The sequence below is a fragment of the Aotus nancymaae genome, unplaced genomic scaffold (genome assembly GCF_030222135.1).
Source record: "Aotus nancymaae isolate 86718 unplaced genomic scaffold, 86718_ANA_hifiasm-v0.15.2.pri h1tg000094l, whole genome shotgun sequence".
Lineage (NCBI taxonomy): Eukaryota > Metazoa > Chordata > Mammalia > Primates > Aotidae > Aotus > Aotus nancymaae.
Window position 1 is genome coordinate 1,041,491 of NW_026988509.1, and position 65,301 is coordinate 1,106,791.

The window sequence follows — 65,301 nt, forward strand, 5'->3', positions numbered from 1 at the left end:
ACCCCTACGTAGGGGTCTGGCTTCACCATCTTCGCCTTGCCTAGGCTAAGTACTCTTCGGTCTGCACTTGCAGCTGGGATGCTGGGAGCAACAGTCAGGGCAGAGCTGCCCATCCTCCCTTCAGGGAGCCCTCAGGAAGCACTTGGGACCTCCCAGCCATTTACAAGTTCAGCCTGCCTCATCCTCTCCATGGACCTGCAAGCCCTTCTCCTCAGCAGTGGGCTGGGGGACCAGGCTCCCCAACTGCTTCTGCCTGTTCCAGCGGTGGGGAGATGGACAGTCACACAGCTCTGAGTCTATGGCTTTGACAGCAATGGGTCCTGACTGCAACTGTATTCCTGAAGCAAAGTATCTAATACAGTCACTGAAATGTACAAATTGGACCCCTATAGCTGCAAGGATCCTTGGTGTAGGAAGTATGGCCCCTGCACCAGGAACCAAGACCTCGGCCTCCAGAAGCAAAATGCATGAATGCAGTGAGAGTTAGGCCAAGTGCCAAGGGAGACAGCCAGTCCCTGCTATCATGGCCAGAGCAGGGAGAGACCACTCAGGCTTGAGTGGTAGTGGGAATCCCCACTGCCAAGGAGATTCTATGGGCAGGCCTTGAGAAGGCCCAGAGGAGCTTGAGAGCCCGGCTTGGCTTGGTTTATAGCAGAGTTGAGTGGAGGGAGTAGATTAGTTGGCTTAGCATAGGCTTCCTGCAGGGTGGTGGTTCTCAGCCAGATTTGCCCCAGTGGGGCTTTTAGGAAAGTACGGAGACATTTTAGGTGGTTTTTTTTTTTTTTTTGAGATGGAATCTTACTCCATTGCCCAGGCTGGAGTGCAGTGATGCTCTCTTGGCTCACTGCAACCTTCGCCTCCTGAGTTCAAGAGATTCTTCTGCCTCAGCCTCCTGAGTAGTTGGGACTACAGGCATGCGCCACCATACCCAGCTAATGTTTGTATTTATAGTAGATAAGGGGTTTCACCATGTTGGCCAGGCTGGTCATGAACTCCTGACCTTAAGTGATTTGCCCTTCTCGGTCTCCCAAAGTGCTGGGATTACAGGTGTGAGCCACCGTGCCTGGCCAAAAAACACTAGGTTGTCATATCTGGGGAGTGGATGCTACTGGCATTAGGTGGGAAGAGGCCAGGGTTGCTGTTAAAGTCCTACAATGCACAGGGCAGCCCCCGCAAGAAGTTCTGTGGTTGAAAACGTCTGTAGTGCTGAGGTTGAGGACTCTGCGGTAGAGCAACAGTAGGAGAGGGGGTGCTCATAGTCAGGTGGTGGACAGCAGGGAATTACAGGTATATCAGTTAGGAGTGTATACAGCTACAAGTAAGAGACCACCAGATGGCAAGAGTGGGAACAGAATGGTTTCTTTCTCATGTGTCAAGTGGTACTAGAGTCAGGCATGGTGGCCCTCACTTATAGTCCCAGAAATTCAGGAGGCTGAAGAGGGCAATCACTTGAGGTCAGGAGTTTAAGATCAGCCTGGGCAACACAGTGAAATGCTGTCTCTAAAAATTAAAATTAAAACAAAAATTAGCCAGGGTCTGGGCACAGTGGCTCACACTGTAATCCCAGCAGTTTGGGAGGCTGAGGTAGGTGGATCACCTGAGGTCAGGAGTTCCAGACCTTCCTGGCCAACATGGTGAAACCCTGTCTCTACTAAAAATACAAAATTAACCAGGCATGGTGACACACCCCTGTAATCCCAGTTACTCAGGAGGCTGAGGTAGGAGAATCGCTTAGAACTGGGGAGGCGGTGGTTTAAGTGAGCTGAGATCACGCCATTACATACCAGCCTGGGCAACAGAGAACGAGCCTCTGTCAGATAGATAGATAGATAGTTAGATAGATGATAGATAGATAGATAGATAGATAGACAGACAGCCAGGCATGATGGTGAGCATTTGTAGTCCCAGATACTCTGAAGGCTGAGGTAGGAGAATTGCTTGAGTCTGGGAGGTCAAGGCTGCAGTGAGCAATGATTGTCACTGCACTCCAGCCTGGGTGACAAAGTGAGACCCTGTCTCAAAAAGAAGAAAAGAAAAGAAAGAGAAAGAGAAAAGAGAGAGAAAGGAGGGAGGGAGGGAGGAATACATCTGATTTTTGTGTATTGATTTTGTATCCTTCAGTTTTGCCAAATTCATTTATTAGTTTAACAATTTTTTTATTAAAAAAAATTTTTTTGAGACAGGGTCTCACTCTGTTTTCTAGGCTGGAGTGCAGTGGCACAGTTATAGCTCACTGTAGCCTCCATTGTTGGGGCTCTAACAGTCCTGCCTCAGCCTCCTGAGTAGCTGGGACTGTGGGTACATGCCAGCATGCCCAGCTAATTATTTTATTTTTTTGTAGAGGTAGGGTCTCTTTTTTTCTTCTTCTTTTTGAAATTTTTTTTTTTTTAGGCCGGGTGCGGTGGCTCACGCCTGTAATCCCAGCACTTTGGGAGGCCAAGGCGGGCAGATCATGAGGTCAAGAGATCGAGACCATCCTGGCCAACATGGTGAAACCCCATCTCTACTAAAAATACAAAAAAAAATAGCCGGGCATGGTGGCACGTGCCTGTGGTCCCAGCTACTCGGGAGGCTGAGGCGGAAGAATCGCTTGAATCCAGGAGGCAGAGGTTGCAGTGAGCCGAGATTGCGCCATTGCACTCCAGCCTGGCGATAGAGCAAGACTCTGTCTCAAAAAAAAAGAAAAAAAAAAATTTTTTTTTTTTTTTTTTTTAGAAATGGGGTCTCGCTATGTTGCCCAGGCTGGAGTGCACTGGCTATTCACAGGCGCGATCCCACTACCGATCAGCATGGGAGTTTTGACCTGCTCCATTTCTGACCTGGGCCGGTTCACCCCTCCTTAGGCAACCTGGTCATCCCCCGCTCCCGGGAGGTCACTGTATTGATGCCAAACTTAGTGTTTTAGATTTTCTGCTTCTTCATGAATCACTTTTGGTAGTTGAATGTTTAGCAATTTGTCCATTTCTTCTAGATTATCCAGTTTGTTGTCATACAGTTATTCATAGTATTATCTTGTATTTTTTGTTTCTGTAAAATTGTGAAGTTCCCACTTTCATTTGTCGTTTTGGTAATATGAGTCTTCTCTCTTTTTTTCTTAGTCACTTTACCTAAAGGTTTGTTAATTTTGTTAATTTTTTCTTTTAAAATTTATTTTTCTGTATTATTTTATTTGTATTATTTTAGATTACTCCTTCAGAAGATTTTTTTCAAGAAGCCGACTTTTTGTTGCATAGCTATTCTCTAGAGTTTTCTATTCTCTCTTTCATTTATCTCAGTTGTAGTCTTTATTATTATTTATTTATTTATTTTTATTGTTTTTTTTAAGTAGAGGCGGGGTTTCAGCATGTTGGCCAGTCTGGTCTTGAACTCCTGACCTCGGAGTTCTGAGGTGATCCGCCCGCCTTGGCCTCCCAAAGTGCTGGGATTACAGGTGTGAGCCACTGTGCCCAGCCTATTATTTTTTAGAATTCTAGCTTTGGGTTTAGTTTTTCATTTTCTAGCTCCTTAAGGTGTGCAGTTAGAAAATTTCAAATCTTTCTTCTTCTCTTCTTCTTCCCTTCCTCCTCCTTTCCCCTCCCCTCCCCTTCCCCCTCCTCCTCCTCCTCTTCCTTCTTCTTCCTCTTCCTCTTTCCCTTTCCTCCTCCTCTCTTTTTTTGTAGGGATGGGCTTTTGCTATGTTACCCAGGTTGGTCTCAAACTCCTGGCCTAATGTGATTCCCCTGCCATGGCCTCCCAAAGTGCTGAGATTACAGGCATGAGGCACCACACCTGGCCCTTTCTTCCTTTTTAAAAAATTAAAATTAAAAAAAAATTTTTTTGAGACAAGATCTTGCTCTGTCGCCCAGGCTAGAGTACAGTGGTGTGATCTCAGCTCACTGTAGCCTTGACCTCCTGGGCTCAAGTGATTCTCCTCCCTCAGCCTCCCAAGCAACTGGGACTCCAGGCACGTGCCACCATGCCTGGCTAACTTTTTATATCTCTCTTGTAGAGACAGGGTTTTGCCATGTTGCCCAGGCTGATCTCACTCAACCCTGCCCCCTTGGCCTCCAAAGGGCTGGGACTACAGGCGTGAGCCACCGCGCCAGGCTGCTTTCTTCTTTGATTGTGCTTTTGGGTAAAAATTTTTCTCTTAGCGCAGCTTTGCTGCATCCCATAAGTTTTGGTATGTTGTGTTTTCATTTTCATTTGTCTCAAGGTATTTTTATATTTCTTTTGTCATTTATGTTTTGATCCATCGGTTGTTAAGCACGTGTTGTTTAATTTCCAAATATTGTGAATTTTCAGTTTTCCCTCTGTAATTTATTTACTTATTTTTTTTGAGACAAGATCTTACTCTGTTTACCCAGGATGGAGTGCAGTGATGCGCTCATGGCTCACTGAAGCGTTTATCTCCTGGGCTCAAGCAGTTCTCTCACCTCAGCCTTCTAAGTAGCTGGTACCTGAGGTGTGTGCCACCATGCCTGGCTAATTTTTTTTTTGAAACAAGGCCTCACTCTGTGGCTCAGGCTGGAGTGCAGTGGTGCAATTATGGCTCATTGCAGCCTTGATCTTCTGGGTTCAGGTGATCCTCCCACCTCAGCCTCCTGGGAAGCTGGGATTACAGGTGCATACCACCACACCTGGCTAATTTTTTTGTATTTTTAGTGGGGATGGATTTCACCATGTTGCCTAGGAAGTTCTGAACTCCTGTACTCAAGCAATTCGTTTCCCTCAGCTCACAGGTGAGAGTCACCGCACCTAGCTTATTTTTATTTTTAAAGATTGGGTTTCTCTATGTTGCCCAGGTTGATCTTGAACTCCTGGGCTCAAGAGAGCCTCCCAACTTGGCCTCCCAAAGTGCTGAGATTACAGGTGTGAGCCACTGTGCTCAGCCCCTTCTGTTATTAAGTTCTAGTTTCATTCCATTGTGAATGGAAAATATTTTCTATGATTTTAATTATTTAAAATATAACGGGTTATTCTGTGGTCTAACATACTGTCTATTCTGAGAAATATTCCATGTGCACTTGAAAGAAATGTGTATCCTGCTGTTGTGGAGTGGAATGTTGTATATATACTTTAGGTCCAAGTGTTTTATAAATGTTCAAGACTTCTATTTCATTACTGGTCTTCTGTCTAGTTGTTCTAACCATTATTGAAAGTGGAGTATTGAAGTCTCCAACTACTTATTGTTGTCTGTTTCTCCTTTCAATTATGTAATGTTTACTTCATATATTTTAAGGTCACATTGTTTGGTGCATATATATTATTACATATTCTTGATGAATTGACCCTTTTCGCAATGTATAATGTCATTTTTGTCTCTTGCAATAATGCTTTTTTTTTCCTGTTGTGTGTGTGTGTGTGTGTTTTTTTTTTTTCCTGAGACAGAGTCTTGCTCGTGTTGCCCAGGCTGGAGTGCAATGGCATGATCTTGGCTCATCACAACCTCTGCCTCTTGGGTTCAAGCAATTCACCTGCCTCAGCCTCTAGAGTACCTGAGATTATAGGCACCTGCCACCATGCCCAGCTAATTTTTGTATTTTTAGTAGAGATTGTATTTCACCATGTTGGCCAGGCTGGTTTTGAACTTCTGACCTTGTGATTCACCCACCTCAGCCTCCCAAAGTGCTGGGATTACAATAAAACAAAATAAATAAAATAAAATATAGAAGAGATAATTTCATCTGTTACCATTCCATTCACCAATTTTCCATGTTGGCATAGTCAACATTCGTGCTACATGTGTCCTTTAAAATGTAGGAATTTTCGGAAGAGAGAGATCCAAGATGGCCGATTACCAACAGCTCAGGATTGTAGCTCCCAGTAAAAGTGCAGAGAGCGAGAGGATGACACACTTTCAGACGAATTTTTGCTGCTCACGGACCAGGAGATTCCCAGTGGAGGAGCCCCACAGGTCACCAGCACGACTCTTGTGGCCGGCGCGGCGGTTCCTGGTGCAGAGTAAATGGGACTGGGTCCCCTTTTGTTCAACGTTTGGAGCTCCAGGAAGGCAGAGTCACCTATTCAACTGATTGAAAAAGTGACTCAAGAAGGAAGCCAGACCAGAGATTCCCGGGCAGAAAAGCACCATGAATCTTAATGCCACTGTTTTAGCCAGTGCAGTGGGTTGCTCAGATTCCGGTGCTGGGAATCAACAAGTTGAATGTCCACTCGGAGACCTAATTTGAAAGTCGGTAATTATAAAGACGACAGGTGGATAAATTTACAATGACGGGAAGAAACCAGCGTAAAAAGGTTGAGAATACCCAAAATCAGAATGCCTCTCCCTTTACAGGGGACCACAGTTCCTCATCAACAAGGGAACAAGGCCTGATGGAGAATGAGTGCGTTCCATTAACAGAATTAGGCTTCAGAAGGTGGATAACAAGAAACTTCAGTGAGTTAAAAGACCATGTTCTAGCCCAAGGTAAAGAAACTAAGAACCTTGAAAAAAGGTTTGACGAAATCCTAACGAGAATAGACAATTTAGAGAGGAGCATAAGTGAATTAATGGAACTGAAGAATACAATACAAGAATGCTGCAAAGTATGCACAGGTTTTAACAGTCAAATTGATCAAGCAGAAGAAAGGATATCGGAGATCAAAGACCAACTTAGTGAAATGAAACGAGAAGACAAGATTAGAGAAGAAAGAGTAAAAAGGAATGAGCAAAGTCTCCAAGAAATGTGGGACTATGTGAAAAGACCTAATTTACGTTTGATAGGTGTACCTGAATGTCATGAATAGAATGAATCCAAGCTGGAAAATATTCTTCAGGATATTATTCAGGAAAACTTTCCTAACCTAGTAAGGCAGGACAATACTCAACTCCAGGTAATACAGAGAACACCACAAAGATACTCCTCAAGTAGAGCAACCCCAAGACACATAATCGTTAGATTCACCAGGGTTAAAATAAAGGAGAAAATTCTAAGGGCAGCTAGAGAGAAAGGTCAGGTTACCCATAAAGGGAAGCCTATCAGACTCACAGCAGATCTCTCAGCAGAAACTTTACAAACTAGAAGAGAGTGGGGGTCAATATTCAGTATCCTCAAAGAGAAGAATTTTCAACCCAGAATCTCATATCCAGCCAAACTAAGCTTCATAAATGAAGGAAAAATAAAATCTTTCATGAACAAGCAAACACTCAGAGATTTCATCACCACCAGGCCTGCTTTACAAGAGCTTCTGAAAGAAGCACTATACACAGAAAGGAACAACCAGTATCAGTCATCCCAAAAACTTACCAAAAGGTAAAGAGTATCTCCATAATGAAGAATCTATATCAACTAATGGAAAAATAGCCAGCTAGCATTAAACGACAATATTAAACTCACAAATATCAATATTAATCCTAAATTTAAATTGATTAAATGCCCCAATCAAAGACACAGACAGGCAAATTGAATAAAAAGTCAAAACCCATCGGTACGCTGTATCCAGATCCATCTCATAAGCAAGGACATACTAAGACTTAAAGAGTTGGTGGAAGACTTACCAATCAAATGGAGAGAAAAAACAAACAAGCAAACAAACAAACAAACAAACAAACAGGAGTTGTAACTTTCATCTCTGACAAAATAGACTTTAACAGTAACAAAGACTAAAAGAAACAAAGGACATTACATAATGGTAAAAGGATCAATGCAACAACAGGAGTCAATGCAACAATTGGTGCATAAATATATATGCACCAATACAGGAGCACCCAGATACATAAGACAAGTTCTTAATGACTTATAAAGAAACTTGGACTCCCGCACAATAATAGTGGGAGACTTTGACACCATATTGTTAATATTCGACAGATCAACGAGATAGAAAATTAACAGGGACATCTATGATTTGAACTCAGACCTGGAGCAAGTAAACTCAGTGAATATTTATAGAATTCTTCATCCCAGGTTCATAGCACATACATTTTTCTCAGTATTACATTACACCTATTTTGAAAGTGACCACATAATTGGAAGTAAATCACTCTTCAGCATTTGCATAGCATTTCACAGACTTAAATGAAATATTGGTTGGCTGTTTGTTATTTTCTTCCCTTATTCCTTCCTGTCTTCGCTGTTAAGCACAATTATCGGCATAAAAGAGGTTTTTAATACCTATTTTTAGATTGCATTCCAGCCTGGGCAATAGAGCAAGAATCCTGTTCTCTCTCCCTCTTTCTCTTTCTCTTTCTTTCTTCTCTTTTTCTCTTCCTCCCTCACTCCCTCTTTCCCTCCCTCTCTCCCTCCTTCCTTCCAAAAAAAAAAAGTCGGAGTTTTCTGTTCATCAGCCGTTCATGAGTGCTCTTTCTCTCTCTCTCTTCCATCTAGCTAGATCTACCTATTGACTCTTTCTAACTAAAATAATTTTAAAAGTGATTTTAATATATGTAAAATATAAATATTTCCTAGAGTTAAAAAAATCTAATTTGCATTGATACCAATTTAAGAGCATACAAAACTCTACTTCTGTACAGCTTTGTCCCCACTTTAGGTTGGTTATTGGTGTCAAAAATTTCATTTTATACATTGTTTGCTCAAAAATAGGGAATTATGTTTTTTGGCTGAGTGTGGTGGTTCATACCTGCAATCCCAGTGCTTTGGAAGGTTGAGGTGGGAGAATTGCTTGAGGCCAGGAGTTTAAGACCAGCCTAGGCAACATAACAAGATTCTAGCTTTACAAAAAGGAAAAAGGAATGAGTGAATTGGCAGGCATGGTGGCTCAGGCCTGTAATGACAGAGTTTTGAGAAGCTGAGGTGGGAGAATCGCCTGCCTCCAGGAGTTTGAGACCAGCCTGGGCAACACAGTGAGACCCCATCTCTACAAAAAATACAAAAATTTGCCAAGCATGGTGGCATGTGCCTATAATTGGGATTCCAGCTACTTGGGAGCTGAAATGGGAGGACTGACTGAGCCCGGAGGTTGAGGATGCAGTGAGCTATGATTGCACCAATGCATTCCAGCCTGGACCAAAGAGAGACCCTGTCTCAAAACAAATAAACAAACAAAACACCCAAATCCCCAAAGCTATAATAATTCTGGCTTTTATATTTATCCATGTAAATATCTTTATTGGGGATTTTTATTTCTTCAAACATCTTTGAGTTACTGTCTAGCATCCTTTCATTTCTTTTTTTTTTTTTAGGTTACTCATAACAATTGGCTGACCTCAGGATCCTTTCATTTCAACCGGAAAGAGTCCCCCTTAGCATTTCTTGCAAGGCAGGTCTAGTGGTAATGAACTTTCTCAGCTGTTATGTATCTGAAAATGTCTTAATTTCTCACTTATTTTGAAGGAAAGTTTTGCTGGAAATAGAATTTTTTTTTTTTTTTTTTTTTTTTTTTTTTTTTTGAGACGGAGTTTCTCTCGTTACCCAGGCTGGAGTGCAATGACGCGATCTCGGCTCACCGCAACCTCCGCCTCCTGGGTTCAGGCAATTCTCCTGCCTCAGCCTCCTGAGTAGCTGGGATTACAGGCATGCGCCACCATGCCCAGCTAATTTTTTGTATTTTTAGTAGAGACGGGGTTTCACCATGTTGACCGGGATGGTCTTGATCTCTTGACCTCGTGATCCACCCGCCTCGGCCTCCCAAAGTGCTGGGATTACAGGCTTGAGTCACCGCGCCCGGCTGGAAATAGAATTTTTGGTGGACAATTTTGTTTGTTTCAACACTTTATATATATCAAGCTCACTATCTTTTGACCTTCAATGTTTCTTATGAGTAATCAGCTGATAATCTTGAGGACATCATGTATGTGATGAGTCACTTTTCTCTTGTTTTCAATATTCTCTCTTAGTATTTGTCTTTCAACTATTTGATTATAATATGTATCAATGTAAATCTCTTTGCATTTGTACTCCTTGGAGTTTATTGGACTTTTTAGATATTTTATATTCATGTCTCTCATCAAATTTGGAAAGTTTTAGGCCATTATTTCTTCAAATGATCTGTCTATTCTCTCTTTCTTCTCCTTATTGAACTTCCGTAACACCCATGTTATTTTGTTTCATGATGTATCATAAGTAACTTAGTCTGTTCACTTTTCCTCACTCTTTTTCATGTCTGTTCCTCTGAACTGATGATTTCAATTGTCCTACCTTCAAGTTCACAGATTTTTTTTTCTGCTTTCTCAAATCTGCTCTTGAGCCCCTCTGGTGAACTTTTTATTTCAGTTATTATCCTTTTCTGGTCCAGAATTTCTGTGTGGTTCCTTTTTATAATTTATTGATAACCTCATTTCGTTCATGCATAGTTTTCCTAATTTACTTTAGTCCTCGTCTGTTTCTGCTCTTAGCTCTTTAGGATAGCTGTTTTAAAGTTTTTGTCTAATAAGTCTAATGTTGGGCTGCCTTCGACACAGTTTTTTCAACTTGTTTTTGTTTCTTTGACTAGGCTGTCTTTTCCCATTTCTGTTTGCCTCGTGATTTTGCTGTTGCTGTTGAAAACTGAACATTTAACTATTGTAATGTGAGAAGTCTGGAAATCAGGTTCTATCTCTTCCTCAGCATTTTTTTAAAAATTGCTAAAGGCTGTAGTAATCTGTTTTTATACTTTCCCAAACTATTTTTGCAGACTATTCATTGTTTTTTGTGGTCTCCAAAGTGTCTGTTTCTTTAGCTTGTGTTTAGCCAGTGTTTTGACAGAGATGCCAGGAGCTAAAAAATGATGACACCACCAACACATACACACACACACACACACACACACACACACACACAGCCTACCTCTTACACCTTTTTTTTTTTTTTTTAACGGAGTCTCGCTCTGTCTCCAGGCTGGAGTGGAGTGGTGGGATCTCAGCTCACTGCAACCTCTGCCTCCTGGGTTCAAGCGATTCTCCTGCCTCAGCCTCCTGAGTAGCTGGGACTACAGCCTCGAGCCACCATACCCAGCTAATTACCTCTTCCATCTTCTGCAAATTGGCTGGAACTCTTCTAACACTTAGCTAGACTTGTTCTGAGCCTAAGGATCAGCCTGTGACAAAAGTTTCAGGGCTTTTCTGAACATGCGTTTTGCCCTGGGCATCTGTGTGGCATTCTAAATTTCCTGTATACAGAGCTGTTCTATTTTTGTTGAGTTGGATCTCGCTCTGTCATCTAGGCTGCTGTGCAGTGATGATCATGGCTCACTGCAGCCTCAAACTCCAAGCTCAGGTGATCTTTTTGTTTCTGTTTCCCAAGTGACTGGGACTACAAGAATGTACCACCATGCCCGGCTAAGCTTTCCCTTCCCTCCTTTCCCCTTCCCTTCCTCCTTCTTTCCTTTCTTTTTTCTCCTTCCTTTCTTCCTTCCCTCCCTTCCTCTCTTTCTTTCCTTTCCTTTTCTTTCTCTTTTTCTCTTTCCTTCCTTCCTTCTTTCTCTCTGTCTCTCTTTCTTTCATTTTTCTTTCTTTTCTATTCTCTTCTTCTCTTTTCTTCTTTCCTTTCTCATTGTTACTTGAGTCAACATCCAGGCCTGGAGTGCAGTGGTGCGATCATGGCTCACTACAGCCTCTAACCCCTGAACTCAAATGATCCTCCCATCTCAGCTTCCCAAATAGCTGAGACTACAGTTACATGCCACCATACCAGCTAACTTCTTAAAAATTTTATTTTTTGTAAAGATGGCGTCTTGCCATATTGCTCAGGCTAATCTCAAACTCCTGGCCTCAAGACAGCCTCCCATCTTGGCCTCCAAAGTACTGGGATTATAGGCATGAGCCACTGTGTTTGGCTTATAGCTGCTTTAAAAATTTATATAAAATTATTTTTTGAGACAGGGACTTGCTCTATTGCACTGGCTGGAGTGCAGTGGCACAATCATGACTCACTGCAGCCTCAAACTTCTGGGCTCAAGCAATCCTCCCCCCTCAGTCTTCCAAGTACCTGGGACTACAGGCGCACGTCATCATGCTCAGCTATTTAAAAAAAATTTTTGTAGATACAGGGTCTTGCTATGTTGTCCAGACTGGTCTGAAACTCCTGGGCTCAAGCAATCTGCCTGCCTCAGCCTCCCAAAGTGTTGGGATTACAAATGTAAGCCACTGTGCCCGGGAGTTGCTTTTGAATATCCAGATTATTCAAGCTTCTCCTCTGGGTTTAAAGTGGTCTATTGCATGTCTCTACCTATAACCTCTTGCCCCAGGCATCTTTTCTGAGCAGTGGCCTGATTTTAGACAAGAGACACAGCGTCTCGCATCAGTTCTTCAGGTATACCCCAGACAAGAACAGATGCACATGGTAGTTTGCAAATAAGGTAGCCTGCTCTCTTTGGAGGGTGGGAACTGAGAACTGTGCTACTATTGTCTCAAGTCCAAAACTGCTGGCTGGGTGCAGTGCCTCATGCCTGTAATCCCAACATTGTGGGAGGCCAAGGCAGGAGGATCACTTGAGGCCAGGAGTTTGAGACCAGCCCTGACAGCATAGTGAGACCCTATTTCTACAAACACTTAAAAAAACTAGCTGGGGGCCGGGTGCGGTGGCTCAAGCCTGTAATCCCAGCACTTTGGGAGGCCGAGACGGGTGGATCACGAGGTCAAGAGATCGAGACCGTTCTGGTCAACATGGTGAAACCCCGTCTCTACTAATACAAAAAATTAGCTGGGCATGGTGGCGCGTGCCTGTAATCCCAGCTACTCAGGAGGCTGAGGCAGGAGAATTGCCTGAACCCAGGAGGCGGAGGTTGCGGTGAGCCGTGATCGCGCCATTGCACTCCAGCCTGGGTAACGAGCGAAACTCCGCCTCAAAAAAAAAAAAAAAAACTAGCTGGGGCCGGGCGTGGTGGCTCACGCCTGTAATCCCAGCACTTTGGGAGGCTGAGGCGGGTGGATCACAAGGTCAGGAGATCGAGACCATCCTGGCCAACATGGTAAAACCCCGTCTCTACTAAAAGTACAAAAATCAGCTGGGCGTGGTGGCATGTGCCTATAATCCCAGCTACCTAGGAGGCTTGAGGAAGGAGAATCACTTGAACCAGGGAGTCAGAGGTTGCAGTGAGCTGAGATCGCACCACTGTGCTCCAGCCTGGTGACAGAGCGAGACTCCATCTCAAAAAAAAAAAAAAAAACCTAGTTGAGTATGGTGTCACATACCTGTAATTCTAGCTATTCAGGAGGCTGATGTGGGTGGCTGCAGTAAGCCATGATTGTACCAATACACTTCAGCCTGGGCTGTTTTTTGAGACCCTGTTTCAAAAAAAAGAAAAAAGACCAAGACTGCTGCCATGCTGGGGAAGGGGTGGGGCAAGACTAAGTAAAAACACCACAAAAGGGCTGGGCATGGTGGCTTACATCTGTAATCCCAGCACTTTGGGAGGCCGAGGCGGGTGGATCACAAGGTCAGAAGTTCAAGACCAGCATGGCCAACATGGTGAAAACCTGTCTCTACTAAAAATACAAAAAAAATAGCTGGGCATGGTGGCTCATGCCTGTAATCCCAGCTACTCAGGAGGCTGAGGGAGGAGAGTTGCTTGAACTGGGACCCAAAAGGGGGAGGCTGTGATAAGCCGAGATTGCGCTGCTGCACTCTAGCTTGGGCTATAGAGCAAGACTCTGTGTCAAAAAAAAAAAAGAATAGTTGACTGATCCCACCTGGGGTGGGCTGGGTAGCACTTAGGCGGGCCAGAGTGCCATGTGACCTCTGGTGCTGCCAACCATGGACGAGCTCTGGGCATGTGCACAACCTGGCGCGGCACTCTGCTGTGTCAGCGCGTTAAGATGCCGTCACGTACCAACTTGGCTACTGGAATCCCCAGTAGTAAAGTGAAATATTCAAGGCTCTCCAGCACAGACAATGGCTACATTGACCTTCAGTTTAAGAAAAGCCCTCCAAAGATCCCTTACAAGGCCATTGCACTTGCCACTGTGCTGTTTTCGATTAGCACCTTTTTCATTATTATAGGCTCCCTCCTGCTCTCAGGCTACATCAGCAAAGTGGGGGCAGACCAGGCCTTTCCAGTCCTGATCATTGGCATTCTGGTGTTCCTACCTGGATTTTACCACCTGCGCATCGCTTTCTATGTATTCAAAGGCTACCACGATTACTCCTATGATGGCATTCCAGACTTTGATGACTAGCACCCACCTCATATCTGAGAAGAGTCACAGTGGGACTGCCCCAGCTTTAAGATACCGAGCAGAAACTCTAGATAAGGGCTAAGGAATTCTGCAGCTTATGGATGTTTAAGAAAACAATGGCCTTGATTTTATGGGTTCTTCCCAAAGATGTTAACTGAGACTACAGTTAGCTAGTTAGGACGTGACCTGCTCTGTTTTTCATCTCTTGGCCCTGGCAAGAGCTCCTGACAAGTTTTTCCACAGGAATATGTATCATGGAAGAATAGAGTTTATTCTGTAGTGGAAAGTGTTGCCTGCCACCACCCTCTGTGGAGCTGAGCATTTCTTTAGTCTTCACTGCCAATTTGTTCTTGTAGCAAATGGAAGAATGTAGTATGGCTAAGTTCTTACTACTAAGTCATTTATTTTAAAAATATCTGAGTATCTTGGCCGGGCACGGTAGCTCACGCCTGTAATCCCAGCACTTTGGGAGGCCAAGATGGGTGGATCACGACGTCAGGAGTTTGAGACCAGCCTGACCAACATGGTGAAACCCCATCTCTACTAAAAATAAAAAAAAAATTAGCTGGGCATGGTGGCATGCACCTGTAATCCCAGCTACTCACGAGGCTGAGGCAGGAGAATTGTTTGAACCCAGGAGGTGGAGGTTGCAGTCAGCTGAGATCGCACTACTACACTCCAGCCTGGGCAACAGAGCAAGACTCCATCTTTAAAAAAAAAAAAAAAAAAATTGGAATATCTTAACCTCTACACTTAACCCTACCTTCATGTTCCAGTGGAAGACCTTGGTAAAAATCAAAGATCAGTGTGTTCATCTGTAATAATTTTTTTTACTTGTTTTCTTATTGACAGCAGCCAGGAATAAACTAGCCTGCATGGCAAGTTTTCAAAATGTAAATACTTTTTCTGTTTAACAGTCCTTGGCCCATTCTGATCCAGTTCACCAGTAGATTGGACAGCATATAATTGGGGTCATTTTGTCCCTTCTAAATCAAGATGTTCTGTAGATTATTCCTTTAAGGGCAGGACTTTTGGCTGTTCCTAATGAAACATGTAGATAAATGTTTATTAGTTAGAGTTTATAGCCCTGTTGCTAGCACCTTGTATTATGTCATTATTCTGCTTATGATTGCAAGGCTCAGCCTGGATGCCTGGAGCACTAGATTGCCTTACTTTGATTTTATTTTTTAGGTTGCAAAAAATGACTTTTATTCCAAAGAAATTAAAATGTTGAAATCCAAAAAAAAAAAAAAAAAAACCAAATAGTTAAAGGCCGGGCGTGGTGGCTCACGCCTGTAATCCCACCACTTTGGGAGGACGAGGTGGGTGGATCACCTGAGGTTGGGAGTTCGAGACCAGCCTGACCAACATGGAGAAACCCTGTCTCTACTAAAAATACAAAAAATTAGCTGGGCATGGTGGCACATGCCTGTAATCCCAGCTACTTGGGAGGCTGAGGCAGGAGAATGGCTTGAACCTGGGAGGCGGAGGTTGCCGTGAGCCGAGATCACACCATTGCACTCCAGCCTGGGCAACAAGAGAAAAACTCTGTCTCAAAAAAAAAAAAAAAATACCACCACAAAACTTTGCTACTGTTTTGAAGATGACCTTTTTAAAATCGAGTGTTTGCCTGTTTGCTGTAGACCTTTGTTTTCTGGAGCACCAAGAAAGTTGGTTCTGACAGTTCTCTGCTTGTTTATTCAGTATTTCAGTTTGGAAATGAGAGCTTGAAACTTCCTAGTCCACCATTTTGCTGATGTCATTTCCAATGGCATTTTTTGCATCTTGACTTTTTCCTCATATTCAATGCTTCAGGACCACAAGATGGTTGCTATAGCTCCAGACTTTCCATCTGTCTAGGGCAGCGAAAAGTGGGGAAGGCTAGAATATCATGCCAGCTGCATACATCTCTTTTAATGAGGAAAGGAAAAGCCTTCCCATGGGCAGGGACTGGATTGCATGGCCACTGCTAGCTGCAAAGGGGGCTGGGAGAACAGAGAGAGCCTCTCTCACCTGAGTAGTGGACACAATCCTTCACCAAATAGAGTCCAGGTTCTGATGGCAAGAAAGATAAAGAGGCCACCAGCAGGCTGGTTACCCCAAAGAGCCAGAAGTTGTGGATGTGATTGTAAGGCCGGTTGCCTCACCGGGATCTCGGACCCACACCCCACCTCCCTAGCCAGGAGCTTGGACACACCCCTCCTCCCTTGCCGGGAGCTCGGACACACCCACCCCCCACCGGAAGCCTGGAAAAAAAGCCCCGCCAGGACCTACTCAATGCCATTTTGTCCCATCCGGGCCCCACTCCTCGCCTGCCATTTTGTCCCATCCAGGCCCCACTCCTCGCCTGCCATTTTGTCCCATCTGGGCCCCACTCCCCGCCTGCCATTTTGTTCCATCCGAGCCCCACTCACCTTGGGCACGACCAATCAAACGCCTCCACTCCCTATAAAACCCCACGTCTGAGAGGAGTCCGAGCAACTTCTCTGGCCCCTCCTGTCGGACTGCAGAACCTCACCCGGGAGCCTGAATAAATTCCTTCGCATTGGATCTTCTTGTGCTGGCCTCAGTTTCTTCGCTTTGAACTCAGCGAGAACAAACCTTACGGTAAACTCACATCTGTACCGGTCAGAGTGTTGTACACATATCCAGCCAAGGTACCTGTGGTCCAGTTCAGGGGACCAGCTTAGCAATGTCACCTACCTTCCTCTCAGCCCAGATCCCCAGACTCTTTAAATGCTGTTGGGATGCAGAACAGCATGTCAGCAAGTGATTTTGATTTATTTTTTATGGGTACACAGATTATATATTTATGGGGTACATATTTTGATACAAATGTACAGTGTGTCATCATCACATCAGGTTGTAAATGGTGTGTCCATCACCTCAAGCATTTGTCACTTCTCTGTGTTACAAACATTCCAGTTACACCCTTTAAGTTATTTTAAATGCACTCTGACTGTAATTACCCTGTTGTGCTATCAAATACCAGCTCTCATTCATTCTATCTAATTATATTTTTGAACCTAGTAACCATCTCTACTTCCCCCTCCCCCTGCTCCACTACCCTTCCCAGCCTCTGGGAACATCCTTTCTACCCACTCTCTATTGCCATGAGTTTGTTTTGATTTTTAGCTCCCACAAATGAGTGAAAACAAGTGAAGTTTGTCTTTCTGTGCCTGGCTTATTTCAGTGAGTGATCCTGAAGTCTCCAGGGATTGTCTGCACATGACTCACCTGGGGCAGCCTCTGCCAGGCGTCACCCCAGAGCCGACCACAGAGGGCTGCTCTGCTGATGGCTGGCTCACCCCCGGCTGCTCCCTTAGTGAACTGGCACAGCTCTAGGCCCCTCTCTGGACCTGCTCAGAGTAGCCACATTTCAGGCGTGTCTTATGATTTCAGTATCAAGCTTATAATATCGATCTTACTAATACCAACAGAAAGTGGAAAATGAGGTATTATCTGGCAGTCATTAAATTAGTAAGGTCTAATGACAAACATAATACATGATGAAGGTGAGACTGCAGGGAGATGGTGCCTTTGCAAGTTGCTCGTGTCAGTGGCAAGAGTCATGGCCCTTGGGAAATCACCGTGTTTTCATTACCCAAGACTGGCATCAACCCTTCACCAGATTCTAATTACTGAGAATCTGATAATTACCCGATAAATCCTAGATTAGCCTGAGGAAAGAATAAGCTGTCCACGTAAGAACTGTAAATATTGGGCCTGGTGCGGTATCTCACGCCTGTAATCCCAGCACTTTGGGCGGCTGAGGCGGGTGGATCACGAGGTCAGGAGTTCAAGACCAGCCTGGCCATCATCGTGAAACTCCATCTCTACTAAAAATACAAAAATTAACTGAGCGTGTTGGTGGACGCCTGTAGTTCCAGCTACTTGGGAGGCTGAGGCAAGAGAATAGCTTGAACCCAGGAGGCGGAGGTTGCAGTAAGCTGAGATTGCACCACTGCACTCCAGCCTGGCGACAGAGTGAGACTCTGTCTCAAAAAAAAAACAAAGAAAAAAAAAAAAGAATTGTAAACATTGTGCTCTCACGAATCTCATCTGGGGGAACTTGTTTTAAGGAAATAAATTTTTTTTTCAGGGGAAAGCGCAAACGCAGTCCCCCACTACTACAGATTATGCAGTTGAGTTTCCCACATTTAGGGAAATCGCGAGGGTCAGCACATCCGGAGTGCAATGGATAAGCCTCACCCTGGGAAAACCACTTTCGTGATCATGGTTTCTCCCCTGACAGGTAAATATAAGTAAATAAATTTTTAAAAAGAGGAAACAGGCTGGGCGCAGTGGCTCACGCCTATAATCCCAGCACTTTGGGAGGCTGAGACGGGTGGATCACGAGGTCAAGAGATCGAGACCATCCTGGTCAACATGGTGAAACCCCGTCTCTACTAAAAATACAAAAATTAGCTGGGCATGGTGGCACACACCTGTAGTCCCAGCTACTCGTGAGGCTGAGGCAGGAGAATTGCTTGAACCCAGGAGACGGAGGTTGGGGTGAGCCGAGATCGCGCCATTGCACTCCAGCCTGGGTAACAAGAGTGAAACTCCGTCTCGGAAAAAAAAAAAAAAAGAGGAAACATTGTTAGGCCTAAAGAAGTGAACCAGAAACTTATTTATTAAAAATGAACTATTGGGAATTAGCCAGACAGTCAGCACCAGAAGAGGAGAAGATCCATGCATTTTGTGGACCATAACCCAGTTACAGACATGCTGATCAGAGATCGAAAGCAACGGGGAGGATTTATGTGAAAAGTCAAGAGAAAAAGCAGGATGCATGTGTACATATCATATGGTCACAACTCAGCACGTGTGCCCAGAGGCACTGGCAGCTGGATTGGGAGATCGGGCGTGAAATTTTCACTGTTACTCTGAGCAGGATTGTGCTGCTGTCACACTGTGTTTCACAAAAGACCCCAGGAGATCACATAGCTGGACTCCATCTCTCTGTGGTGCTGGGATGGGCACAGCTGGGCTCCAGGGGCTCAGCCTAGGCAGACCCCACAGGAACATATGAAAGGCAGGGTGGGCCTTGAGCCCACTGCAGCAGGTGCTGGTGCTGGGCCCTTCCTGTGCTGACGCAGCCTCGTGTGTGCCAACAGTGACTTCTTGCAGCAAGTGGTCACAGCCCTGCCTAAGGCCCTTTGACACTGAGTGCACCTGCCATGTGCTGGGGCTAAAGCTGCCAGGTGTGTCCTCAACCAGTGACAGATGAATGTAGTAGAAAGTGTCCGTGTCCTTATTCCTTGGAGGGGACCCTCTTGGGCATGTCTCCAGCAGCTCCTGGAGGTCCCTGGGGGCAGAAGATCCCTTGGATGCACTCTGGTCAGCTTCCTGCCATCCCCTGGCTCATTCCCCACTCCCCTACTGCTGTCATCTGGAGTCACCTCCCCAGTAAACTCTTTGCACTGGGATCCTTGTTTCAGGATCTGCTTCTGGAGGAAATGGATGACAACACCAGGAACAGAGGACATAGAAAGGCAGCTTCATGGGTGGTGGAGTCTCTGCCTCTGCTGGCCAGGGAGCTGGGAGCAGTGCTGGGAAGTTCCTGGATGGAGCTGTCACTGCAGGGGGCAGGCCCTAGGCTGCTGACTGTCTTTCCTCTCCACGATGACTGTCTCGAGGGCTTAGGGGTCAGCCTGACCCTGCCCTGGCCTCCTTCCTCTCAGCCTCTGTCTTCCCCCACATGAGCCTGGGTGGTTCCCCCTGTGAATCAGGCAGAGGTCCACAGAACACAAGAGACAGGTCCCTCCCTGTGGCTGTCTCCAGTAGGTGGTCATGCAGGAGATGTTCCCAACAAGCTGCCCTTATCTGCAACTCAGCTTTGGTAATAAGGGCCAAGGTCATGGCCCATCCTAGTGATAGTGAGAGCCCAAGGCAGGCCTTGAAGATTCCTATCAGGAGGAAGCAGAAGATGTGTACCATGCCCCTGGGCCCAGGTGGAAAGAGCTGCTGCTCAAGGCTCCCAGTCACTCTCTCTCCCTTGCCAGGGGTGACTGGTGGGGCAGGCTTCGACAAGGGACAAGAGGGAGAAGGTTCGGGGAGCAGAGATGAAGAGCAAAGTGAGCCAATGAGAGTCTTCCACTATCTGGGGTCTCTGTCAGCTGTCAGGCCCTGGAGTGAGCTGCTCTCTCCCTTCGCTTCCTGGAGGAGGGGATTTCTGTGACTGCGTCACTCCACCTTGACTACCCCTCTGTTATCAGGCTGTTAATATTAATTAACCACAGTTGCTAGGGATGACAAAGCAAAGGGTGCCTCTGAGCCCACAGCTGGCCCTGGTCCCAAGAGGGTGTAGGGCAGAGCGGGGGTCTGAGGCTGAGCCAGGGAGGGTGCGGAGGTTCCGTGGCTGGGCTCAGTTCCTGAAGCCGGGGCCCAGCCAGTGCCCGGTCTCACCTGCGCCTCCATGCGCTGGCACCAACTCCAGCCGAGGCTGAGCTGGGGGCTCATAGCGAGGTGTCTCCCCTAGCTGGCTCAGCTCTCTGGCTTCAGTTGCTTTGGGAAGTGAGTGGAGACCCTAGTACCTTCATGATGAGGCTCATCTTAAAGCGGGGGGCCTGGGACTGGGGCCAAACAGTGGGAACGGGGAGATCCTGGTGGATCATTAACCAGCAGGGCTCAGCCCCATTGGTCCCTAACCCAGTCAGGCCAGGGTTGTCATCATAGGGGAGGAGGCTGCCTTAATGTGTGTTCGGCCCTTACCTATCCCCGAGGCCTGGCCCAGTTTCCCGCTGCCCGCTTCCCAGACCTGGGATGGCAGAGGCCGGCCTGAGGGACTGGCTGCTGTGGGCCCTGCTCCTGCACTTGGTGAGTCCCAGGGCCCAGCCTTACCTCCCCTGCAGCCTCCAGTTAGGGACCCTGGGGCCAGCCGTGTACCAGGCGAGGGTTATGGTGACAGCAAGGGCCTCAGGGCCTGTGGGCTGGGCCAGTCTCTGGACACATGAGGGATGCCAGGTCCCACAGAGGAGGGGTGCAGGTGGAGGGTTTCCAGGTCACAGAGTTGAATGTCCACAGGGGTGGGAGAGGCCAATGGACTGGTGTGCTTCCGGCCCCTCTTGTCACTGGCCCTGCTGTGGGATCTGGGCCTGCGGTTGAGGGAGGTCTGAGGCAAGGAGGTGCCAGGGTGGGGTTACCTGGTGAGCGTCACCCAGGGAGGACCGGGCACTCTGGAGGCTGGAGAACTGGGCACTCTGGAGGCTGGAGAAGATCCAGGACTGGCGCCTCTTAAGCCCTCTGCTCTCCATGTCTGGGAGGTGGGTGATGGTTTTTGGCCTCAAGCAGGTGGCAGTGGTGGTGTTGGTGCTAGGCGGGAGGGGACTCTCGCACAGACTCTCCATGAGGGACTGTGGCCTCTGGATGTGGCGTGCAGTGTGGGGACTCAGGCTGACTTCGACATGGGCAGAGCCTGGCACCTTGGAGTCACCTTTGCCTCCTTACCCACCCCCGGCCTCTCCAGTATGACCTTCCTAAACTGCAGGTCTATCAGGCCACCCTCAGGAAGGAAGTCCTGGCTGCACCGTCCACTTGTCACTCCAACACTGGCTGGCACATGCCTCCAGGATGCTTCCCACTCCCCACATTCCCCGCTTCCCTGCCCCTGCTGCAGGTCCTTCTTACCCCCATGCCCTCCCTGGTGGCCTGCTGCCCGGATGACCCCCAGCTGTGTCGGGGTCCATGAGTGACGTAGCTGTGCTCTGCAGGCCCAGAGCACCTACACACCCATCCACCAGCCTGGCTACTGCGCCTTCTACGATGAGTGTGGGAAGAACCCAGAGCTGTCTGGAGGCCTCACGACACTGTCCAACGTGTCCTGCCTGTCCAACACGCCAGCCCACAACATCACAGGTGATCACCTGACCCTATTACAGAAAATCTGCCCCCGCCTCTACACTGGCCCCAACACTCAAGCCTGCTGCTCTGCCAAGCAGCTGGTGTCACTGGAAGCAAGTTTGTCAATCACCAAGACCCTCCTCACCCGCTGCCCGGCCTGCTCTGACAATTTCGTGAACCTGCACTGCCACAACACGTGCAGCCCCAATCAGAGCCTCTTCATCAATGTGACCCGCGTGGCCCAGCGAGGGAGTGGACAGCTCCCAGCTGTGGTGGCCTATGAGGCTTTCTACCAGCACAGCTTTGCCGAGCAGATCTACGACTCCTGCAGCAATGTGCGCATCCCCGCAGCCGCCACGCTGGCTGTGGGTACCATGTGTGGCGTGTACGGCTCTGCCCTTTGCAATGCCCAGCGCTGGCTCGACTTCCAGGGAGACACAGGGAATGGTCTAGCCCCACTGGACATCAACTTCTACCTCCTGGAGCCCGGCCAGGCCATGGGGAGTGGGATTCAGCCTCTGAATGAGGAGGTTGCACGTTGCAATGAGTCCCAAGGTGACGACGCGGTGGCCTGCTCCTGCCAGGACTGTGCTGCGTCCTGTCCTGCCATAGCCCGCCCCCAGGCCCTGGACTCCACCTCCCGCCTGGGCCGGATGCCGGGCGGGCTGGTCCTGATCATCATCCTCTGCTCTGTCTTCACTGTGCTCACCATCCTGCTTGTAAGATTCCGTGTGGCCCCCGCCAGGGACAAAACCAAGATGGTGGACCCCAAGGAAGGCACCAGCCTCTCTGACAAGCTTAGCTTCTCCACTCACACCCTCCTTGGCCAGTTCTTCCAGGGCTGGGGCACGTGGGTGGCTTCGTGGCCTCTGACCATCCTGGTGCTGTCTGTCATGCTGGTGGTGGCCTTGGCAGCGGGCCTGGTCTTTACAGAACTAACTACGGACCCCGTGGAGCTGTGGTCGGCCCCCAACAGCCAGGCTCGACGTGAGAAGGCTTTCCATGACCAGCATTTCGGCCCCTTCTTTCGAACCGACCAGGTGATCCTGACGGCTCCTAACCGGTCCAGCTACAGGTATGACTCCCTGCTGCTGGGGCCGAAGAACTTCAGCGGGATCCTGGACCTGGACTTGCTGCTGGAGCTGCTGGAGCTGCAGGAGAGACTGCGGCACCTCCAGGTGTGGTCGCCTGAGGCACAACGCAACATCTCCCTGCAGGACATCTGCTACGCCCCGCTCAATCCGGACAATCCCAGTCTCTCCGACTGCTGCATCAACAGCCTCCTGCAGTATTTCCAGAGCAATCGCACGCTCCTGCTGCTCACGGCCAACCAGACGCTGAGGGGGGAGACCTCCCAAGTGGACTGGAAGGACCACTTTCTGTACTGTGCCAAGTGAGTCCATGGTGGGGGCCGAGCAGAAGAATGGGCTGGGGCTGGGCTGCCATGGCCTTCTGGGAATTGGGCCGGGCATACAGCTGGTCCTGAAGGACCAGGAGCAGCTATTCCTACGGCTCTGGCCAGGGGCCATCCAGATGGTTATCACTGCCCCTTGTCTGGCCGCCACTTCGTTTGGTCAGAGTTCCTGCTCACGGCTGCAGGTTCATGCTTGGCCATCGCTGGCCCTTCGACCCTGAGTCCACTCTGTCTTTCCGTGGAGCTCCTGGCATGTGGGAGCACCGTGCCGTGCTCTTGGTTCGAGTGTGACAGAGGAATCCGATTGGCACAGCTCATGTTTACATTTGCTTTGTTTTGCTTCTTGTGTCTGTGCCAGGCACCGTAAGGCCCCTTGGTAGCCCATGAGGTACCATGGTATGCAATGGAAAAGGTGCCCTCCGGCCAGGGGCCGTGGCTGGTCTCAGGCACCTGGGCCGGGTGTCCTGGGCAGGCCACAGCCACTCACACTTCTATTGCTTGGGGTTCAGTCCTTGGCTCTGTCCACTCTGGTGTGCTGCCAACAAGATGCCAACAAGGCTGCTGGGACAAGGGGGCCAAGAGCCAAGGGCAGTAGCGGGGCAGTGCCAGTGGAGGCCCGTGAGATTGGACTAGAGCTGAGGTCCTCAAAATGAACGTTGAGTACTCCATACTACAGAGCAAATGAGAGCCAAAAGGGGCAAATAGCATCTTAGTGTTATTATGAAAACAGTTCTGACTTACAGACCCCGGAAAGCGTTTCCAGGACTCCCAGGGGCCCCAGGACACACTGTCCCCTGCTGCCTGGCTCTGCATCCTGTGGCTGGGCCCCAGGTCTGGGCTGCTTCCCGGAGTGTCTGTGCCAGGAACCCAAGGTCTGTCTCTTGAAAAAGCGGGAATGAGAGGAGTCATTGGTTGCTCTGGGGAGGCATCATGATCTGACCTTAGACTCGCGTCTGATGGCAGCTTTATAGTAGTACATTCTGTTTGTTTTGACTTTGGATGCTCATAACAACTCATGGGTGGTCCAATTGTCCCCATTTTACAGACAGGACAACCGAGGCTCAGAGGGGTGTGGTAAACTGCTCAGTAGCAACCAGCACTTGCTTGCTGAGAGCTGAGAGAGGGGCACAGAGAGCTTTGCACAAGTGTCCCACTGTGTCTTCACAACAACCAGCTTTGCAGAAAGCGTTAAGCTAAAGGACCTACAGATTTGTCTGAGGGCACCAGGCTGGTAAACTGTGGAAACATTGGCTCCTGGGCTCTAGGGCTCCAAATTAGACCTCAATGCCTAGAGGGTTTTTGGGGTCCCCAGGCAGAAGAAGGAGGCTGAGAGGGCATCGTTTGAGACAGCCCATGCCAGACCTCACAGCTCAAATCCCAGCTCTTCCACCCTATGGGACTTCGGGTGTGATACTCAATCCAGAATCAGATAATGTCAGAGCTGGGACGGTCAGGCTGGTGTGCAGAGACATGAGAGGCACAGAGGGACAGGGCCCGGAGCAGCCCCTGCCTGGCACAGAGGAGGCACTCAGGGCAGCTCCAGCTCACTCTGTGGGTGGGGGCCTGTGGGAAATCTTGTTGGATGGGAGCCATTTAGGATCCACTGGGCTGGGTTGTCTGCAGCCATCTGCAGCCTGTGTCCCCCACCCTGCCAGCTCACCCTCCATAGTGCTGTGAGTCTGGGGTGGGAGGGGAAGGGAGGGGCTATAGGGACTGGGCAGGGCCAGGTCCCTCTGTGATTGTCTCCCTCTGTGGTTGTCTCCCTCCAGTGCCCCGCTCACCTTCAAGGATGGCACAACCCTGGCCCTGAGCTGCATGGCTGACTACGGGGCCCCTGTCTTCCCCTTCCTTGCCGTCAGGGGGTACAAAGGTAAGCTGAGTGGGCCCCGAGAGGAGGCCAAGGAAGATGCAGTGCTGGGGCAGGAACCCTAGATGGCAGGGTGGGAGTGGCGCTGGGGGTTCTCGCAGCCTGGGGGTGACCTGGCTTCTGGAAGCTGCAGGCTGACCCTGTCCTGACTCCTCTCTCTGCCATTTCTTTCATCTTCTTGTAGCGTTGCTCAGGTACTCTGGTTTTTTGCCTGGGTCCAAGGGTCTTGCCTTTGGATGAGAGAAAAGGGGTGTAGGGGGTAAGGCCATGACTCAGATGTGGAAGGAGTGGGGGAGAAAGAGCAAGAGGTGGTGGGAGGGGTGCAGCTAGATGGGGAGGGAATATAGGGGTACAGTTGGAGAGGGAGGGAGGCAGGGGTGCAGCAAGAAGTGGCTGAGTATTTCTTATCCCAGGGAAGGACTATTCTGAAGCGGAGGCCTTGATCATGACGTTCTATCTCCACAACAATTACCCTGCCGGGGACCCCCGTCTGGCCCAGGCCAAGCTCTGGGAGGAGGCCTTCTTGGAGGAAATGCGAGCCTTCCAGCGTCGGACGGCTGGCACATTCCAGGTCACGTTCATGGCTGAGGTAGGGGCTGAGGGTCCCTGGCTCTGGGGGTGCAACCCAGGTGTCCCCACCCTGGCCCTGTCCCTTCCTAAGTGACCCTGGGCAGTGGCTGCCTGCTCAGAACCGGGTGGTTGTGATGGCTGTTTTTGTAGCCTCACCAGGGATTATAGAGGGCCATTAGGCACCGTGACACAGCACAGTCAGTACCCAGGGACTGAGCTGTCGAGAGCCGGCCTGGCTGGAGCAGGCGTGGTCAGCGGGGGCTGGTCGGGTGTGTGTCCACAGCGCTCTCTGGAAGACGAGATCAATCGCACCACAGCCGAGGACCTGCCCATCTTTGCAACCAGCTACATTGTCATTTTCCTGTACATCTCCCTGGCCCTGGGCACCTATTCCAGCTGGAGCCGAGTGATGGTGAGAAGCGGGAGGCACACAGCTAGGTGGGCTAGCCCAGGACCCCAGGCATCTTCAGCAGGCCTTCTACAACTTTCCTAACCAGAGCACCTCAGAACAGCAAAGTGGACACACCAGGTGGCTGCCCCGAAGGGTGATGATACCTCTTGCAGGTGTTCTGTGCTGAAAGGTCACTAACAGTTTCATCTTTTCTTTTCCTTCTCTTCTCTCTCTCCCTCCCTCTCCTTCTCTTTCATTTTTCTCTCTCTCTCTTTCTCTCTCTGCCTTTCTTTCTTTTTTTTTCTTTCTCTCTCTCTCTTTCTTTCTTTCCTCTCTCCTTCTTTCTATCTTTTCTTTTCTTTTCTTTCGAGGCAGGGTCTTGCTCTGTTGCCCAGGCTGGAGTGCAGTGGCATGATCTTAGCTTGCTGGAACCTCAAACTCCTGAGCACAAGTGATCCTCCTGCTTCAGCCTCCCAAGTAGTTGGGACTACAGGCACATGCCACTGTGCCCAGCTAATTTTTTTGTTTTTTATTTTTTGTAGAGATGGTGTCTCGCTTTGTTACCTAGGCTGGTCTCAAACTCCTGGGCTCAAGCCCCCCTTCCTCATTAGCCTCCCAAAGTGTTGAGATTAGAGGTGTGAGCCACTACACCTGGCCTAAAAGCAGTTTTCTTTCTATTAACTTGCTATTCTCTCATTTGTCCAAATGCAAAGCTAATATTTAAAATCTCTTGCAATGCATGCTCGAGGAAGACGGGCCAGGCTTACCTATGCCTTTGGGTTTCATGGGCCTGCCCCAGGGAGGATGGCTCTGCAGAAGGACTTTAATGTGAGATGTGAGCTCTTCACCACTGGGGGTATATCGGGCACCTGCGGGCACTGCGGGTGCCTGCCTGCTGCCGTGTCTCGCCCAGCTGAGGCTGGTGGGCATACTGGGTAGGTGCTGGGGGCTGAGCCTGGTTGCATTGCAGGTGGACTCCAAGGCTACACGGGGCCTTGGCGGGGTGGCCGTGGTCCTGGGAGCAGTCATGGCTGCCATGGGCTTCTTGTCCTACCTGGGAGTCCGCTCCTCCCTGATCATCCTGCAAGTGGTGCCTTTCCTGGTGCTGTCCATGGGGGCCGATAATATCTTCATCTTTGTTCTCGAGTACCAGGTAAGAAGGGAGGAGCTCTCCCAACCCCACTTCTCCATTCTTCTCCCAACCTCACCTCCTGGCCAGATGGGACTGTGGCATGAATTTGCTGGGTCTCGCTGTAGACTCTTCCTGTTCATTGACACTCATGTTTATAATATCTGTAGAAACTAGAGTGTGTTGACATAAATGACGTCATCTTGTCCCTACCATCTGGAATTAGCTCTCTGTTAACCCCTTGCAATGTCTGGTAAAAGCTCTCCATGTTGGTACATTACAGCCTCCTCCTGCCTTTATGCTGCTAGGCAGCCTTACACGATAAGGATAAATCAGAGTCGATTTCACCTCTCCCTGTTGCTGAACAATTAGGGTTCCAATGATGCTTGGAACAGGGATGCTACAGACATCTCGAATGCACCAAACATTTCTCCCCACCAGACCCTGGAAGCAAAATGTTGGCTGTGGGGAGTGTGAGGGTCTTTGCTGATTCAGGAAGGTCAGAGCAGCTCCTCAGGCCCAGCTGCAGCTCTGGGCACTTCCCAGCTTCCTATTAGCCTTTGAGGGACAGTGCCCTTGGAGGGCCCTGGCTCTTATGCCTGCTGTTCACACACAGAGGCTGCCCCGGAGGCCTGGGGAGCTGCGAGAGGTCCACATTGGCCGAGCCCTGGGCAGGGTGGCCCCCAGCATGCTGCTGTGCAGCCTCTCTGAGGCCATCTACTTCTTCCTAGGTGAGCCTGGGGCAGACCCTCACCACTTGGCATTAGGACTGCGGGGTTAGTGCCGGGGTCCAGGAGTTCCCAGAGGGCAGTGGGCACAGTGCAGGCCCCCTTCCCCCTGCACCCTGTCAATGCCAGCTTCCACTCTGCCCTTGAAGTCAGGGTACCCTGACAGCCCTCTGCTCCCTCACAGGGGCCCTGACCCCCATGCCAGCTGTGCGGACCTTCGCCCTGACCTCTGGCCTTGCCGTGATTCTTGACTTCCTCCTGCAGATGTCAGCCTTCGTGGCCCTGCTCTCCCTGGACAGCAAGAGGCAGGAGGTAGGGGCAGCTGGGCCAGGACTGAGGCACCTGCCCCTGGGTCCCCATCTTGGCAGGGAGATGGGGTAGCTTCACCACCACAGAGATGGCCCAGAGAATGGGGTGGGGGACAGGGGCATTGTGCCAGGAGGGTAATATTTGGGCCATGTATTCTCCCATTTCCTATAGAAAAATAATTTCATTTTGACAATTTTTAAAATATAATCGAACCTCCTAAAGTACATGATGTTGAGAAATAAAATACAGTTGACCCTTGAACAATGTGGCGATTAGGGCACCGACTGTCTGAGCAATTGAAAATCTGCATGTAACTTTTTTTTTTTGAGAGGGAGTTTCGCTCTGTCACCCAGGCTGGAGTGCAATGGCGTGATCTCAGCTCACTGCAAGCTTTACCTCCCGGGTTCAAGTGGTTCTCCTGCCTCAGCCTCCCGAATACTGGGACTACAGGAGCCTGCCAGCATGCCCAGCTAATTTTTGTATTTTTAGTAGAGATGGGGTTTCACTATGTTGGCCAGGCTGATCTTGAACTCCTGACCTCAGGTGATCTGCTCGCCTTGGCCTCCCAAAGTGCTGGGAGTACAGGCGTGAGCCACCTCGCCCGGCTTGTGAGTCACTTTTGACCCCTCCGAATTTAATTCCCACTAGCCTACTGCTGACTGCAGGCCTTAGTGATAACATGAACAGTCAATGAACACGTCTTTTGAATGTGATATGTATTATAAACTATATTCTTACAATATAGGAAGCAAGAACAAAGACAGTGTTAGTAAGAAAGTAATAAGGAAGAGAAAAATGTCATGAAGGTCTTTATCCTTGTCGTCTTCATGTTGAGTAGGCTGAGGAAGAGGAGGAAGCTGGGGGTTGGTCTTGCTGTTTCAGGGGTGGCAGTGGTGGAAGAAAATTGGGGATAAGTGGCCCCAGGCAGTTCAAGCTCGTGTTACTCGAGAGTCAACTGTATAAGTGAGAAGTCCACAGGAGTTGATCTGTTGGTTCCCATGATGGTGTAAAATTTAAAGATATTTTACCGGCCGGGCGCAGTGGCTCACGCCTGTAATCCCAGCACTTTGGGAGGCCGAGGCGGGCGGATCATGAGGTCAAGAGATTGAGACCATCCTGGCCAACATGGTGAAACCTCATCTCTATTAAAAAAAAAAAAAAAGAAATTTTACCAAGATGAAAAAAAAAAGCAAAGAAAATAGCACACTGGTATGTCTCCATGAGTGCCACCGGCATGGGCCACCCACAGAAGGTGACAGTCCCAGCAGAAAGGGAGGTGGTCCCTGGGGTCTGGTTTGCTCTGGGACTACCTCAAGGGGCTGCCTCCCACCCCAGGCCTCCCGGTTGGACGTCTGCTGCTGTGTCAAGCCCCGGGAGCTTCCCCCGCCTGGCCAGAGAGAGGGGTTCCTGCTCTGGTTCTTCCGCAAGGCCTATGTCCCCCTCCTGCTGCACTGGATCACCCGAGGGATCGTGGTGAGTGGGCCTCGAACCACACGAGGGCAGGGGGACTAGGAGGGGACCTCGCCTCAGGGAGAGCAGGCTTGGGGTAGAAATGTAGCCTAGGCCCAAGTGCTGATACTTGGGGCTGGCACACGAGTCTGTTCAACTCCAGAATGTTGCCCATGACACCCTGACTGACTTAAATTTGCGGGGAGATTACGGGTGGCTGTTGGGCAGGGTGGTCTCATGCAGCAGGTCCCTTCCCAGCTGTTGCTGTTGCTCGCCCTGTTCGGAGTGAGTCTCTACTACATGTGCCACATCAGCGTGGGACTGGACCAGGAGCTGGCCCTGCCCAAGGTGAGCCCAGGCCCTTCTCAACCCTTAGGTCCCTGGGATTTGGGGAGGGGCAGTTGCAACCAGCAGAGATAGGTAGGGGGGAGTCTCCTGCCAGGGGCTTAGCTGGAGGTGCAGAATTGCTTACTGCTTCAGAGGCATTTCTAGCAGTCCTGGGGAGCGAAGCCACGTCCATGTATGAACAGCACAGGAGCCAGGTACCAGCCCCAGGCCACAGTAAGAGAGATGGCCCAGGCATCCGAGAGCTGTCTACGTGAGAAGGCAGGCCACAAGGAACGACTGCCACTTTGCTGAGTGCCTGCCCTGTGTCCAGCCCTGTGAATCCTCTGGGCCCAAAGCCAGGGAGGGGAGAGGTTCAGGGGAAGGAAGGCCCCATGGTTGGAGGGGACCTCTAAGGTCGCAAAAGATTTGTAGAGGAAGGTGATGACAGACTCATCAATGGGAGGCTGGAGTGAGCCCAGGTGCGTTTCCTGGGTGTGTGAGCAACTGTTGGGGTGGGATAGGAGTGAGATGAGCTGGAGGCCAAGGGCATGGTGGGAGACAGTGCTGATTGCCTAGCTTGGACCAGTAAGTGTGTGGGCTGACAAGCACAATGCATCAGCCAAGGCTGGGGACCCAGCTCATCTGGGTGTGCACCCATGGTGACCGTGGGCTGGTGGCCCAGAGGAAGCACCCACCCAGCAAAGTCTGAGACACACAGTCAGAGACTGCATGACCAAACTCGGGAGAGGGAGGGCATCATGGGGTGGGGTCGATGTCTAGGACCCATCTGGGGAACTGTGATGGAGGTTTGGGCAAGGGTCTGGGCACCGGCAGGAGTCCCAGTGGAAGCAGCCAGGCTGGAGCCCGCGGCAGGGCTGAGTGGGGTGCGGCGGCTGGGGTAGACGTGTTAGGCGATACTGGCCTGGGGTCCTGGAAGCCAGGTGAGGGAGGACGAGAGCAGGTGGCTCAGGTGTGTGCTTTGGGTGACCCTATGGAGGGACAGCAGGTGGGGAAGCCAGCGAGGGTCACAGAATGACCCTGCCACCTGTGGAAGCCCTGGGGGCTGTGTCATGGGGCTGAGGTGAAGAGGGTCTCTAGTGCTTCAAGAGCAAGAAGGAAGGAGGTGATGGGCTGCCAGACCCTCTGAGGTTTTATGTTGACGCCTTTCAGTTTTTTGCTGGGGACATTTGTTTCTTACTGCTTTTAAAAATTTTATCATTTTTTCCCAGTTTTCCTATTGTGGTAAAATACACATAATAAAAAATTACCATTGTAACCATTTTTTAGTGTACAGTTCGGTGATATTAAGCACACTCATACTATTCAACTATCACCACCAAAACTCTTTCCTTTTCACAAAATCAAAATTTTACCAATAACCAGTGACTCCCCATTCTCTCTCCCCTCAGCCTCTGACACAATCACATTCCTTTATTTTTTTATTTTTTTATTTTTGAGAGGGCGTCTCACTCTGTCGCTCAGGCTGAAGTGCAATGGCATGGTCTTGGCTGATTGCAACCTCTGCCTCCCAGGTTCAAGTGATTCTCCTGCCTCAGCCTCCCAAGTAGCTGGGACTATAGGTGCATGCCACCAAACCTGGCTAATTTTTCTATTTTTAGTAGAGCTGGGGCTTCGCCATATTGGTCACGCTGGTCTTGAACTCCTGGCCTCATGATCCGCCTGCCTCAGCCTCCCAAAGTGTTGGGATTACAGGTGTGAGCCACCATGCCTGGCTCATTTACTTCTGTTCTATGAGTCTGACCACTCTAAGCACCTCATATAAGTGAACTTATACACAATATTTGTCTTTTTGTGACTGGCTTATTTCACGTAGAATGATGTCTTCAAGGTTCATCCATGTTGTGGCATGTGTCAGAATTTCCTTCCTTTTTGAGGCTGAATAATATTCCATTGTACTATCAACTCATCTGTTACTGGGTTGCTTCCACCTTTTGGCTATTGTGAATAATGCTCTATAAACATGAGTGTTCAAGTCTCTCCTTTCAATTCTTTTGGGTACATGCCCAGAAGTCGAATTGCTGGATCATTTGGTAATTCTATTAAAAAAATTTTTTTTTTCTGAGACAGAATCTCGCTGTGTCCCAGGCTGGAGTGCAGTGGCACAGTCTTGGCTCACCGTAACCTCCACCTCCCAGGTTCAAGCGATTCTCCTGCCTCAGTCTCCTGAGCAGCTGGGATTACAGGCACGTGCCACCAGGCCCAGCTAATTTTTGTATTTTTAGTAGAGTTGGGGTTTCACCATGTTGGCCAGGATGGTCTCGATCTCCTGACCTTGTGATCTGCCAGACTTGGCCTCCCAAAGTGCTGGGATTACAGGTGTCAGCCACTGTGCCTTGCCTTATTTAAATTTTTAAGGAATCTTTATACTGCTTTCCACAATTGCACCATTTTAAATTCCCACCAGCAGTGCACAAGGCCTCACCAACATGCGTTATTTTCTTCTTCTTGTTTTTAATAGTCATCTTAGTGGCCATGAAGTGGTATCTCAACGGTTTTGATTTGCATGTTTCTAATGGTTAGTGATGCTGAGCATCCTTTCATTTGCTTGTTGGCAATTTATACATTGGGGAAATGTCTATTCAAGTCCTTTGCCCATTTTTGGATTAGACTGTTTTTTGTTGTTGAGTTTTAAGAATTCATTCTATATTTTGGATACTAATCCCTTATTGGACATGTGATTTGCAAATATTTTCTTCCTTTCTATGGGTTCCATTTTTACTCTGTTGAGAGTGTCCTTTAATGCACAATTTAAAATATTCATGAAGTTCAATTTATTTATTTATTTTTTTACTGCTTGTGCCTTTGGGTCACATCCAAGAAATCACTGCCAATGCCAATGCTGTCATGTTTTCTCTTAAGTTTCTTCTAAGAGTTTTATAGCTTTGTGTCTTACATTTAGGTCTTTGGTGTTAGGTAAGGTGCCAACTGCATTCTTTGGCATGTGGATATCCAGTTTCCTTAGCACCATTTGTCAAAAATCTGTCTTTTTCCCATTGAATGAGTTTTGGCACTCTGGTTAAGAAATCATTTGACGATATATGTGAGGGCTTATATCTGAGCTCTCTATTTGTTCCATTGGTCCATGTGTCAGTACTTATGCCAGTGCCATACTGTTTTGATTACTGTAGCTTTCTGGTAAATTTTGAAATCAGGAAGTATGAGTCTTACAACTTTGTTATTCTCTGTCAAGATTGTTTTGGTTATTTGGGTTCCGTTGAGATTCTACATGAATTTTAGGATGAATTTTTCTATTTCTTCAAAAAAATGCCGTTGGGATTATGATACAGATTGTACTGAATCTGTAGATTGCTTTGGTAGCGTTGACATCTTAACAATATTGTCTTCCAATCAATGAACGCAGGATGTCTTTCCACTCATTTATGTCTTGTTTAATTTCTTTCAGCAATATTTTGTAGTTTTCAGTGTTCAAGTCTTTAATTTTTTTGGTGAACACAGTTCCTAAGTATCTTATTCTTTTTGATGCAACTGTAAATAGAAGTGTTTTTTAATTTTTCTTTTCACATTATTCTTTATTGGTGTTTAGTAATGCAACTGATTTTCATATACTGATTTTGTATCCTGCAACTTTGCTGAATTTGTTAGTTCTTTTTTTTTGTTTCACCCAGCCCAAAACATCATGAATTTGTTATTTGTTAGTTCTAACAGCTTTTCTTTATTATTATTATTATTATTTTTAAGATGGGGTTTCACCATGATGGCCAGGCTGGTCTTGAACTCCTGACCTCAGGTGATCCACCCACCTCGGCCTCCCAAAGTGCTAGGATTACAGGCGTGAGCCACAGCGCCCGGCCTAGTTCTACCAGATTTTTAAAGTAGAGTCTTTATGTTGTACCTTAGATAATTTTACTTCCTTTCCAATTTGGATGCCTTTAATATCTTCTTTTTGTCTAATTTCTCTGACTAGAATTTTCAATACTATGTTGAAGAGAAGAGGTGAAAGTGGGCATCCTTGTCTTGTTCCTGATCTTAGAGAAAAAGCTTTCAGTCTTTCATCATTGAGTATTACATTTCCTGTGAGTTTTCATATATGGCCTTTAACATTTTGAGGAAGATCCTTGTATTCTTAGTATTCTGAATGTTTTTATTATGAAAGGATGTTGGATTTTTGTTAAATGGATTCCAGGAATAAAGCCCAGTGGTCATGGTGTATCATCCTTTTAATATGCTGTTGAAGTCAGTTTGGTGGTATTTTGTTGACGACTTTTGCATCAGTGTTTTTTTTTTTTTTTTAATCAGTGTTTTAAAGGGATTTTGGTCTGTGGTTTTTATTTTCTTGTAGTGTCTTTGGCTTGGTATTAGGGCAATGCCGGCCTCATAGAATAAGTTAGGAAGTGTTCCTTCCTTTTCTTTTTCTTTTTTTGGAAGTTTGAGGAGCATTGATGTTAATTCTTCTTTAAACATTTGGTAGAATTCACAAGTGAAGCCATTGAGTTCAGGGTTTTTCTATGTTGGGACCAGTTTTAATGAATGATTCAATCTCTTTATGAGTTATGGGTCTATTCAGATTTTTTATTTCTTCATGACTCGGTCTTGGTAGGTTTTGTGTTTCTAGGAATTTGTCTGTGTCCATTTCATGTAATTTATATAACTTTAGATATGCAATCGTACATAGTACTTTCTTCTTTGTTTTATACTACTATTATTATTTTTTATAGAGGCAGGATCTTGCTCTGTCACTAGGCTGGAGTGCAGTGGCACAATTAGAGCTTATTGCAGCCTCAACTTACTGGCTCAAATGATCCTCCCACCTCAGCCTCCCAAGTAGCTGGGCCTATAGGCATGTGCCACCATACCTAGCTAATTTTTTTTTTTTTTTTTTTTTTTTTTTTTTTAGTAGAGATGAGGTCTTGCTATATTGCCCAGGCTGGTCTCAGGCTCCTGGCCTTTAGCAATCCTTCTGCCTCAGTCTTGCAAAGAGCTGCCACTATACCCAGTCCCAGAGTATTTTCTTTTCTTTTCTTTTTTTTTTTTTTAAGATGGGGTTTCACCATGTTGGTCAGGCTGGTCTTGAACTCCCGACCTCAGGTGATCCGCCCGCCTTGGCCTCCAAAGTGCTTGGATTACAGGCGTCAGCCACCGCGCCCGGCCCAGAGTATTTTCTTATAATCCTTTTTATTTCTGTAGAATCAGTATGAATGTCCTCACTTTCAATTCTGATTTTAATAATTTGAGTCTTTTTCCCCCTTAGCTAATCTACCTAAAGAGTTGTCGATTTTGTTAATCTTTCTGAAGAAACAATGACCTCATGGATTTTCTCTATTGTTTCCTTATTCTCTCTCTGTTGTTTTTTTTTTGTTGTTGTTGTTGTTTTTGAGCTGGAGTTTCACTCTTGTTGCCCAGGCTGGAGTGCAATGCGTGTGATCTTGGCTCACTACAATCTCTGCCTCCTGGGTTCAAGCGATTCTCCTGCCTCAGCCTCCTGAGTAGCTGAGATTACAGACATGTGCCACCATGTCTGACTAATTTTGTATTTTTAGTAGAGATGGGTTTTCTCCATGTTGGTCAGGCTGGTCTTGAACTCAGATGATCCACCTGCCTCGGCGTCCCAAAGTGCTGAGATTACAGGCGTGAGACACCGCACCCAGCCTGTTTAATGTCTTTTTATTTCAACCTACAGGATTCCTTTTAGCATTTCTTTCAGGGCAGGTCTACTGGTAACTAACTCCTTCAGCTTTTGTTGATCTTAGAATGTCTTAATTTCTCCCTCATTTTTATTTTTTAAATTTTTTTATTTTTTTTTGAGATGGAGTTTCACTCTTGTTACCCAGGCTGGAGTGCAATGGCGCGATCTCGGCTCACCGCAACCTCCGCCTCCTGGGTTCAGGCAATTCTCCTGCCTCAGCCTCCTGAGGAGCTGGGATTACAGGCACGTGCCACCATGCCCAGCTAATTTTTTGTATTTTTAATAGAGATGGGGTTTTATCATGTTGGCCAGGCTGGTCATCAACTCCTGACCTCAGGGGGTCTGCCCATCTTGGCCTCCCAAAGTGATGCAATTACAGTCATGACCACCATGCCTGGCCCATTTTTATTTTTTAATTAAAAAATTTTTGGGGCCGGGCATGGTGGCTCACGCCTGCAATCCCAGCATTTTGGGAAGCCGAGGCGGGTGGATCACGAGGTCAAGAGATCGAGACCATCCTGGTCAACATGGTGAAACCCCGTCTCTACTAAAAATACAAAAAATTATCTGGGCATGGTGGCACGTGCCTGTAATCCCAGCTACTCAGGAGACTGAGGCAGGAGAATTGCCTGAACCCAGGAGGCAGAGGTTGCGGTGAGCCGAGATCGCGCCATTGCACTCCAGCCTAGGTAACAAAAGCGAAACTCCGTCTCAAAAAAAAAAAAAATTTTTTTTGAAATGAGTTCTCACTATGTTACCCAGGCTGGCCTTGTACTTTTGGGCTCAAGTGATCCTCCTGTCTCAGCCTCCCAAAGTATTCGGATTATAGGATGAATCACCTCATCTGGCTTCTCCCTCATTTTTATTCATTTTATTTTTATTTTTATTTTTTTGAGATGGAGTCTCACTCTGTCACCCAGACTTAAGTGCAGTGGTGTGATCTTAGCTCACTGCAACCTCCACCTCCTGAGTTCAAGAGATTCTATTACTTCAGCCTCCCCAGCAGCTGGGATTACAGGTGCGTGCCTCCACACCTGGCTAATTTTTGTATTTTTAGCAGAGACAGGGTCTCACCATGTTAGCCAAGCTGGTCTCAAACTCCTGGCCCCAAATGATCCAACTGCCTCCGCCTCCCAAAGTGCTGGTACTATAGGCATGAGCTACCATGCCTGGCCTTCTCCCTCATTTTTTTTTTTTTTTTTTTTTTTGAGACAGAGTCTTGCTCTGTCACCAGGCTGGAGTGCAGTGGCACCATCTCAGCTCACTGCAACCTCCACCTCTTGGGTTCAAGCGATTCTTCCACCTCAGCCTCCTGAGTAGCTGGGACCACAGGTGTGTGCCACCACGCCTGGCTAATTTTTGTATTTTCAGTAGAGACAGGGTTTCACCATGTTGGCCAGGATGGTCTCAACCTCTTGACCTCGTGATCCGCCCACCTCGGCCTCCCAAAGTCTCCCTCATTTTTAAGTGACAGTCTTGCTGGAAGTAGAATTCTTGATTGACAATTGTTTATTCTTCAGCACTTTTTTTTTTTTTTTGAGACAGAGTCTCACTCTGTCGCCCAGGCTGGAGTGCAGGGTGTGATCTCGGATCACTGCAACCTCTGCCTCCCAGGTTCAAGTGATTCGGCCTCCTGAGTAGCTGGGATTACAGGTATGTGCCACCACACCCAGCTAATTTTTGTATTTTCAGTAGAGATGAGGTTTTGCCATGTTGGTCCGGTTGGTCTTGAACTCTTGACCTCAGGTGATCCACCCACCTCAGCCTCTTAAAGTGCTGGGATTACAGGCGTGAGCCACCATTCCCAGCATTCTTCAGCAGTTTCCATTTACAAACCCACTGCCATCTGGGCTTCAAGGTTTCTGATGAGAAATATGCTGATAATCTTTTTGAGGATCTCTTGTATATGCCAACTCACTTCTCTCTCTCCTTTTTTTTTTCAATAAATTCTCTTTTAGAAAAATTTTAATTTTAATTTTAATTTTTTAGAGACAGGGTCTTGCTATTGCCTAGAATGCACTCAAAATTCTAGGCTCAAGTGATCCTCCCAACTCAGCCTGTTGAGGAGCTGGGACTACAGGCATATGCCACCATGCCTGGTTTGTCTTTGGTTTTTGACAGTTAAATTATAATATCCTTTGGTGTGGGTTTCTTTAGTTTATCCTACTGGAGTTTGTCGAGTTTCTTGAATGTTTATATTCAAGTCTTTCATCAAATTTGGGGAGTTTTGGCCATAATTTTTTCCAATAATCTCTCTTCCCCTTTCTCTTTCCTTCTAGAATTCTTACAACGCATATTTTGGTCTATTTGATGATGACGATGTCTCACAGGCCCCTTAGGCTCTGTTAACTTTCTTTTTCCTTTCTGTTCATCAGACTCAATAATTTTAGTGGTCTTATCTTCAGTTTGCTAATACTTTTGTCTGACTGCTTTTGAATCCCTCTAGTGAATTTTTCATTTAAGTTACTGTACTTTTTTTTTTTTTTTTTTTTAAGACGGAGTTTCGCTCTTGTTACCCAGGGTAGAGTGCAATGGCTCAATCTTGGCTCACCACAACCTCCGCCTCCCAGGTTCAAGCAATTCTCCTGCCTCAGCCTCCCGAGTAGCTGGGATTACAGGCTATTTTTTTTTTTTTTTTTTTTTTTTTTAGTTTTTGAGTCAGGGCTTGCTCTGTCACCCAGGCTGGAGTGCAGTGGTGTGTTCTCGGCTCACTGCAACCTCTGCCTCCTGGTATCAAGCCTCAGCCACCCAAATAGCTAGGATTACAGGTGTCTGCCACCATGCCTGGCTAATTTCTGTATTTTTAGCAGAGACAGGGGTTTCACCATATTGGCCAGGCTGGTCTTGAACTCCTGGCCTCATGTGATCTGCCTGCCTTGGCCTTCTAAAGTTCTGGGATTACAGGCATGAGCCATTGCACCCAGCTGAGACAATTGTTTTGACGTCTTTGTCAAGTAAGTCCGCTGTCTAGTCTTCCCAGGGACAGTTTCTGTTGGTTAATATTTTCTGTTGAATGGGCCATGCTTTTCTTTTTCTTGGTATGTTTCGTGATTGTTTTTGGTTGAAAAATGGATATTTGATTCTTATAATGTAGTAACTCTGTAGAGCAGATTCTCCTTCTTTCCCAGGGCTTGCTTTATTTATTGCTGTTGGTGTTTTTGTGCTGGGGATCAGCCTAAGGCACAGAGTTAATGTATTAGGTATTTTATGAGCCTGCATATCTCTCTGGGCATTTAGGCAGTGTGGTGACTGTCTAAATAGCCCTTATTTATGGTTGCTTTTGAATGTCCTTGTCCTTACATGTATGGTTCCCAAACGGAGAAAAAGGGAAAGATGAAGGGGTGGGCGATAGGTGCTTACTCTTTAAATCTCCTGGAAGTCCCTTTAGTAGGAGGCGCAGGGGGTTGCAACAATGGTGGTGGGAGTTGCAATAGTGGCTGTCTGCCTGTGTATCTGTACCACCAATATCAGAAGTAACGATCAATGGTCAGAACTCAGATCCTTGATATTTGGATTTATTTATTTATTTATTTTTGAGACAGAGTTTTGCTCTTGCTGTCCAGGCTGGAGTGCAATGGCATGATCTCAGCTCACTGCAACCCCTGCCTCCTGGGTTCAAGTGATTCTCCTGCCTCAGCCTCCCATGTAGCTGGGATTACAGGCACCTGCCACCACACTCAGCTAATTTTTTGTATTTTAGTAGAGACAGGGTTTTACCATGTTGGCCAGGCTGGTCTCGAGCTCCTCACTTCAGATGATCAACACGCCTCTGCCTCCCAAAGTGCTGGGATTACAGGATTGAGCCACTGCACCCAGCCTATTTATTTATTATTGGAGACAGGGCCTGGTTCTCTTGCCTAGGCCGGAGTGCAGTGTTGCAATCATAGCTCACTGCAGCATCAAACTTCCAAGCTCAAATGATTCTCCTACCTCAGCCTCCTGAGTAGCTAGGACTACAGGCATGTGCCACCACACCCAGCTAACTTTTTTTTTTAGACAAAGTTTCACTCTTGTTGCCCAAGCTGGAGTGAGATGGTGTGATTTTGGTTCACTGCAACACCTCCTGGGTTCAAGTGATTCTCCTGCGTAGCTGGTATTACAGGCATGTGCCACCACACCTGGCTAATTTTGTATTTTTTAGTAGAGAGGGTGTTTCTTCATGTTGGTCAGGCTGGTCTTGAAATCCCTACCTCAGGTGATCCGCTTGCCTCGGCCTCCCAAACTGCTGGGATTACAGGCTTGAGCCACTGCCCCTAGCCTGTATTTTTTTTTTTTTTTTTTGTGGATACAGGGTCACTATGTGCCCAGACTGGTCTCCCACTCTTGGGCTGAAGTGATCCTCTGGCCTTGCCCTCCCAAAGTTCTGAAATTACAAGCGTAAGACACCATGCTCAGCTGATATTTGGTGGACAGTGTCTTTCTTGCCTACCCTGGCTCCTGCAAGTTGTGTACAAGCTGCTTCTGGAAAGCATGCATGGCTGCGTGCCTTGAGCCTGGGAGTGGCAAGTGGGTAGTTGCTACTGTGCTAAAAGCTGAGATTGCCTGATATTAACTACAATTTACTGTCCAAGCCTTATCCTGGAAGCTTTTAGCCCTCTAGAGACTCCAGAGTTTCAAAAGAGTTATACCAGGGCTGGCGTGGTGGCTCATGCCTGTAATCCCAGCACTTTGGGAGGCCAAGGCAGGCAGATCGCTTAAGGTCAGGAGTTTGAGACCAGCCTGGCCAACATTGTGAAACCCCAAAACTACAAAAATAAGCCAGGAGTGGTGGCGGGTGCCTGTAATCCCAGCTACTCAGGAGGCAGAGGCACGAGAATCGCTTGAACCCAGGAGGCGGAGGTTGCGGTGAGCCAAGATCACGCCACTACACTCCAGCCTGGGAGATTCCATCTGAAAAAAAAAAAGAAAACATACAAAAAAAAGTTACACCAGGTAAATTGTGGTCTAGGTGGGGAGAGAGACACTTCCTACTCTGCCATTTTCCCTAATTGCACTCTGAGCCTTGTGTTGTAAAAGCAGCAAACAGACCGTGAGGATGCCTGGTGCGTGGCTCTGAGGGTGTACACCCTGACACATGTGCACACAAATATGGGCTGTCATCACAGGCCAGCTCGTTAGACTGTGGCTGTGCCAAACTGGGGGTGATAGGAAGGGGTACAGTTATGTGTGTGTGGATGTTCGGGTGTCAGTGTGTGTTCACGTGAGGTGATATGTGTTGCTCTGTGCTTGCACCCCCATACAAACTTCTGTTCATACCTGTGATTATACCTGTTCTGTGAACCTTGGAGTATGTTCATCTGTGGGTACACCTACAACTATGATCTGGAGGAATTGCACAGTGCACATACATCTTGAGGTTACCCCTGAGTGTGTCTGTGCATGTCCTTCTTTATATGTACCTTGTGTGTGAGACCTCTGAGCACACACCTCCCTGTGTATATTTTGTGTGCGTATGTGCATGTACCTCTGTGTACCTTTAAGCATGTTCCTGCTTGTATACCTCTGAGTGTCCCACTGAGCACATGCCTTTGAGTGTGTAACTGCTTGTGTATCTCTGAACATGTTCCTCTGTGTGTTCCTCTGCTCATGGACCTCTAAGCATGTGCCTTTTCCCATGTACCTCTGTGTGTGCCTTTGAGAGTGTGAGCTGGAGTGAGCCCTTTAGGGGTGTGCACGGCGAACCGAAGCTCACTGACTCTCCCCCACTTCCAGGACTCCTACCTGCTTGACTATTTCCTCTTTCTGAACCGCTACTTTGAGGTGGGGGCCCCGGTGTACTTTGTTACCACCTCGGGCTACAACTTCTCCAGCGAGGCTGGCATGAATGCCATCTGCTCCAATGCCGGCTGCAACAACTTCTCCCTCACCCAGAAGATCCAGTATGCCACCGAGTTCCCTGAGCAGTGAGTGCCTGGCCCCCCCAACCTCAGCCTGCTCCCTGCTCGAGTCCCCCAGTCCTCTCCACTCCCCTTTTCCTGCCTATTCTACTCCTGTCCTGCTGCCCTGCTGCCATATGCCTGGGGACAGCTGAGTGGGTGTTGGCCACGGGAAGGACCCACCACCCTGCCCAGCTGGCCTTGTCACCCTTCCTCTCACCTGTCCCTCAGATCTTACCTGGCCATCCCCGCCTCCTCCTGGGTGGATGACTTCATTGAGTGGCTGACCCCGTCCTCCTGCTGCCGCCTTTATATAGCTGGCCCCAATATGGACAAGTTCTGCCCCTCGACCGTCAGTGAGTATGGGGCCAGAGGGGCTCACTGCCTATCACAGCTCGGGCAAACAGGCAACAGAAAGGAGAAGGCTGGCGAGGCTCCCTCAACCCCTTCCACCCGTCCTGCGGGGTCCGTCGGGGGCATGGGTGCAGGTGTGGCCTCAGGGATAGGCGCTCTACGAGGAGCACCTGTGTGTGGGTGTCTGTGCTGGTCCGCGGGCATCGTGCACATATGCTGCTGTGTGCCGTGCCCCCTCTTTCAGAGCACGTGGTGCTCCAGGGTGGCAAGGCAGTGGAGAGTCAGGAGTGGAGAGCTGAGGTTGGCACATGGTCCTGCCACCCTAAGCAGTGGCATTTGTAGGTGGAAAGGTCGTTGTGGGGCCTGTTTTTCTGCCCAAACTTCCTTCCCCTCTTTGCCTGTAGGTGCCCACAGTTGCTATAGCCAAGAGGAGAACTTCTCCCACAAATGACAAATGCAAATCCCCCTAGAGGTGACTCGTCGAGGCTGGCATGCCCAGGACCTTTGATGGGACTAGGGGAAGGAGGGGCACAGAGTAGGGGCTGCTGGCCCTGGGTGCCACTGCCCAGACCACTGCTTTCTCTGCAGACTCCCTGAACTGCTTAAAGAACTGCATGAGCATCACGATGGGCTCTGTGAGGCCCTCGGTGGAGCAGTTCCATAAGTATCTTCCCTGGTTCCTGAACGACCGGCCCAACATCAAATGTCCCAAAGGGTAAGCTTGGGAGGGCCTTCTGCTGGGGCGGATAGACGTGTGGGACCCAAGATGGGGGTGAATATAGAGAGGCAAGAGGAGGCTATCAGGGGCCTCTCGAGGGTTGCTGTGGGCTGGGCAGATGAAAGGAGCTTTGTCCCTGGCTAAGCTTTTGCCCTGACCTTCTTGCAGTGGCCTGGGAGCATACAGCACCTCTGTGAACTTAACTTCAGATGGCCAGGTTTTAGGTAAGCATGGCCTTGCCTGGAGGGGAGGACATAAATCGGTGGCTCTGGAGGGCCCCTGAGGACCCCAGGGAACAGCCCCTCACATATTCCCTCCCTCCTTTGTCAGAGGCTTCTAACTGCCCTGGCCCTGTCAGCAGGGGTCTTGTTTCCCAACTCCACATCCTCAGACTTCACTTCTTCTCTCACTCCCAAGTCCATGGTCAGCGTTAAATATGTGGAATTCAATCAGCAGTTGATACCATACTTGGGAGTCCTCTACACCCTGGCTAAGCCTTCTTACCAGCACAAATTACACCCTAAGGGCAGCTGGCTAAATGAATTAGGGTGCTTGGCACAGCACAGTCCTAGTAGCTATCAAAAGTAACAACAGGCAGCCGGGCATGGTGGCTCACGCCTGTAATCCCAGCACTTTGGGAGGAGGAGGTGGGCAGATCACCTGAGGTTGGGAGTTTGGGACCAGCATGACCAACATGGAGAAACCTCATCTCTACTAAAAATACAAAAAAAAAAAAAAAATTAGCTGGGTGTGGTGGCACATGCCTGTAATCCCAGCTACTCAGGAGGCTGAGGCAGGAGAATTGCTTGAACCTGGGAGGCAGAGGTTGCAGTCAGCCGAGAGTGCACCATTGTACTCCAGCCTGGGAAACTACATCTCAAAAAAAAAAAAAACCCGAAAACAAGTAACAACAGGCTGGGCGCAGTGGCTCATGCCTGTAATCCTCGCACTCCAGGAGTTTGAGACCAGCCCAGGCTGGTCTTTTTTTTCTTTTCTTTTTTTTTTTTTTTGAGATGGAGTCACTCTGTCAGCCAGGCTGGAGTACACTGGTGCAATCTCAGCTCACTGCAACCTCCGCCTCCTGGGTTCAAGTGATTCTCCTGCCTCAGCCTCCTGAGTAGCTGGGACTACAGGAGCATGCCACCAGGTGTGGCTAATTTTTGTACTTTCAGTAGAGACGGAGTTTCACCATGTTGGCCAGGCTGGTCTCGAACTCCTGACCTCAGGTGATCCACCCACTTGGCCTTCCAAAGTGCTGGGATTACAGGCGTGAGCCACCACGCCTGACCTCCTCTACAAAGTAAAATTTTTTAAATTGGCCAGGTGTGTGTGGTTCTGTGTGTCTGTAGTCCCAGCTCTTCAGGAGGCTGGGCGGGAGGAATGCCTGAGTTTGGGAGGTTGGGGCTGCAGTGAGCCGTGATCACAACACTGCACTCCAGCCTGGGCAGCAAAGTGAGACCCTCTCTCAAAAATAAGAAAAAAAGAAAAAAGTAACAAGGGACCTGCAGTTGGACTGACAGGAAAAGGACCCACAACATGCTGGCATGCTCATACAGCAGATGGCAGAACGAGACGGCCACCTGTGTAAAGGAGCTGGCCACAGCTCTGTGCAGATGTGCTCAGTGTAGGGGCCCTAAGGGAGCTTGTGCTGGAGATGGACGCAGGGGTCGGCAGTGGGTAGGGGAGCTTTTGAAGGATTCTTTCACTTTGTACTGAAATAATGCGTAGTTTGAACTGCTAGGTGAAGGCTGCCTGAAGTTCCCTCACCCCACCCTTCCAGCTAGGAAGTTTTTATCTTCCCAGAAGGGCAACTCACCCTGCCCGGCCCTGGTCCCTGAGCACCACAGGCTCTGTGAGGCCAGTGTGGTGGGGCTGGTGTGGACAGATGGGAGTGGGTATGTCAGTCAGGGAAAGAGGAGCAGGCCCTGGAAGGAGCAGAGAGGAGAGCCAAGCCCCCATATCCCAGGGCAAGTCTGCACCATCTCCAACCTTAGTCTCCTTGTGTGTGCCCTAGGTTAGTCTAGAGCAGCACTTCCCAGAAGTGAGGTTTCCCCAGCCAGCGGCATCAGCATAACCTGGAAATTGTTCGAAATGCAAGTTCCAGCCTGGTGCTGCTGCTCATGCCTATAATCCTAGCACGTTAGGAGGCCAAGACAGGAGGATCACTTGAACCCAGGAGTCTAGTCTGAGACCAGTCCGGGCAAAAAAGCTAGACCTTGTCTCTCTCTAAAAAAAAAAAAAAAAAAAAAAAAGAAAGAAAGAAACAAAAGAAAAAAAAGAAATGTAAATTCTCAGGCCTCACCCAAGACTTTAGACCCAGAATCGCTGGGCCAGGGTGGCCATTTATGTGTGAACCACCCTCCAGGTGGTCAGAGGCCTGGTGGGAAGTTCTCCAGGCACCTCCCCAGCTCTGAGATTCTATGTATGCAAGAACATTTCTCTTCTTTTTTCTCCACACCTACGTAGCACTATTGTTTCTTTTTCAGATACACATGCTCACTGTACACAATTAAGAAATAATAGGTTTTTTTTTGGGCCAGACACGGTGGCTCACACCTGTAATCCCAGCACTTTGGGAGGCCAAGGCGGGTGAATCACTTGAGGTCAGGAGTTCAAGACCAGCCTGGCCAACATGGTGAAACCTGTCTCTACTAAAAATACAAAAATTAACTGGGCATGGTGGTGCATGCCTGTAATCCCAGCTACTTGGGAGGCTGAGGCAGGAGAATCACTTGAACCCGGGAGGCAGAAGTTGCAGTGAGCCTAGATGGTACAACTGCACTCCAGCTGCGGCAACAGAATGAGACTCTGTCTCAAAAACAAAAACAAAAACAAAAACCCCTTTAGTGTATAAGGGTCTTAATAACCTTCATTTTTTTTTTTTTGAGATGGGGTCTTGCTCTGTTGCCCAGGCTGGAGTGCAATACCAAGATCTCGGCTCACTGCAACCTCCAACTCCTAGGTTCAAGTGATTCTCTCGCCTCAGCCTCTCAAGTAGCTGGGACTACAGGGGCGCACCACCACGCCCAGCTAATTTTTGCATTTTTAGTAGAGACAGGATTTCACCATGTTGGGCAGGCTGATCTTGAACTGCTGACCTCAGGTGATCTGCCCACATTAGCCTCCCAGAGTGCTGGGATTACAGGCATGAGCCATTGTACTCGGCCAATAACCTTAATTTCTTAAAAGTTATTAAGAAATAACCTTTCTCTGGCAGGAGCCCTAAGCCACAGCTCTAATAATTCATCTGTTCTCATTTTTCTGCCTTCCTTTTTAGTCCTTTCCTATAGGAATATGCAAATTTTAAGTTACTTTAAAAAATCCAATGCGTATCTTGAAACCATACAGAGAAGAATCTGGTTCACTAGGGAGGTCTCTGTAGGCTTCATCCATCAAAGGTCAGGCCTGGGTCTCCTACAGCAGTGGGGCCAGCTGTGGAGTTTGCAGGGTTGGTGCAAAACAAAAATGTGAGCCTCTTGGACAAAATTTACTAAGAATTTCAAATGATGGTGGCAGAGCCTTGTACCCAGCTTGATCACACGCCTTTGCCACTGCGTCTGGGGTGTTCTGAGGGTGTCCTGGAAAGGGCTCTGACCTTTGCCCTTCCATCTTCCATGTGCCGTGACTGCCCAGCCTCCAGGTTCATGGCCTATCACAAGTCCCTGAAAAACTCACAGGATTACACAGAAGCTCTGCGGGCAGCTCGGGAGCTGGCAACCAACATCACTGCTGACCTGCGGAAGGTGCCTGGGACAGACCCGGCTTTTGAGGTCTTCCCCTACACGTGAGGACCTGAGGGGTTGGGCTGAAGGAAGGTGGGGGATGGCTGCTGGAGACTGGAAGTTAGGGTGGAGGACTTGCAAGGAATTACCTGGGATGAGGACCAGTTTTCGGTCAGGAGGCTCTAGCTGCGGCCTTAGGCCCATTTCTCTTGCTGGTTTGTACCCCAATATATGCCTGCCTGACCCTCAGCATTCTCCTTCTGAAGTGGGGTGTCCCGCCCACCTTGAGGGCCCAGAAGCCTGAGCTTGTGACCATGCTCTGTGCTCTGGCAGGATCACCAACGTGTTTTATGAGCAGTACCCGACCATCCTCCCTGAGGGGCTCTTCATGCTCAGCCTCTGCCTTGTGCCCACCTTTGCCGTCTGCTGCCTCCTGCTGGGCCTGGACCTGCGCTCCGGCCTCCTCAACCTGCTCTCCATCGTCATGATCCTCGTGGACACTGTCGGCTTCATGGCCCTGTGGGGCATCAGCTACAACGCTGTGTCCCTCATCAACCTAGTCTCGGTAACCCAGTACACACAGGCACCAGGGGGCCCCTGGAGGGGTGGTTGGGGATCCAGCATCATAGAATACTCCCAGTTCTTTTTTTTTTTTTTTAACGGAGTCTCACTCTATGGCCAGGCTGGAGTGCAGTGGTGTGATCTCAGCTCACTGCAACCTCTGTCTCCTGGGTTCAAGCGATTCTCCTGCCTAAGCCTTCTGAGTAGCTGGGATTACAGGCACGCACCACCATGCCCAGCTAACTTTTTGTATTTTTAATAGAGATGGGGATTCACCATGTTGGCCAGGTTGGTCTCGATCTGATGACCTCCTGATCCACCCATTGGCCTCCCAAAGCGCTAGGATTACAGGCATGAGTCACCGTGCCTGGCCCCTTTTTTTTTTTTTTTTTTTAGAGACAAGGTCTTGCTCTGTTGCCCAGGCTGGAGTGCAGTGGCATGATCACAGCTCACTGTAGCTTCGAAATCCTGGGCTCAAGTGATCCTCCCAACTTAGTCTCCCAAGTAGCTGGGATTACAGGCACATGCCACTGCATCTAGCTAATATTTTTATTTTTGTTGTAGAGACAGGGATCTCACTTTTGTTGCCCAAGCTAGCCTCAAACTCCTGGACTCAAGTGATCCTCTCACTTCGGCCTCCCAAAGTGTTGGGATTATAGGCATGAGCCACTGCACCCGGCCAAATACTCTCAGTTCTGTCTAGAGTCTAGATGCCTGCCCGCTGGTCCTGGTGGAGGCCTCATCTCCCTAGTTCCTCCCCAACCTCTGCCTTTCTTGGCTGATGCCCCCTCTCTGCCCATAGGCGGTGGGCATGTCTGTGGAGTTTGTGTCCCACATTACCCGCTCCTTTGCCGTCAGCACCAAGCCCACCCGGTTGGAAAGGGCCAAAGAGGCCACCATCTATATGGGCAGTGCGGTGAGTAGGGAGGATTGGGCCACCCTGTGCCTACTTGACACCCTATGCCCTGCCTGATGCCCTGTGCCCTGCCTGACACCTGTCTCTGACCCTCCAGGTGTTTGCAGGTGTGGCCATGACCAACCTGCCTGGCATCCTTGTCCTGGGCCTCGCCAAGGCCCAGCTCATTCAGATCTTCTTCTTCCGCCTCAACCTCCTGATCACCCTGCTGGGCCTGCTGCATGGCTTAGTCTTCCTGCCAGTCATCCTCAGCTACCTGGGTGAGTGCCCACGACTGTTCCTACCAGGCTGTCATTATGATGACGACAACAGCAACAGTGCATGCCCACCATGAAAGCTCAGGAAGTGCACAGAAGCCATGGGCAGATGCCAGAAGCCAGGACTGTGAGCATGTGGCACTTCTAGTCTTGGAAGCTACCGTTGTTCATTGAATGTGCTGTGAACATCTTTTTTTGTCAGCAGATGTATGTCTCAAACAATGTTTCCGTGGCCCTGTACACTGTGGATCTCCACTGCACTCCTGTTGGACTTTTAAGCACGTCCTTCAGAAAGAAATATATTTTACACTGAGAGGTGACACGCATGAGCACACCTAGACATGCCTGCCTAAAACAAATGCTTCACTAAATAATATTAATACTTGCCCTTATACATGTGAAACATTCTGATATTGCTGGTTCCATTCTAGTATTATTATTATTAATTTTTTTTGGAGACAGGGTCTTGCTGTGACACCTAGGCTGGAGTGCAGTAGCATGATCACAGCTCACTGCAGCCTTGACTTCCCAAGCTCAAATGATCCTCCTGCCTCAGCTTCCTGAGTAGCTGGGACTATAGCACCATGCCCAGCTAATTTTTTATTTTTTGTAGAGATGGGGTCTCCCTATGTTGCCCAGGCTGGTCCAAACTCCTGAGCTCAAGTGATCTGCTTTGGCCTTCCATAGTGCTAGGATTACAGGTGTGAGCCACTGCACTTGGCTTTTATTTTATTATAAGTTTATTATTTTAATTTTTTGAGACACAGTCTCACTCTGTCACCGAGGCTGGAGTGCAGTGGTGTGATCTTGGCTCCCTGCAACCTCCACCTCCCAGGTTCAAGTGATTCTCCTGTTTCAGCCTCCCGAGTACCTGGGATTACAGACGCCCACCACCACATGGGGCTAATTTTTTTTTTTTTTTTGTATTTTTAGTAGAGACAGAGTTTCACCATGTCGGCCAGACTGGTCTCGAACTCCTGACCAGGTGATTCTCACCGCCAAGGGCTCCCAAAGTGCTGGGATTATAGGCATGAGCCACTGTGCCTGACCCTATCATTATTATTATCTTTTGAGACAGAGTCTCACTCTGTTGCCCAGGTTGGAGTGCAGTGGTGTGATCTCAGCTCACTGCAGCCTTTGCCTCCCAGGTTCAAGCGATTCTCCTGTCTCAGCCTCCAGAGTAGCTGGGGCTATAGGTGCATGCCACCATGCCCAGTTTATCTTGGTATTTTTATTAGAGATAGGGTTTCATCATGTTGGTCAGGCTAGTCTCGTACTCCTGACCTCAAGTAATCTGCCCACTTGGCCTCCCAAAGTGCAGGGATTACAGGTGTGGGCCACTGCACTGGCCTCATTAATTTTTTTGAATGCTGGCCAGGAGCAGTGGCTCATGCCTATAATCCTAGCATTTTGGGAGGCTGAGGGGTATGGATCACCTGAGGTCAGGAGTTCAAGACAAGCCTGGCCAACATGGTGAAAACTTGTCTCTACCTAAAATACAAAAATTAGCTGGGTATGATGGCAGGTACCTGTAGTCCCAGCTACTTGGGAGGCTGAGGCAGGAGAATCACCTGAACCTGGGAGACGGAGGTTGCAGTGAGCCAAGATCATGCCACTGTGCTCCATCCTGGGCAACAGGGTGAGATTCTGTCTCAAAAAACAATTTTTTTAAGCTGATGTTAATTTACTAATTGATTTCATGACTCATTAATGGGTGGCAACTCTCAGTTTGAAAACACCATCCTATCATATGCTTTCAGCTTGATTTACTGAACCAGCTCCCAACTGTTAGACATTAGATCATTTCTGACTTTCTACTACCACTGCTGTGCTGCAGTGAGTGACCCTGTGGGTGAATATTTGACCTCATCCTCCAATATTTCCTTAGAGAAGAGCTGTGAACATCAATTTTAATGCCAATTGTGAGTACCCTCCAGAAAGTTTTACCATTTAAACTTGCACCTGTAGCTTGTGCGTGTGGCCATTTCCCTGTGTCCTCATTGTTGAGCTTGGTCATTAAAAACGGTCCCTCACAGAGATTTAATTTGAGCCTCCCAAGATGAGGGTGTTTCTGGCTCTCAGGGTGGGCAAACTGGGAGGAGTTCAATTTTACCCCCCACCAGATGGTAATAATAGTATAATATTACTAGGGCCGGGTACGGTGGCTCGCGCCTGTAATCCCAGCACTTTGGGGGGCCAAGGCAGGTGGATCACCTGAGGTCAGGGGTTCAACACCAACCTGACCAACATGGAGAAACCTCATCTCTATTTAAAATACAGAATAAGCTGGGCGTGGTAGTACATGCCTGTAATCTCAACTGCTCAGGAGGCTGAGGCAGGAGAATCACTTGAACCTGGAAGGCGGAGGTTGTGGTAAGCTTGAACCTGGTAAGCGGAGGTTGAGATCGTGCCATTGCACTCTAGCCTGGGCAACAAGATCAAAACCCCATCTCGAAAACAAAAATTAGTAGAGGACATTTATAGAAGGGTATGTTTGTGCATCGACATATGTGTCTGTAATTCTCTTATTACCCCCGACGTAGGTATTATTATCCTTCCCATTTTACAAATGAGGGAACTGAGACACCTGCCCCAGATCACAGACTTGGTCAGAGGTAGCAGGGATTGGAGCTCATACAGCTTCATGGTTCCTAACCATGACACCACAGTCTCCTGTGGGAACTCCCTGACCCTCTTGGAAGAAATAGAGTGTGTGTGCTGGGGCTGGTTGGTGAGACATAAGAGAGGGGCAAGGAGGAGCAGTCGTGGGACGTGCCTGGACCAGGGGTGTCCAGGGCCTTGGAGCTGCAGGTGGTGGCTGTTCCTTGGAGGTTTCCAAATTGCTGGGGGATGGGACAGACTGGGACATCCCTGAAGCTTGGGCTGTGTATGCAGTGACCCCGGAAGGCACATGGCACAGAGCCCCCCTGGGACCCTTCCTGCCTTGGGTTTGTTGTACAGAACCAGGAATAGCTTCTCACCTGTGTCCCCTGCCCACCTCTCTAACTGTGGTCCTCTGTCTCTGTCTCTCTGCAGGGCCTGATGTCAACCCGGCTCTGGCGCTGGAGCAGAAGCGGGCTGAGGAGAAAGCAGCAGTCATAGCGGCCTCCTGCCAAGGTCACCCCTCCCAAGTCTCTGCAGCTGACAACATCTATGTCAACCATAGCTTTGAAGATTCTATCAAGGGTGCTGGAGCTTTCAGCAACGACTTGCCCAACAATGGGCGGCAGTTCTGATACAGCCAGAGCCCCTGTCCAGGCTCTGTGGTCCTGAACTGAGGGGTGATGAGGGTCTTCCTTGTGACTGCCCCTTGACGTGTCCCCTCCTCAAAGCCTGGGGGAGGCCTTTCCCGTGAGACTGCCTGTCACTGGAAGATGGCCTGTCCTTGAGGTATCCAGGCAGCACCAGTGATGGCTCCTCTGCTCCCATAATGGGTCCCCAGTTTCCAAGTCACCTAGGTCTTGGGCAGCACCTCCTCATTCTGGGCCTGGGTCTGGGAGTTGGCAGGAACAGACACACTCCAAGTTTGTCCCATACTCACCCTCTTTCCTAGGGGCCCACCTCTCCTCCAACTTTTCACTCCTCAGTTCCTCTGTCAAAAGTCTCAATTCTGTGTCAGTAAGTCTTTAATACATAGCAGTGTCCCTGAGAACACAGAGAGTGACCGCTACCCTGGGTTGTGATACCACAGGAGGCCAAGGAGAAGTAAAGGCTCAGGCCAAGAGCTAAGGCCATGGGAGGCTGGCTGAAAGCCACCTGCTCCAGGGCACACCTACAGGTCTGCCATCCATAGCCCTTTCTATCAAGAGAAGGGCCCAGGAAGGATGTTTCATAAGCACCTTGGTCATGGATTAGCCCCTCCTGGAAAATGATGTTGGGTTTGGTCTCAAGTTCCAACTCTTATTAAGGCTGTTGCTGCCAGTCAAGGCCACCCAGGAGTCTGAAGGCTGGGAGCTCTTGGGGCTGGGCTGGTCCTCCCACCTTCATCTTGGGCCTGGAGCCCAGGCCTTAAACCAGCCCAGTCTGAGCTCTTAGACAGCTCTCCAGGAGCATGAACTGCAGTGGAGATGAAGATCCCGGCTCTGTGCTGTGTGCACATGGGTGTTTAATTAATATTTGCTGGCAGAAATGGTATTTTATGTCACATGTCCTACTCTGGCTGCCTCTCAGTTTAAGGTAATTTTTGTGAATGACACAAATAATACATGTGTGGGAGAGTGATTTGTGGAGATACTAGTCTGTGTGTTGTTCTATTTCTCCTCCCTCTTTTCAAGAAAGGAGCCAGGCCATTGTGTGTTCATGCCTTACAAGGGCCTTTGAGGAGTGGGAGTAATTTCCCTTTAAACTGGGAGGGCACAGAGTCTGAGAGTCAGCCAGGAGTAGGATGTGCGGCCCCTCCTTTTCTGGAACAGCCCGTGAAGCAGGCAACACCTGGAAGAGCTGCAGGAGAACCCACGGTGCATTCAGCGGGGGAAGAACCCACCGTACAAACGACCAGCTCCCCAGAGGGCCCCATGCCAGGGCAGTGGGTGGAAATGTCAAGGAGCATTCCAGATCCCCTCAAGCCTTTCTGCTCCCTGCTGGGTCCAGCCCTTGTTTGGCTAAGGAACTGCTGTTGCTTCCAGGCTCAGAGGAACTGTTGGCATGTAAAGGGAGACAAGTAGAAAGAGGTGGAAGGGAGCTGGCGTTTCTGGAGCCTACTGTCTACTCTCGGGTCCTCATAAGAGCCCCATGTGCCAGCATCATTTGCCCATCTTTGGGAGGGTTGCTGGCTGCACATGATGGACAGAGGGTCTGGTGAAGGGACAGTTACCGGGGAATAGAGGCTAAGGAGAAATCGCACAAGTCACCCTGTTTAAAACTCCACAGGTGCATAATAAACAAGTAGATCCGAGGAACAAAAATAGCTCCTGAACAGCAGACATTTCAAATCAGAGGAAAGGGCAGACCCTTCAGTAAATGGTGTGGGAGTAGTGAACAAATTATTTGGATCAAAATAAAGTTACATCTCACCTCACACCATACACAGAAATAAAAGTACAGATAAAGAGCTAAACACAAACATGAAACTATACAAGTATCAGAAGGAAGCACAGAAGAGTGTGTTATAATCTTGGGGTGGGACAAGTTTCCTAAGCATAAAGTCCAGAAGCCATAAAGGTAAACACTAAAGGTATTGCCATATAATAATGGAAAACATCTGTAAACACACAAACACACAAAGAAAGTTGAAAGACACATGAGCATCTGTAAACACACAAACACACAAAGTTGAAAGACACATATGAGCTCAGAAAAATAGTTGCAACATATTTAACAGCAAATAATTAAAATCAAGAACACACAAAGAGTGCCAATAGCACGCCCACAAACATGGTGAACATTCTAAAACCCACTGGACTTTTTGTAACAAGTGTGGCAAGCACCAACCCCACAGAGTGAGTGACACAGGACACATTTCCTGTATGCCTAGGGAAAGCCGTGTTATGATAGGAAGCAGAGGGGCTATGGTGGAAAGACCAAGCCAATTTTCCAGAAAAAGGCTAAAACTACAAAGAAGACTGTGCTGAGGCTTGAGTGCGTGGAGCTCCCCTACAGATCTAAGAGAATGCTGGCTAGGCTATTAAGAGTTACAAGCATTTCCAACCGGGAGGAGATAAGAAGAGGAAGGGCCAAGTGATCCCATTCCAAGTGTCATCTTTTGTTTTATTATGAAGACAATAAAATCTTGAGTTTATGTTTAAAAAAAGAAAGAATACACAAAGAGAGTCCAGATGCAGTGGCTCATGCCTGTAATCCCAGCACTCTGGGAGGCTGAGGCAGGAGAACTGCTTGCAGCCAGGAGTTCAAGACCAGCCTAGGCAACAGTGAGATGCTGTCTCTACAAAAAGTTTAAAAGTTAGGCAGGGCGCGGTGGCTCACGCCTGTAATCCCAGCACTTTGGGAGGCCGAGGTGGGTGGATCACGAGGTCAAGAGATCGAGACCATCCTGGTCAACAGGGTGAAACCCCGTCTCTACTAAAAATACAAAAATTAGCTGGGCATAGTGGCGCACGCCTGTAGTCCCAGCTACTTGGGAGGCTGAGGCGGGAGAATTGCTTGAACCCAGGAGGTGGAGGTTGCGGTGAGCTGATATCGCGCCATTGCACTCCAGCCTGGGTAACAACAGCGAAACTCTGTCTCAAAAAAAAAAAAAAAAAAAAGTTAGCCAGGCCATCTACTTGGGAGACTGAGGTGGGAGAACTGGTTGTCTTGAGCCCAAGTAGTGAGCTATGATGGCACCACTGAACTCCAGCCTGAGTGAAAGAGTAAGCTGCTGTCTCTTAAAAAAAAAAATACAAAGAGAGGAAGGAGTGGGGATCTGAGTTATGTGACTAACCCTCCCATTAGAAACAACAGAAATTCTAGCTAAAATAAATTTTAGCCGTGTGTGTGTGTGTGTCTCTGTGTGTGTGTGATGCATACAAGTTTAGAGTGTTTCAACTTTCTTAATAAATCAAGACTTTTATAGTTTGAAATGACTATAACAATATCCCTCTTTATGTCTAGTATTTATTTTTGTCTGTTTGTTTAAAGAGATAGGGGTCTCACTTTGTTGCCCAGGCTGGTCTTGAACACTTGGCCTCTAGGGATGCTCCTACTTCAGCCTCCCAAGTAGCTGGAATTACAGGGTATGAGGCACCATGCCCGGTCCTATCTGTAGTATTTGTTCAACTGTATAACGTTATTATATATATCTGTATACACACACACACACATACACACACATAAAAAAACTTATACAGTTGAACAAATTTTATACTTAATAGTCAAATATTGAAACCCCTTAATCCCTGAGATTGGGAATGAGACAAAGTTGCCCACCTTTACACAACATTGTATTGGAGGTCTTAGCCATTGTAATAAGGCAAGGAAAAGAAATTAAGGTTATAAAGATTAGAAATAAATAAAATTGACATCACAGATCTCATAAAAGTATACAAAAAGGCATAGCAAGACCCCATCTCTACCCCCCAAAAAAAATCCAAAATAATCCATATATAAACTATTGAATTAATCTAACAAAAGGTGGTCAAGAAAACTATGAAAAACAACACATTTGTAGTTTAATTTGCATAATATTGAGTGAAATTAACTGTAAAAATAAATGGATGAATAAACCACGAATTGAGGTCTCTATACTACAGAGATGTCAATTCTCTTCAAATTAATTTCTAGATTCACTGTAATTTCAATCATAACCCCAGAAAATTTTTTACAAAAACTGATAAGCTGATTCAAAAATTCATATGGAACCACAAAAGATGAAAATTCACCAAGGCAATCTTGAAGAAAAACAAAGAGAACTTACACTACCAGAAATCAAAATAGTACAAATGTACAGAAATAAAGACTGGGATTTTGGCACAAGGAAAAACAAACAAAAATGGAAAGAACAGAAAGTCCAGAAACAGATGATATCCACAAGGACACATGATTTATGATGAAGGAGGCATGCAGAACATTGGGTAAAGGAGGTTTTTCAGTGTATGATGCTGACCTAGTTGGGTATCCACAAAGAAATGAATCATGACTCTTTTTCTTTTCTTTTTTTTTGAGACAGAGTCTCGCTCTGTCACCAGATACCAGGCTGGAGTGCAGTGGTAGGATCTCGGCTCACTGCAACCTCCATCTTTGGGGTTCAAGCAATTCTCCTGCCTCAGCCTCCCGAGTAGCTGGGACTACAGATGTGCACCACCACGTCCAGCTAATTTTATATTTTAGTAGAGACGGGGTTTCATTATGTTGGCCAGGATGGTCTTGATCTCTTGACCTCGTGATCCGCCTGCCTTGGCCTCCCAAAGTGCTAGGATTATAGGTGTGAGCCACTGCACCCTGCCTGACTCTCTTTCTTAAGATATGCAAAAATCAGTTCCTGATAGATTGTCTATCTAAATGTGAAACATAAAATGATAGAGTTCTAGAAGATAACATAAGAGAGTATCTCCAAGACTGAAATAGGAAGCACTTTTCTTAATCAAGAAACAAAAGCTTTACTTATAGAGAAAAAGATTGATAAATTGTACTGCATTGAAAAGACATCCTTAGCAGAGAGAAAATTCAAACCATAGAGAGGAAAAAATTATTTGTACATATCTGAGATACATTCATATTTGAAAAAGGGCTTATATTTAGAATGTGTTAAAAAAAACTCTGCCGGGTACGGTGGCTCACGTCTGTAATTCTAGCACTTTGGGAGGCCGAGGTGGATGGATTGACTGAGCTCAGGAGTTTGAGACCAGCCTGGGCAACACGGTGAAACCTCATCTCTACTAAAATACAAAAAACATTAGCCAGGCTTGGCAGCGTGTACCTGAAGTACCAGCGACTCGGGAGGCTGAGGCAGGAGAATTGCTTGAACCCGGGAGGCGGAGGTTGCAGTGAACTGAGATCACGCCACTGCACTCCAGCCTGGGTGACAGAGCGAGACTCTGTCTCTAAACAAAACAAAAACAAAACCAAAAAAAAAAAACAAAAAAATCCCTCCTACAACTCAATAAGAAAAAGACACCACAAGAAAAGCTAGGCTGGCTACTTGAACAAGCATATGGCCAATACAATTCCTCAACTTTGTCAATCACGAGAGCAAGGCTGAGTAAAAGCACAGTGAGAGTTCTTCCTCTTCCCTTCCCTCATAATTGGGTCTACAGGCCATGGGATAAGGTGGGGCCAGGCAGCCCGTGTGGGGTGTCAGGATCCACGTGGTGTGGGGAGGTTTCCACATTAGATCTGAGGGAGAGGAGGAGAGCATCCCACACAGAATAGGAACTACATAGGTCCAGTATGGGGCTGAGATACCAGAACTGAGCTCTGATGTGCCTTTCTCCATGAGCAGAGTGGCTGGATGTGGGAGAGGGAGGGCTGAGGAAAGGTTCAGAGCCATCTAGAGAGGGCAATTCAGAGGAAATGGGAGGGCAGATAATCTCACTCCTCACAGTGAGGCGGAGTTTCCAAGCTGGTTTGTCACGCTTCTGCTGGGCCCCTTTGGGTAATATATTTGACTTATCTGGGCTTTAGTTTCTTTTTTCCTTCTATTTATTTATTTTTTGAGTTGAAGTCTCATTCTGTTGCCCAGGCTGGAGTGCATTGGTGCCATCTTGGCTCACTGCAACCTCTGCCTTCCTGGTTCAAGTGATTCTCCTGCCTCACTCTCCCAAGTAGCTGGGACTACAGGTGCCCACCACCACGCCCAGCTAGTTTTTGTATTTTTTGTAGAGACGAGGTTTTGCCATGTTGACCAGGCTGGTCTTGAACTCCTGATCTCAGGTGATCTGCCTGCCTCGGCCTCCCAAAGTGCTAGGATTACAGGCATGAGCCACTGGGCCCAGTGTGCTCTCTGCCAGGATGTAAAGCTCTGGGAACAAGTGGGGAAAAGTCATGCACAAAGGCAACAGGTCCCAGTAACATCTCTAACATTATCTAAAAAGGGGGAGGAGGGGGAGCCCTCATCTACCTTACAGCCTGTTTCTCTCTCAGCACCACCATTAACGAGTAAAAGTGTCACAGAAGAGACAGAAATTCTCCCTGAGCCGTTTCCTCCAATGAATAGGAAAAAAGACAAAGAAGACGCTACAGCTATATGTCCTTGTCTTAAGCAGCATTAGAGGAAGAACTCTTAGTCTGCCCAGTAATGGATGATCAGTAAGGCAATCAGATGTATGTTTATAAAACGGTAAGAGAAAAGGAATTAGAGGCTCCAGGAGGAAAGCTCTACCCAAGCCGGCAGCTATTGCCTGCGCCCCGGAAGCGAGCAGTATCAAAAGAGCTCGCAAACCTGGTGCCAGCAAATGCTCCCAGGAATTCAACCTGCCCAGCGGGGGGCCAAGCCCGACACACCAGAGACAGCAGCTAAGTAGGGGCAGGAGGTCGCGGGCAGGAAGGTCCTCCCAGTCGCAGCCAGAGGGCAGGAGGAGGGAGCAGGGCAAGCAAGGAGTGTCCCTGCAGCCAAGCTGGCAAAAGAAAAGGAAAAAAAAAAAGTGGGCGTGGGCGACGGTGGGGGTGGGGGTCGGGGGAAGCTCAGCAGCAGAAAAAGCTGGAGGCGATTCAGCCGACAGCTCTGCCCAGGCGGGGGTGGTGGCGGGAGGAAGCATCGGGAGCGGCTGCCATCCTGGACCGCACCACTGACTCTGGCTCCGCTGATGTCCCACAGTGAAATTTCCTGTGTTCTTTGTATACGAGCAACATCCCAAATTGTAATTCTCTGCTAAAATTCAAGTTAAGTTTAAAATTCTGATAACGGCCATTGTTATTTCTCTCTTACCATCAACGAGGCTCTTTTGAAATCCAACTTAAGTGAAACAGTAACCTCTGAAAGGGGAGAAATTACAGAAGGCCCACAAATCAGTTAAAAAGCAATTAAAAAAAAAGCATGTAAAATCACACATTACCCTTTAAAAGATAACTTTAAACCAAATTAAATAATATTTGTTGAATTAAGACGTAAAAATGTTGTGCCCATTCTCAGAAATCGAAAGAAATTTGTATGCAAGTGTAGTAGAAACATATGCATAAAGGACTGTCTTGCCTCACCGATTAAAGATAGTCTTGGCCGGGCGCGGTGGCTCACGCCTATAATCCCAGCACTTTGGGAGGCCGAGGCGGGTGGATCACGAGGTCAAGAGATCGAGACCATCCTGGTCAACACGGTGAAACCCCGTCTCTACTAAAAATACAAAAAAAATCAGCTGGGCATGGTGGCGTGTGCCTGTAATCCCAGCTACTTGGGAGGCTGAGGCAGGAGAATTGTTTGAACCCGGGAGGCAGAGGTTGCGGTGAGCCGAGATCGCGCCATTGCACTCCAGCCTGGGTAACAAGAGCCAAACTCCGACTCAAAAAAAAAAAAAAAAAAAAAAAAGATAGTCTTTGCCCTGCTAGTAAGTCACTGTTTTCAGAACTGTTTGCAAGTTAAGGTTCATAAATTTGGCCAGCCTGAAAACTCAAATGCAAGATTTAAGCTATTCTGTATGTGACTTTAAGCACATGGTTAAGGTATATTATTTAAGTCTCTGCTTCTAGAGATATTTTCAGTTTCCTTTTAAGTTTCATGCTACTAATTTCAGCTTGCCATCTTAATGAATTTACAGTTAGTTGCTAGGTTACTATCCTAACATCATCAAGATTCCTTTCAGTAAAGAGCAGTTCAAAGCAATATAGCACTTCTCCATACCTAATGCTTTAACACTATTTATTGATAGATCGGGTAAACAAGGAAAAGCTGCAGTCTGGTAGAAACCACATAATTCAATCATCCAGTCTAAGTTTACTAGCAGTCACAGAGCTGAGATTAAAGCTGTGATACTGGCCTTAAAAACTTTTTCCACTCAGCCCATAAATATAGTAAGTGACCGCTTACTCAGTTTATCTACTACAAAGTCTTGAAACAGCTTTAATTAAGTCTAATCCCCAGCCCACAGCTCAGTGCCTGACCCATTAGCTTATGGCAATGAACGAGCAGACTTACAAGTGATGACATCATTGCTTGACCAAGACAGACAGAAACAGAAAGATTAGAGAGAAAAATAGAAATAATAAGTAAGAAAAAAGACTAGAAGAGACAGAGATCAACGAGAGATACAGAAAGTGAGATTAACGAAAGAGATAGTGTGAAAAAAGTCAGGGAGAGAGACAGGAGGCAAAGAGAGAAAGAGAAGCACGGAAAGCAAGACAAAGAAGATAAAGTAGGAAGTAGAGAAAGAAATATTAAGAAAGTTAAAGATATAACAATGTACCTTTAGTAAAGAAGGTTATAAAACAAAGAAAGTTAAGGCATGTCTAAGTTTGTCAGTGAAAGCCGTGAAAAATGTTATAGAAAGGAATTTATGCAAATAGGTTGTATAAATTTTGTTTTGAAGGTCTAAGCAAGTTTTAAAACATTAACTATAAAAGAAATTCTGTGTGTAAACATATTGGTTAAAAGTTAAAGAAGTATCATCTAGTTTTTCTGTAAACTAGACATTAAGATAAAGTACAACAGGTTTTTTTAAAAAGCACTAACCTGCTCTTTTATAGAGATTATAAAAGATCTCTTAGCACATGCATCACTTCTAGAATTTCCAGTACACCAGCACCTGCCAAGAGACTGTCCTCATTAAAAGATGGAAAGAAGAAAAAACTCGAGCCAGCCTAGGAAAGACCCTGCAGGATGACACAAGCCCTGGATATCACCTGAGGAATGCTGAAGAAGACAACTCAGAAGGCTAAGCGAATCCTGCTTAGGATTTCTTTTTAATTCTCTCACTTTGCCTGCAACCTGTACCTGCTATACTCTATTGAGCACATCTTCTGAATCCACATTTTTTTTTTTTTTTTTTTTGAGACGGAGTTTCGCTCTTGATACCCAGGCTGGAGTGCAATGGCGCGATCTCGGCTCACCGCAACCTCCGCCTCCTGGGTTCAGGCAATTCTCCTGCCTCAGCCTCCTGAGTAGCTGGGATTACAGGCACGCGCCACCATGCCCAGCTAATTTTTTTGTATTAGTAGAGACGGGGTTTCACCATGTTGACCAGGATGGTCTCGATCTCTTGACCTCGTGATCCACCCGCCTCGGCCTCTCAAAGTGCTGGGATTACAGGCTTGAGCCACCACGCCCGGCCCTGAATCCACATTTTTCTGCCCTGTAACTTAAACTAACACCCTCTTCACAGCTTCTAACAACGTGACTGTTTAGCTAAAAAGAAATTAACTTACCCCCAGTAAAGTTCCTCATTAATGGCATACAGTAAGCTGAGATGTCAAGTTAACACTACAGGTCAGACACAAAAGATTCACAGTTACACTTATAGCCTTCATAGTCTCAGCCAGAGTCAGCCTGGCAACTGCCAGCATTGCTGTAACATCTCTTACTGAGTCAGTACATAGCTGGGATGAGATGAAACAACACGTCTAGAGAATTTTTCAAGACAATTTAACTGCAGACGTAACTAAAATTTTAGAATCCCTTCACATTGTGGATCTACACACCCAACAAACAGCCATATGGAAAGGTGTGCAAGATCATCTCCCCTGGTTAGACCCCATTCCTGGGAGTCACTCTTCGACTGCAAAAGAATGCTGCTAATTGTTCTCATAACAGTCTTATGTTATTTGTTCATTCTAGGATGCAAAGCCCGAATAAGAGCAATGACCGCCTCGCCTGAATGCATCAGTGGCGATCACACTATAGAGCCTGATATTAATAACAGAAAAGGGGGAAATGTTGAGATTCACTCAGGGTGGTGGGCAAAATATTAACAGAAATATTAGGGAAAGTTGTAAGATTATAGTCTCAACCTTTTGGCCAAAAGGTTTCAATGGCACAGGCTGAAGGCAGCCAGTCCTTACGTTAGAGCATTAGGTCATAGGGTGAAGATTAGGCAAAATAGGAGCTTCACCAGTTAAGTCTGTTTATCCCACATTCCTTTAACTTTATTCTCTATTTAACTACTTGTTTACTCATGTAAACTCTGTGCTGGATGATCCTGTCAGGCAGAGGTGAAGGGGGATACCCATTAGTGGTGTTTGCTCTAGGCCTTGGAACCAAAAGCTTTTATCATTTGTAAAACCACTCGTTTAACCATGATAATTATCCACAAACGTGTTGACTTAGAGCCTTTGTCATTAAATCTATACTGAATAAATGCAAGGAAGAATAGCTAGTAAGGGGTCGGGTAGCTGCAATTGTCTTCTGAGAGCAGCTGACGACCTCCCTGGCCCACTCAATCACTGTATTCTGGTGTGAGAGTGTATTTTATTCATCCGCTATGGAGTCAGGGTTTGCAGGACAGACCCCCGCAGGTGGTGATCAACATTTCAGGTGGTGGCCTCGACGTGAACACCACAATTGACAACACCAAATGCCGTAGGGATGTGGAGAAGCAGCAACTCTCCTTCATTACTGATAGGTACAGCCACTTTGGAAGACAGTTCTGCAGCTTCTTCTAAAACTAAACATATCTTACCACATGATTCAGCCATCACATTTCTTGGTATGTACCCAATGAAGTTGAAAATTTATATCTACACAAAAACCAGCACATGGATGTTTATGGCAGCTCTATTCATGATTGTCAAAACTTGGAAGCAACCAAGATGTCCTTCAGTAGGTGAATTGGTTAATCTACACAATGGAATATTATTCAGCATTAGAAAGAAATGAGCTATCAAGCTAAGCTATGAAAAGACATGGAGGAACTCCAGACATATACTACAAAGTGAAAAAAGCTAATCTAAAAAGTCTATTATCTGTCTGATTCCAACTATGTGACATTCTGTAAAAGGCAAAGCTATAAAGACAATAAAATGATCAGTGGTTGCTAGGGGTTGGGGTTTGGGGAGTTGAATAGGCACATCATAAAAGATTTTTAGGGCAGGGAAACTACTCTATATGATATTATAATCATGGATGCATGTCATTATACAATTGTCCATACCCATAGAATGTACAACACTAGAGTGAGCCCTAATGTAAACTAAGGATTCTGGGTGACATTGTAACAAATGTACCATTTTGTACATTCTGGTGGGGAATGTTGAGAATGAGAGAGGCTACGCATGTGTGGAGGCAGGCGTGGGTATATGGGATATCGCTGTACCTTCCTCTCAATTTTGCTGTGAACCTATAACTACTCTTAAAAACGTCTTTTAGTTCAGTCGTCTGTGGGTTTCCCACCCACCGCAGTCTTGGACCATATAATCATGGTGGACATGGTGGAGGTGCCCAGGTCGCACGTCAACACCGGCGGCTAACTCAGTTCATCGACAAGCCTGTCTGCTTCATAGGGAAGCTGGAAAAGATTCAACCCACCAGAAAAATGTTTATTCTTTCAGATGAGGAAGGAAAATATGGAACCATTGAGTTGATGGAACCTCTTGATGAAGAAATATCTGGAATTATGGAAGTGGCTGGAAAAGTAACTGCCAAGGCGACCATTATGTGTACATCTTGGTCAGGTCCCTGTTATATGCTCCCACTATACCATATCCTTCTCCTTCCTAGTCCCCATCACATTTTGAAAATGAAAATTCACTGGTGGGGTTACATGGCTTCCCCATGTCTGATTCCCCTCTAAACTGTAAGCTGTAGGAGGCAATGACTCTATCTTTTTGCTTACCATTGTGTTTCTAGCACCTAGCACCTGGCACATAGGCACACAATAAATATTCATTAAATAAATGAAATAAAGAGAGGGATGTTTTGCCTTCATTACTCTGAAGAGCAATTATGACATAGCAGTGACAGCTTAGTGTATTCTCAGAAAACATTCTTCTGTTTTAAAACCATTTATTTTTCTGATAATAAACACAACAGGCTGGGCACAGTGGTTCATACCTGTAATCCTGATACTTTGGGAGGCCAAAGTGGGAGGATCACTTTATCCCGGAGTTTGAGAGCAACATTGTGAGACCTCATCTCTATTTAAAAACAAACACTCCTCAAATCCCCATAAACTTATGACAGAATAATTGGAAGACAAAGAATAGTACAGTTAAGAAAACAAAAAACAAAGTTACTTATATCTGTAACCCAGAGATAATCACTGTGTGTGTGTGTATACAATCTTTTTAGCCTTTCAAAATATATATTCTGTCACTTATAGTTAACATTTTATTTTGATTGGTTTAAACATAGTGTATCTTTTGCCACACTTTTAGTTTAGTTTTTTTTTTTTTTCTTGAAGATAGGGTCATGCTATTTTGACCAGGGTGGTCTTGAACTCCTGGCCTCAAGAGATCCTCTTGCCTTGGCCTCCCAAAGTGCTGGGATTACAGGTGTGAACTACTGTGCCCAGACTAGTTTTAATGTTTTTCACTTTACATTTAAAGTGGGTTTCATGTAAGCAACATATACTTGTGTCTTACTTTTTTAGTCAATCAGACAATCTCTTCTAATTGAAAATTTTATTTACATTTAATGTTATTGTTATTTTAAATATATTTTCCATATTCAGAAGCAGCACTGTCATAATCTGGCTTCCATTAAAAACAAGTTTTCAGGTATTTCTCTGCTTTGACAAGGTGCTCCAGGCCCTTGTTTGTCTTCTGAGCCACCATCTCCACAGTCCAGTTTGTGATGTGGAGGGTCAGAGTGCCTTTTCCTTTTCACCCCAACAGAACTTTGCTGAGTAGGGTATGATTATCAATGGCTTTAAATCTGTAAATGGGTTATTGTTCTGCTTTTTCTGCCTGCTTTTGAATTTATTGAGTGGTTTGTGTGATTCTACTTTATCTCCCTTGTTGCTTGTGTGACCATGCTGTCGTTTAAATTTTTACTTTTAGGGCATTCTGTACAGTTTATAGATAATCGCTAGCTTTCCACAGTCTACCTTCAAATAAATTATATAACTTCACGTGTAGTATAAAAATCTTACAACGTAGCCAGGCGTGGTGGCTCACGCCTGTAATCCCAGCACTTTGGGAGGCCGAGGCGGGTGGATCACGAGGTTAAGAGATCTAGACCATCCTGGTCAACATGGTGAAACCCCGTCTCTACTAAAAATACAAAAAATTAGCTGGGCACGGTGGCACGTGCCTGTAATCCCAGCTACTCAGGAGGCTGAGGCAGGAGAATTGCCTGAACCCAGGAGGCGGAGGTTGCAGTGAGCCGAGATCACGCCATTGCACTCCAGCCTGGGTAACAAGAGCGAAACTCCGTCTCAAAAAAAAAAAAAAAAAAAAATCTTACAACGTATCCTTTCACTTCGTCGCTCTTGGCCTTTGTACTATGGTTGTAATACACTTTACTTCCACACATTATAAACCTTAGAATGCGGCTGGGTGTGGTGGCTCATGCCTGTAATCCTAGCACTTTGGGAGGCCAAGGTGGGTGGATCACATGAGGCCAGGTGTTCAAAACCAGCCTGGCCATCATGGTGAAACCCCATCTTAAAAAAAAACAGAGAGAGATCCAAGATGGCTGATGATTAGCAGCTCGGGCACGTACCTCCCAGTGAAAGCGCAAAGAACGAGAGGACGCCACACTTTCAGACGAATATTAGTTGCTCACAGACCAGTAGATTCCCAGTGGAGGAGCCCCACGGGTCGCCAGGGCGACTCTTGTGGCCGGCGTGGTGGTTTTGCTGGTGCCTTAGCACGCCAGTTCTTGGTGCAGAGTCCGGAGATTCCCGGGCAGAAAAGCACCATCAATCTTAACACCA

At 47.4% G+C, this 65,301-nt stretch overlaps 2 protein-coding genes and 1 non-coding gene across 5 annotated transcripts; 2 read left to right on the top strand and 1 right to left on the bottom strand.

Moving 5' to 3' along the window:
- The first annotated feature begins 13,672 nt into the window (after positions 1 to 13,672).
- LOC135271854 (transmembrane protein 230-like) lies at positions 13,673 to 14,055 on the top strand. The gene has a single exon (XM_064369873.1). It carries the CDS (start codon positions 13,673 to 13,675, stop codon positions 14,030 to 14,032), a length of 360 nt encoding a protein of 119 aa, XP_064225943.1. The 3' UTR covers positions 14,033 to 14,055.
- Positions 14,056 to 18,131: 4,076 nt separating this feature from the next.
- On the bottom strand, positions 18,132 to 18,295 carry LOC135271873 (U1 spliceosomal RNA). The gene has a single exon (XR_010339989.1). It is a non-coding gene; the product is annotated as a U1 spliceosomal RNA (small nuclear RNA).
- Positions 18,296 to 20,800: 2,505 nt separating this feature from the next.
- Positions 20,801 to 51,366, top strand: LOC135271857 (NPC1-like intracellular cholesterol transporter 1). Of its 3 annotated transcripts, XM_064369875.1 has the most exons (20): positions 20,801 to 20,854; positions 21,748 to 23,270; positions 25,061 to 25,161; positions 25,572 to 25,747; positions 26,012 to 26,140; positions 27,090 to 27,272; positions 27,865 to 27,979; positions 28,161 to 28,288; positions 29,621 to 29,758; positions 29,993 to 30,082; positions 41,439 to 41,629; positions 41,834 to 41,958; positions 42,545 to 42,671; positions 42,843 to 42,898; positions 43,688 to 43,765; positions 46,308 to 46,458; positions 46,730 to 46,961; positions 47,760 to 47,873; positions 47,971 to 48,133; positions 51,167 to 51,366. In XM_064369875.1, exons 1-20 carry the CDS (start codon positions 20,801 to 20,803, stop codon positions 51,364 to 51,366), a joined length of 4,074 nt encoding a protein of 1,357 aa, XP_064225945.1. The 3 variants fall into 3 exon arrangements, with proteins under 3 accessions (XP_064225945.1, XP_064225946.1, XP_064225947.1); XM_064369876.1 differs by lacking the exon at positions 43,688 to 43,765; XM_064369877.1 differs by lacking the exons at positions 29,993 to 30,082; positions 43,688 to 43,765 and having other exon boundaries at positions 41,487 to 41,629.
- Positions 51,367 to 65,301: the final 13,935 nt, after the last annotated feature.

Excerpts from the sequence above, each read along its gene's own strand:
- LOC135271857 (XM_064369875.1), top strand. The coding sequence starts at position 20,801 with ATGGCAGAGGCCGGCCTGAGGGACTGGCTGCTGTGGGCCCTGCTCCTG. Across the intron at positions 23,271-25,060 it reads CACTTTCTGTACTGTGCCAA|TGCCCCGCTCACCTTCAAGG; the intron begins GTGAGTCCATGG and ends GTCTCCCTCCAG. Across the intron at positions 27,980-28,160 it reads GGCCATCTACTTCTTCCTAG|GGGCCCTGACCCCCATGCCA; the intron begins GTGAGCCTGGGG and ends GCTCCCTCACAG.
- LOC135271854 (XM_064369873.1), top strand. The coding sequence starts at position 13,673 with ATGCCGTCACGTACCAACTTGGCTACTGGAATCCCCAGTAGTAAAGTG.